Source organism: Elgaria multicarinata, chromosome 2 (genome assembly GCF_023053635.1).
Source record: "Elgaria multicarinata webbii isolate HBS135686 ecotype San Diego chromosome 2, rElgMul1.1.pri, whole genome shotgun sequence".
NCBI classification, from domain to species: Eukaryota; Metazoa; Chordata; class Lepidosauria; order Squamata; family Anguidae; genus Elgaria; species Elgaria multicarinata.
In genome coordinates, this window is record NC_086172.1 from 109,910,198 (window position 1) to 109,973,744 (window position 63,547).

Here is a 63,547-nt window from a genome sequence, read left to right on the forward strand (position 1 = left end):
AGAATTAAATATCAGTTGAGGGAATTTGAGGAAATTACAGGGTTAAAAATAAATTGGTCTAAATCAGAGATGATGTTGTTTAACTATACTAAGAAGGAAGAAAAGGATTGGGAACATAAGGGAATAGAATTGAAAGTTAAGGAGGAGATTAAATATTTGGGAATTAAAATTACAAAAAATTTAGAGAATCTTGAAAGGGAAAATTTAACGAGGTTAAAGAAGGAGGTATTAGAGAAATTGGAGAAATATAAAAGATTAAATTTATCTTGGTTTGGGAGAATAGCTTTAATAAAAATGAAGATATTAGCTAAAATTAATTTTGTGTTTAGGATGTTACCAATAAAAATATCAGAAACCGAGATAAAAAGTTGGCAAAACATTATTAATAAATATTGTAACGGAGAAAAGAGAGCAAGGGTGAATAAAAATAATTGGTATCTAAGCCAAAAAAAGGGTGGTTTGGGTCTCCCAAATATAAAATTATACTATGTAGCAAATAGATTAAGACATATTGTAGAAGCAATTATAGGAGCAGGAGACTTATATTGGATGGAAGAAAAAACTATAAGTAATGTAGAGATGAATTTGGATAATGTTTTCTTTAAAGATGGAGGGAGAAAGTGGGTTGGAAGTATAGATAATCCACTCCTGAGGACTCAATGGGAAATTTGGAGTAAATTTAAAGGGAAGCTGCTTCCGAGCAACTCTCCCTTAGCACCGATAATAATGTTAAAGAATTTCCCAGAGGATCTAAAGGGTAGATTATATAAAATATTAAAAGAGAAAAATAAAATAAAATTAAAGGATTGGTTAAGAGATATAAAAACAAGAGAGGATATGGAAAATTTGTTAAAGGAGAAAAAATTATCTTGGTTAGAATATGGTCAATTAGAACAATGGAATAAAAAGTGGATTAAAGATAATAGAATGGGTAGAAAGATGACGAAGTTTGAAGAATTAGTAGTAAATAAGGAGAAAGGGAAAGGAGGTAGTATAGTTTTAAAAGGATTAATGAGTGAAATATATAAATTATTGTTAGAGAAGGAGTTTAGAGAGAATACAGAGAAAATGGTTTGGGAATCAGATTTGAAGATACAAATAGGGCGACAGAGCTGGGAGGGACTATGGAAACAAAGAGTGTTGAGAAGTTTATCAGTGAGAATAAAGGAGAATTATTTTAAAATTTTATGGAGGTGGTACCTAACCCCGGTTAGATTGAATAAGATAAACGATCAGCATTCAGCAAATTGTTGGAGAGGTTGTGGGGAAAAAAGAACGTATTTACATATGTGGTGGCAATGCAAATATGTACAAAGATTATGGATGATGGTGTTTTCAGAAATTGAAGAAATAGTGGGAATAAAAATAGAACAAACACCAAAGATTGCATTGCTGTCACTATTTGAAGATATAAAGTGTGGAAAAGGAACTATAGAGCTGATATCGAGTTTGCTGGTTGCAGCACGATTGATGGTAGCTAGGAACTGGAAGGTTCAAGGGGAATATTCTATAGAAGAATGGTATAAAGAAGTATGGGATATAGCCATGAATGATAAATTGACATGTAATATTAAGTGGAGAAAAGGCGTAACTAAAATAAACGAGTTTGAAGGAATCTGGAAACAGTTCCTAATATTTGTGTTTATTAAGGGAAGTGGGAAACCGCCAGCAGAAGAAACGATTAGATTTTGGACTCAGGAATGATCCCGAGGTGGGGGGTGCACTTTTATGTTAAGAATGATGATGTTGTAGTATGATAAGGTATATGTAATAGTTATTCAACATATGTACTCAACATTTATTCAATATATATGCAGCAGTTGTTTGATGTTTTTCTGTTTTTCTTTCTGTTATCATTATTATTATGGTAATGTTTTATGTATGTTTATATAGGTAGAAAATAAATAAAAATTATTTTTTTAAAAAAAAACACAGCAAATGAGAATTAAGGTTTTCCCCCAACTTTTTTATTACATTTTTCTTCCACTTCCTCTCCAGGAGCTAAAGGTGGCATAAATCATCATCACCATTTGTTATCTTCACAACTCCTTTCTGGACTCCAACAATTCTGTCTGACCACAGCATGTGCAGCTCAGCTCACTGTTGCTCCACAGCAGGAAAGAGAAAAACCAACAAGTCCACATCTGACAGTGCCTTTAAAATTAGTCACCTTAAGGAAACCTTAAATGCTGCACTCTTGCAAATGGCCTTTTTAAGGCATTTGCAGCAGTATGCTAAATCAAGAGCTGTGGCAATTGTGAGCTGCTCCATTTGCTCTACTATTTCCCCATCTTATCTAGCCCTCTAAAAATTACCACAAATGGGAACTGTGCAAACCTGAAGCACACTCCTGGATTTCAGTTCCCTTTGTTCACGCAAAGAGCTTCTGTTAAGCCAGAAAAAGCTCTTTTACTCCTGGAAGGGGCCTTCTGCTCACAGAAGGGCACCTCTCTTCTGGATTCAACCACATACATTGTAATGTCCCTTCATAAGTCAGTCAGTTACCTTGAATGTGCTTGTGATGGTGAGCTGCCCATCCATGACCCACTTAGAATCGCACATGGCTTTCCAGATCCACAAAACAGGAAGCCTTTTGAAGGATCAGGCCTGCCAGCGTTCACTAAAGCCGTCGCCTTGTCGTTTCAATTGACCATTTTCTTAGCCCATCTTCTGGACCCAAAGGTGTTAGAGTGCCCTCCTGACTCCATGCTGCCCATTTGATTGACTAGACTTGTTTACCTGGGATATTCAGGCCCCTGTCTGGAATATTCAGACCTCTTCTCCCAGGCATTTAGCAATATGTAATGAGCATCAGTCTGTTTTTTGGGCTCAGCGTTTCTAAAGTTGTTACAGTGGTTTTAATTGTATGCACATTTTGCCTGTTTCTGTGGTTTTTAATTTTTGTATATTGTTTTAAAATGTTTTATCTTATGTGAACTGCCCAGAAAGCTTCAGCTATGGGGCGGTATACAAATGCAATAAATAAATACCATAACAATGAACTAAGAGTCTTGTATCCTTCGGTCATGCTGATCACCTTTGTCCACCTATGGTTGCTGTGTGTGCTGCAACTATCCAGGTGACCCCTGTGTTCTATTTTACCTCTAGCAAGCTTTTAACCCGCTTATTTTCAAGTATCCATTCTGCTTTCCCCTTTTGTATATTATATTCCTTTAATAAACTTCTTTCCCCAACATGAGCCTGAAGTCAGAGTAGGAGTTTCTGACACCCCGAAAGAGGCTTCTCTTTGCACCTGCCTGACTACTCAGATTCACGTACTTATGCCTAAGAAGAAAGCAAGTTGTGTTGCAGTTTTATCTGGCTGCTGCCTCTTCTAAGCAGATAATTATTTTACCACTCTGGAATTTCCTTTCTGGCCGGAAGATCCAAGAATTCCAGCATTAACTGATGCGATTTAAGAAGCACAAGGAAATTACTTTTTATTGCGTTTATAACAGTTGTTGTAGAGAAGATAGAATCTTATTTATTACATTTCTATGCTGCCCAATAGCCAAAGCTATAATTCCACTTTCCAAGACCTATATACTGGGGTGGGTGAACCATGGCTATGATGTTGTATTGAAAGCTCTCAGTTGTCCCCACACCCAAATATTATATATATATATATCCCTGCTTGTGGAAAATCTGGCAAGAAAGCAAATAAAGCACCTTTATGGCAATATTTTGGGGTACAAGTCTACTGAAAGGAAAGAGAAAAGAAATCTGTTTTATTTACACAGAAAATATCACAGTTAACATATGAACCAGCTGACAATTGCATGAACTGGATTCTACTCTTCTCCCTTGTCTTGTCTTTGAATATGATGTTGAATATGATGTTGTGAATGCAAAGCTTCAAAGCCAACTAGGGTAGCACAGGGGTGAGTGCAACTTTTATTTAATGGTTGGATTCCATGTGTTACTCTGGGATTGCACCAGCCCGCAGTTCTATCTGCTCTCGATTTTACTCTTTTTTGGTTCATCATCCTAAACAGCCAGTTCTAGGCCTTGATATTCGTAGTTGGGTCTCTATTCCCACCCATGCCCAGGCCCTAGATTGAGCTGTACAATTTGATACATAAGAGGGGTCATAAACAAAAAAACCCACCAACTTGCATAAGCAGCTTAGGCTAGGCAATTCCTTATCAAAGCAGAGATCTCGTTCTCAAATTGGTAAACTATTTGCAATAACTATGTATGATCTCTCTCAAACATGTTATATAAAACGTATTAGTCAACACACATAATTCTTAGTACATATAAGATTCATTATAAGACACCCTAACAGCCATTCTTCCATTTTCCATCTTGCAATAAATGCCATGATTTTTTCAATAGTGAGAAGTAAACTCCAATCACATATTACATTTTTGTATGCACAATCCAATTCTACACGGCTTTTTAAAACTTGACATTGGCCATATCAGAGTATTTCATACACTGGATCTCCAATATTCGAGGGTGGACTTGGTGTGTATCTAAATACATTGTAGGAAATGTCTAAGGTAATTAGTGGGGGCAGTATTTCAACACACTTCTAGAAAGCAAAAATTAATTATAAACAGTCATCCTAGACCCTCTTCCCTTCACAGGTATGCTTTTTATCACAACAGAGGAAGTGGTGCAGATGTTTTACCCAACCAGTCTTCATATTTTAAAATGAAACGTCCTTGTTATCATTTGCATTTTGGTTTTAAAGGAGCCTCCAGAATCTCTCATCTAGCTACAGAAAGCCTATCTGAGGATTAGATCAGATGGCAATGCGAGTTTTGTTCATTTATAGCTCAGAATTCCCATTCTCCCAGAGGAATGTAACTCAAACACACACCATCAGGAACCACTACGGTATAAGCTACAGTAAAATAACAAAGGGCCTATTTAGCTTCCACTTCATTTTCCCTTGTTGATTGTGCCCCATAGTGAAATAATATGAGTTTTATTATAACTAAGATTTCCTTGATATGAAGCTTATTTGGGCAAAAAATAAAATAAACAGTGCAAAATGAACTTTAAAACAACAACAACAACCCCTAAAAAGTTTATACAAGATTCGTAGCACAATTTATCAGATATATGGATCATATCCCATTAGATGGTCCAAAAGATATAAGATGATGCCACATCTTTTTAGATCCTTAAAGGACTCTTTAGATCCTTCTTCCATAGAAAATATACTGTTCATACATGGGCTCCAAAGATATACTTAATGCCCAAGGCATTTAAAAAAGCCCTGGAAACAGACGGGACGGTACTGCATCGGTGTACCGCTTCCAGTCCTTGCCGTACTTGCTTAAGCATCGGTGTTCATCCCTGATACAACGGTGGACCAGAAGAATAGTCATGTAAATGATGTAGAAATAAGGCAAGATGTCCTCAAAACCACAACACAGACAGTAGGCCAGAGAGCCCATCAAGTCTCCTGTGTAATTAAAATGGCGTGCCACTCCCCAGAATCCTGAAGTCAACAGTTTACTGTAGTGTTTGGTCCCATCAGCTGACATATAGGAGCATTCAATGTATTGGGGCTTCTTGCCCCAGATTTTACAGTTCCCATCAGTGCGACGAAAAAGATCTCTCTGATGATTGGCCATTCTGATGATATAGTAGCCCACCAAACACAGCAGTAGAATTCCAACTGCGTTACCTGTGGCAAGCTGAACAGGGTGATAGACCAAGTACAATCCCTGAAAAGAGATGGGTTAAAAGACCTTGTAAGTAGATGTTCTTATTTAATTGGATGTAATATAGTAATGTATGTATGTGTTTGGGATTGTTTGTTTGTTATTAATGTTTTTATTGGTTCTGGTCAATGACCGTAATAAATTTATTCATTCTTATTTAATTGGCACCCTTCCTTTTCTTCAGGAGTCCAAACTAGAGACTGGATCTGTCTTCGGCCAAAGAGAGGATAATTGTAATACTACTTTTATGATAAACACCCTAGTGTGCTCAATAGGTAAACCATAGAGCTCACTTTGCACTGAAAGACAGTATGGTGTTGTAGTAAAGGAATGACAGACAGGTATTAGGGAGACCCAGGTTGAAATCCCCATCAGCCATTAAACTTGCTGGTTGATATAGGGGCAGTCACTATCTCTCAACAAGGATGTTGTGAGTGGAAAGAAAAGAACCCTGCATGCCACTTCAAAAGCAAGATGGGATACACATAGAATGAATAAACAAAGGATCAACTATGTTTAAATTATTAATATGGCTTGGGATGTTTGGAGTCATAGTATGTGTTCAAAGTAATTGAACAAGACCTTTGTTGTAAAAACAATCTAAAAAACTTATTATTTCAATTTACTGAAATTGCTTCTATGAATTATAGAACTTCCCATAATGGAGAAAATACCTGCAGAGTATAGAGATAAGGGAGCCAAACGCAGTCTCCCCAGCCTAGATACCATCCAAAATGATCATGGCAGATGTCAATTGTTGTCAGATACCAAGTTTCATTCCAGAAGAAGTACAAAACATATATACCCTGAAAAGAACACACTGTCAGATATCACAATAGCTAGTCACAGGTGGGCAAATGAACCAACACTATCCTTCCTGAGAATAAGAAGCTCAGTTTTATCTATATGGACTGTAGAGTCAACGACCATCCTTCTTTGAGTTGCTTCTGCTCAGCCTTAATGATTACCATAGATCTTAATCAATGATCATCTCACCATATTTATAAGACTATGCTATAAGTGATGTTCAATTTTTAATTAACTGTTTGTTTGTTTATATATCCAAAAGATTTATAAGATGCCTTTCAGGGAAAACTCCCATGGTGGCATACAAATTTAAAAACACAACACACAATAAAATAATGATAAAACAGCACAATAATAAAATCAACATTAACAATTACAAAATTACTAGACTCTTTCTCCTAATTTTTCTCCTCCATATAGAAACGTTCCCAAATAAATGGCCCACCCATCCAGAGTTATATAGAAAAAGGATAAACAAGTGTGATCAGCATGAAAGAGACTTAAGTAAGATGAAGGGTTGTATTCAACTCTGCTCCAGCACTAGCACTAAGATGTTGTGCTAGTGTAAACCAACGCTTGTGCCACGTAACTGGCACTCGCTAGGGCCATGGGGAAAAGTGGAAATTTGCCACTGGACACATTGGACACAAGCCACAATTCATAGAATTACACTATCATTGAGCTACAACTAAATAAACACAAGATTGCATTCTGTTTTAGCTACAAAACATCATCAGCTTTATTGTTAAGAGCATTTAAGATTAACCTAGATTTTAATGAGTCTGTGCTTACCTGTAGGACATTGATAAGTATCATTGAGTTAGTTACTTGTCCATACAATTCCTTCTGTTTCGCTGCATAGGAGAGGTTAATAAGAGTCCATGCTACAATTCCTGGGCGACCATTGAAAAACAGTTTGAAATCAAACCACTTTCCTAAACGAGGATTAAATTCAACCCCCATCATGAAGTCGTAGAAGAAGTTACCAGTGAATTTGCTAAAATGATATATAAAAACACAGAAACAAAAAGATTCATGTAAAAACAATCTAAAAAACTTATTATTCCAATTTATCCCCCGCCTATACATAGAATACTCTAGGCAGCAGTATGAAATTGAGGGAATTTAAATCCCATCTACCAAAGCTGCATGCAATTACGGATGTAAATACATGATGTTCAACTAAAAATGACACATATTCTTTCTATATCTATGATCTCAAGTGGCAAGTTAAAGCAGGGCAGTAGCTAATTAGCTTTATGAAGCTGAATTTGAAAAATGCAGTGCTCATCAAATATGTTAACATCATACATTTAATAATACAAGCAATGCCAACATACCAATCTTTTGCATTAGAAGGGAAAAAGTAGCCTTTTATCATTGCAAAAATGGACACCAAATAGCCCAGAATATTTGCACACCACAAGAGTGGAATCCAGTTGTCAAAAATGATGGTGGGTGAGAACCAGCGGAAGACGTAAACATTTGAAAACCAGAGCGCATGTGTGATAAGCCAGGATTGAAGTCCATTGATCTCATATTTAAGTACAGTGCCTGAAAGGGAAGAGAGAGTGTTGATTCAGTACAGCAGTGATGCCGTGGGTTTGCATATGCTTGTGACCTTTGCAGTTCTTTTCAGGATGTGTGACTCAGGGCATCAGTCTCCTCCCGACCCCTGGGAAAGCCCTCTTTTTCAATCTCTGCACTCCATTTCCAAGCATGGAGACATAGCCAGAAACATGCAGTTATACATTAGTTATACATTTTTAGTCAACAGTAGGATTTTGCTATACACAGTAAAACCACAGAAAAGGGATTTTTTCATTCTAGGCTTAGCTCATAACACTTGTTTTCTCTAATTCTTAAGAGTTAATAGCTATACACTAACATAGCTATACTGTAAACATAACTATACATGTTTATATAGAAAAACATCCTTCAACTGAGTCTTAAAGCATTTAGAATTTATCCATTCTGAAGAGCTGTTCTAGGATACCTGTTTTAAATTAAATAATGATTAATCTGAGATAGTTCTCACTGGAGTCTGTAGGCAAATTATAAAATTGTGAGAACAACATTGGGCCTGTTCAGACGCACTTAGCACTAACCACAAAGCATGCTGTGGCACACAACACTTTAAGCCGTGGTTAAGGTCGCTAACCCTGCTGCAGATGGCCCGACTGTGGTTAGGGAGTGAGCAGGGTTTAGCAAAACGCATCGCACAAGATACCTTAAACTGTGCTGCTTAATCAAAAGCTGTAACCAGCAGGCTTTAAGGTGTCTTCTGAACAGGCCCTTTTGATGTGTGTAAAAGGGAATTTCATTCTGTAAAATAAGTCTATGCTCCAGGTGAAAGGTTAAGAAATCCCCCCTACAACATTCCCGCATGGCGGATTCTAAGTGCATCTTAGACAAAGGAAAAACTTTCAACCAATCAGCGTCGAATGTAGACTGTGATGTATGAATTGTATTCACCTTAACTTGTATTGGCGATGTAACCTAGTTTATCTCTAATGGACGGTAAAGTCCATTAGAGATAAGAGCACTGACCAATTATGTTACTAACAAGTGATGTAACCAGAGTCTATATATTCTAGAGGATCCCTTTGTTCGGGAGCTCTTAATTTGCATTTCGTGAGCTCCAATGTTGCAACATTTACTTACGAATAAATCTTAACTTGCATTCTCCAACCTGGTGTGTTCATTGGCAAAGTATACACTGAGGGAGTGGCCTGTCTGGCTCTCGGGTTTGAGGGCTGACAAACTGGCGAGCCAGCCAGGAGAAGCTGCTCAAAAGGCCTGCCCTCAGTTTCCCCCCTAAGGCTCCTGTTGCCTTGGAGATAGGGAAAAAGACCAGCGCGCACCAGATTTTTCCGGGGTCATTCCCCTCCCCTGCTGGCAGTGGCTGGGAGGGGGAGTTCTGACAGTGGACACTAGGAGAATCAAGCTAAAATCTGACAGAGGAGAGAGAGAGAGAGAGAGAGGGAGGGAGGGAGAGATCTTCTGAAATGGGTAAGTTCCTTTTTATTTCTGGATTAAAGGGATAAGGGAAAGGTGAGGGGGCAGTGGTAATAGATCTCACTTAGAGATCTGTTGCACTTAGGAGCAACAGAAAAGCAGAGGATAGGCCTCCCTGTTCTCCTTTTATTGATCTAAGGAAGAATCAAAGCATTAAACAGGAGATCTTGCGTAGATGCTAAGGTAGTAAAACCTGTATTCAGATAAAGGATCTGAAAGCTGAGCAACACTGCTCTCCTGTGGTTAAAATAAATAAATAAAATAAATCGGGAACTACCCAATCAAAGATCCCTCTGGCAACGCCTTTGAACTGTATTTTGAAAAACTGGAACAGGTTTGCTAGTCAACCTAAGACAAAGAAACGTTTGAAGTTCTTGTGTATAAAAGAATGGCCCCAATATAAGCTGGAATGTGGAGAAATTGGGCCAGAATTTGGTAGTCTGAGTTACAATTCCATTTTGCAGTTGAATCTCTTTTGTGAATGTGAAGGGAAATGGAATGACATTATGTATGTGAGTGCTTTTATGTCTTTGTTTCGTGATGAATCAGCTCAAATGTCTTGTGGTTTGCATGGGGGAGGGGGGATGATGGCTTTGCGTGGTTTGGGCAATGGTATTTTGGCACCAAAGTCTGCTCCAGCTCTGGAGGAGGAAAATGTAGCCTTTTTGGTGCCCGCTTTAGCTCCTGTGAGGCAGAGACACCCCCCCAACAGACAGCTCAGGCGCTGAATGTGAATCATGTGGCATCACAGATGCAGAAGAGTGGGGAGCCAAGCAGCCCACTTGATTCCTCTTCAAGTGGGTCGGATCAGGAGGAGAGGTTAGAGGAGCAAGGAGAGAAGGTTATTTCCCCACTCCCCTGTGGTGGCCAGAGTGCAAAGCAAAGATGCCGTCTTGGCCCCCTTGAGGCAAGCGGTGGGACCAACAGGTGCTCCGCTGCTCGTCCATGTCCCTGTCACAACTACTGATCTACTTAACTGGTAGCAGTCAGTTGGATCTTATCGCCAAAACCCCCAGGCCATGGAACCATTGGTCACCACCATAGTCCTCACTCATGACCCTATGTGGGCTGATGTCCAGGCTTTATTGACAGCTCTCCTAACCCCAGAAGAGAAAAGATTGGATTTGGAGAAGGCAAGGGCTCTAAGCATAACACAAAATAGAGGGGGAGATCAAGATGCATTATGTCCAAAGCAAGATCCCAACTGGAACCCAAATGACGGAGGTGACAAGCAAAGCTTGAATAATTACAGGAGTTTGATATTGGATGGGCTTAAGGAAGCAATCTCTAAACAGGAACACTTATCTAAGCTTTATGAGATACATCAGGCCCCAGAAGAGAATCCTTCTGCTTTTTATGAATGCTTATGCATGAGAGCCAGGCAATGGACTGATTTGGGCCTGGAAGAGCAAGAAAATGCTAAACTGTTTACCATGCTCTTAATTGGACAGGCAGCAACCGATATCAGGAAAAAAATTGCAAAAAAAAAAGAGGGTGCTGAAGCCATGAACATTAGCCATCTAATAGAAATTGCATATAAAGTGTTCTCTAATTGTGAGCAGTTAAAAGAGAGAAGGAGGACAAATGTATGCAGACACAGGCAACCTTGTTGGTAGCAGCAACTGTAGAACAGAGAGGACGTGGGAGAGGCAGAGGACGTGAAAGGGGGGGGTACCCCCTGTAGAAGGAGCAAGGCAAGGTTACCGGCTAGGACGCAATCAGTGTGCTTTTTGTAAACTGGAAGGACACTGGAAGGATGAGTATCCCAAAAAGAGAGAAGGAGAGAAAGAGGGGAAAGAAAAGTAATGGCGTTGGAAGAGGAATCAGAGTGACTAGAACCGGGGGCTAAAGAAAAGTTTATATCTACCTCCCCCAGAGAGCTCCTGGTTAAAATGAAGGTGGGGAAGGAACTGATTCATTTTAAAGGACCTCTGTCTAAAGTTAGAATTCCTGTTGTAGGGGCTATTGACAAACAAGTGATTCGGCAGTTTGCAGCCCCAATGGAGTGCAAGATAGGAGGGAATTCAGTCTCCCATTCATTTTTGTACATGCCAGAGTGTCCCCTCCCACTGTTTGGGCCAGATTTATTGTGCAAGTTGCAGGCCCAGTTGACATTCTCTGACAACAAAATTGTTATGAAGTTTCCTAATGAAGAGGCATGGAAGGCCCAGGTGTCTTATTGCTGAAGCCAGCAGAGGGAGGTGTGGCTTTGCCTAAAGCCAAGACTGCCAAGGTGCACTTACAGTTGGAACCAGCAGAGGGAGATGGTACTCCGTCAAAACCTTTGTTTTCACAGTTAACAGAAAATGAAGAAATACCCTCTGAAATTGAACAGGCCGTGATGTCATGGGTGTGGGCAAAAGACAAACCAGGAAGGGCTAAGTGGGCCACCCCAGCCAAGGTGGAACTGAAACCAGGAGCCACCCCACCTAGAGTACCACAGTATCCCATAAAAAAAGAAGCTAAAAAGGGACTGGAACCTATTGTAAAGCGTTTTTTGTTGCATGGACTGCTTCATGAATGCCAATCTCCATTCAACAACCCCATTCTCATGGTAAAAAACCCGCATAGTCAAGAGCTGCACTTTTTTCAAGACTTAAGGGCCGTGAACAAATGCACAGCCACGCTCCATCCAGTGGTTCCTAATCCCTACACTTTATTAGCAACCTTGCCAGCCAATGATAAGTGGTTTACAGTGTTAGACTTGAAAGATGCTTTCTTTTGCATTCCACTTGAAGAAGGGAGTCAAGAAATCTTCGCCTTCGAGTGGGAAGACCCAGAAACTGGGAGGAAGACTCAACTGTGCTGGAAAGTTCTCGTCCAAGGGTTCAAGAACTCGCTAACCTTCTTCAGCCAAGCTTTGAGCACAGATCTCCAGAGATGGGACTGGGGCCCTTCAGGAACTTTATAGCAATATGTTGATGACCTACTTCTATCAGTGCCGACGAAAAGAGAATGCCATCTATTGACAGTGAGCCTGTTGAACTTTTGGGGACAGGCACCGGGTGTCTAAGAAAAAAGCACAGATTGAGAAACAACAAGTTAGATACCTAGGATTTGATGTCTCACAGGGTCAGAGAGCCCTGGGCCCCAAGAGAAAGAAGCTATCTGCTGGACGGTGCCACCAAAGACCAAAAGACAATTGCGAGGCTTCCTGGGAATGGCAGGATTCTGCAGAGTATAGATTCCAAACTTTGGATTAAAGACCAAAGTCTTCTACGAGGCCACCGTGGGCAGTGAAGGAGTGCTGCAATGGACTGCAAAATGAAAAAAGGCTTCAGTGAAGTCAAAGAGGCTTTGATGATGGCACCTGCCCTAGGCCTACCAGGTTTAGAGAAGCCATTTCAGTTCTATGTGCATGAGCATCAAGGAGTAGCTTGAGTCCTGACTCAGCTACTGGGAAGCTGGAAGAGACTAGTGGCTTATTTCTCCAAGCAACTGGATTCAACCTGCCAAAGATGGCCCGCTTGTCTGTGAGCGATAGTAGTCACAGTTATGTTGGTGAAAGAATCTCAAAAGCTCACCTTGGGGCAAGCAATGACTGTATACTCTCCTCATTTGGTGTTGGCCGTGATGGATGCAAAAGGAGGGAATTGGCTCTTGCCAAGTCGTATGGCTAGGTACCAAGCCATCCTTCTGGATCAAGGAGATATCAACCTGCAGATTTCCAACACCCTGAATCCAGCTACCTTGCTACCCCTGGAGCAAGAGGAAGAATTACAACATGATTGCATCCAGACCATTGAAAGTGTTTATGCCAGCAGACCTGATCTCAAAGATGCCCCGCTGCCCAATGCAGATGTGGAATTCTATACTGATGGGAGCAGTTTCATGGAAAATGGAATCCGGAAATCAGGATATGCAGTGGTCACTTTGTGGGACATGGTAGAAGCAAAATCTCTGCCTCCCAACATCTCCGCACAGAAAGCCAAACTTATAGCTCTGACCAGAGCTCTCCAGTTAGCAGAAGGAAAAACTGCTACAATATTTATGGACTCCAAGTTTACACACCCATGGGGCTATATGGAAAGAAAGAGGACTGTTAACTGCCAGCAAAAGCCCTGTGAAGCATGGGACGGAAATCTTAAACTTGCTTGAAGGTGTCATCAAACCAACTCAAGTAGCAATGGTGCATTGCAAAGCCCACCAGAAGGATGACAGTGAGGTCACCAAAGGGAACTGGAGAGCTGATGCAGTGGCAGAAAAGGCAGCCCAAGGAGGAACCAAAGAAGTCTCAGTGTTGGCATTGGTGCCTCAAGTGAAGTTACCAGAAGAACCACCAGAGTATACAACCAGAGAAAATCAGCTTGCAGAAAACCTGGGAGCCATGGAAAAGGAAGCTGGATGGTGATCTTACCAGAAGGACAAGTGTTGGTGCCAAAGCTAATCCTCAGCCATGTGATCCAGGAATACCATCAAGGCACCCACCTGGGAGCAGATGCCATGACCCAAGGTCTCCAGAGAGTAGTAGTGGGACCTAGGATGCGGAAGATGGCCAATCAGATAGTGCAGAGATGCCCTGTTTGTTGTGCTAACAATCCCAAGATTTCTCCAAAGCCCCCTCCCGGGGTAGGGAGATATGGACTCTTATCTGATGAATTGTGGCAAGTGGACTTCTCCGAAGTCCCCAAGAAAGGACATTTGAAATACCTGTTGGTATTTATAGACACTTTAACTGGATGGATGGAAGCATTCCCCTGCCGGACTAACCAAGCCAAAGAAGTAGTTCGAGTGATGCTCAGGGACTTGATCCCGAGGTTTGGGGTCCCTGAAGGCTTGGGCTCAGACAGGGCCCCTCATTTTGTTTCAACTGTGACTCAGGGGGTTGCCAAAGCCTTAGGGATACAGTGGGGTCTTCACACTGCTTGAAGACCACAGTCTAGTGGGCAGGTGGAGAGAATGAATCAAACTTTGAAAAGACAGTTAGCAAAAATCTGTCAAGAGACTCACTTGAAATAGCCAGACGCTTTACCCCTTGCCTTACTTAGAGTTCACATTGCCCCTAGAGCCAAATTGGGAGTTAGCCCATTCGAGTTAATGTATGGGAAACCCTACCCTAAGAATCCAGTGGTGGAGCATGGGAGCCAAATGAATGTAAGGGGGGAAACATGGGTCAAAAATTATTTGCATTCTCTCTTGGCTGTGTTGTTTTCTCTCCACAGATACCTCCACGAGCAACTTCCTTTGCCGTTGGACATTCCAGTCCATAAGTTCCAGATTGGAGATGAGGTCCTGATCTGAACATGGAAGGATGAACCTCTACAACCTAAGTGGAAAGGGCCTTACTTAGTGATCCTCTCCACTCATGCAGCAGTAAAAGTCCAGGGGGTAAAGGCGTGGATCCATCATACCAGAGTAAAAGCAGCTCCAGATGCTCAGCCCAGAGGAAAAGAGGGTAAGAGTGCCACTCTGGAAGCTGGCACAAAAACTGGACAACATTGGACAGCTGAACCAATAGAGGGACTAAGGTTCTTGTTCAAAAAACAACAATGATGCGGAAAGTAACTGTTCTCCTGTGCTTAATGGGAGCGGGAGAATGGTTGTCAAAGTGGTCTGTTAACAGGTCAAAGTAGGTTGATGAAGAAATTTGAATCACATCAGAATTTATTTACTGAATAAAGCAGAAACCGTATCTCTAGCAATGTCACTGGTGGGCATCCTGGGCTTGGCTGTAGCCGACAGCGTGCAATTAAACAAGGTGGCCTGTGCCCTGGCCAAAGGTCTGAATTACACTTCGCAAGCCATTGCAGATCTAAGTGCAGACATACAAGGGATAAGAGCTGCCACCCTGCAAAATCGAGCAGCCATCGATTATCTGTTGCTAAGACACAACCATGGGTGTGAAGAGTTTGAAAGGATGTGTTGTTTTAATTTGTCTGACAATTCAGAGCTGGTAGAGTCAAAAGTGTGGAAATTACACGATATTGTGTCACACGTTACACAAGATCAGGGACTTGATTTCTCATGGCTCACCTCTTGGCTTCCTAATTTCTCATAGTTAAAGCAACTTTTTATCTTCCTTATAGCTTTTGTATGTATATTTCTTATGATCTGTTGTGGGGTACAATGTATGCCTATCTGTTGTAGTGCCTTTAAGAATATGTTGCCAGCCTCATCTAACCATGTATTGCTTGCAATGCCAGCTATCCAGGACCCAATTTGGAAGAACCAGAAAGATGCGAAGAACTTCCTAGAGATGCAAAATATGGTCAAGGGGTATAAGTCTGTTTTGTAAAAAGATATACCTTGAAGGGGGGATTTGATGTGTGTAAAAGGGAATTTCATTCTGTGAAATGAGTCTATGCTCCAGAAGAAAGGTTAAGAACACACACACACACCCCAAGATTCCTGCATGGCGGATTCTAAGTGCATCTTAGACAAAGGAAAAACTTTCAACCAATCAGCGTCGAATGTAGACTGTGACGTATGAATTGTATTCACCTTAACTTGTATTGGTGATGTAACCTAGTTTATCTCTAATGGACAGTAAAGTCCATTAGAGATAAGAGCACTGACCAATTATGTTACTAACAAGTGATGTAACCAGAGTCTATATGTTTTAGAGGATCCCTTTGTTCGAGAAGCTCTTAATTTGCATTTCGTGCTGGAATGTTGAAACATTTACTTACGAATAAATCTTAACTTGCATTCTCCAACCCGGTGTGTTCATTGGCAAAGTGTACACTGAGGAAGTGGCCTGTCTGTCAGCCTTTCTGGCTGACACTTTGACTATTATTTCAAAATATTTCACAATAGAAAAGGAGGGTAGAAATATTTTAAAACAAACAGTACGTTAAGCCAAGCCTGAGAGTGCATCAGATTGCCAGTCTGGCTGTAGCAGTGGAAGGCTTAAGTAGCTGCAATGAGGGAGAGACCGATGATGATGATGAAGATGATGATGTTGACGATAATAATAATAATAATAATAATAATAATATATTTATTTCTTACCCACCTCTCCCTTTGGATTGAGGCAGGGAACAACATTAGAACAGGAATCAATATATCTTATAAATTCATGATTTAACATTGATCTGGATAGGTCTGCCGGAAAAGGCTAGTCTTTAAAGCTGCCTTAAAATCACACAGAGAGTTAATTTTACGAATCTCCTCCGGCAGGCCATTCCACAATCTGGGGGCGACAGAAGAAAAGGTCCTCTGGGAAACTGATGTCAGCCTAGTTTTAGCTGACTGAAGTAAGTTCACCCCAGAGGACCTGAGTGTGCGGGGCGGACTGTATGGGAGAAGGCGATCCCGCAGGTAACCTGGACCCAAACCATTCAGGGCTTTAAAGGTAATGACCAACACTTTGTACTTTGCCCGGAAACTAATTGGCAGCCAGTGGAGTGATTTTAATGTTGGGGTAATATACTCACCCCTAGATGTACCGGTGACCAACCTGGCTGCCATATTTTGAACTAGTTGAAGTTTCCGAACTAGATACAATGGTAGCCCTATGTAGAGCGCATTGCAGAAGTTAAGCCTTGAGGTTACCAGCGTGTGCACTACTGTCTTTAGGTCTTCTGACTCAAAGAAGGGGCGCAGCTGGCGTATCAGCTGAAGCTGATAGTAGGCACTCCTGGCCGTCGCATCTATCTGGGCTGTCATTTGGAGCAACGGATCCAGGAGCACCCCCAAACTGCGAACACAGTCTTTCAGGGGGAGTGTAGCCCCATCCACAACTGGCTGACACACCTCCAAACCTAGGTCAGAGCCCTTGACAGCAAGCACCTCTGCTTTATCTGGATTCAGCTTCAGTTTGTTTTTCCTCATCCAGCCCATTACTGCCTCCAAGCATTCATTCAGAGGAGACACACTATCCTTAGCTGACGCTGTTATTGAAGGCATAGAGAAATATATTTGGGTGTCATCAGCATACTGATAGCACCCCGCCCCATACCTCTGGATGATTTCTCCCAGCGGTTTCATGTAGATGTTAAACAGCATTGGGGATAGGATGGCACCTTGTGGCACACCATACAACAGCTCCTTTTTTGAGGAGCAACTATCCCCAAGCATCACCATCTGGAATCTACCTGAGAGGTAGGACCGGAACCACTGGAGCACATTGCCACCGATTCCCAAACCCCCCAGGCGTTCCAGAAGGATACCATGGTCAATGGTATCGAAAGCCACTGAAAGGTCCAAAAGTACCAGCACGGACACACTCCCCCTGTCAATACTCATGAGGAGATGGTCCACTAAGGCGACCATAGTTGTCTCAACTCCGTATCCTGCCCTAAAGACAGTTTGAAATGGCCGTCCTCAGGAGGCGTGGCCACCCCAACATGCCCACCCCCAAGGCGGAGCCAACTCAACATGTTTGGCCCTCAAGGGGGTGTGGCCTCGGTCACATTTATTTATTTATTACATTTTTATATGCATTATTATTATCATGTGAATTAATTAGTTCAATGCTCTCCCACAGACACCCACCCACCTGCCATTCCTCTCCTTTTAAAAATTAATTAGATTAGTGCAATGCTCTCCCACAGACCCACACCCACCTGCCCTTCCCCTCCTTAAAAAAATAATTAGATTAGTGCAATGTTCTCCCACAGACCTACACCCACCTGCCCTTCCCCTCCTTAAAAAATTAATTAGATTAGTGCAATGCTCTCCCACAGACCCACACCCACCTGCCCTTCCCATCCTTAAAAAAATAATTAGATTAGTGCAATGCTCTCCCACAGACCCACACCCACCTGCCCTTCCCCTCCTTAAAAAAATAATTAGATTAGTGCAATGTTCTCCCACAGACCCACACCCACCTGCCCTTCCCATCCTTTTAAAAATTAATTAGATTAGTGCAATGCTCTCCCACAGACCCACACCCACCTGCCCTTCCCCTCCTTTAAAAAATTAATTAGATTAGTGCAATGCTCTCCCACAGACCCAGACCCACCTGCCCTTCCCCTCCTTTTAAAAATTAATTAGATTAGTGTAATGCTCTCCCACAGACCCAGACCCACCTGCCCTTCCTCTCCTTTAAAAATTAATTAGATTAGTGCAATGATCTCCCACAGACCCACGCCCACCTGCCCTTCCTCTCCTTTTAAAAATTAATTAGGCTGCTTTTAGGGATAGAAGAAGCCTTACTTAAGCAGGGAGCACCTGCAGCGTGTTGTCTCCTTCCTTGCCTGCCATGGAAATGCCCAGGTTACGACCAAGGAGACTCCCTAATTTCCAAAACGCGGAAACACCGAGCTTAAGACCCGCCCACCTGCTCCATACGGGTCCCTCCCAAGACGTTGACATCATAGGAGAGACCCGATTGGATGAGGTGGGTGGGCCAGGTCTTAAGCCGGGTGTTTCCACGTTTGGGAAACACGCGGCTCTCGCGGCTATTGGGACGTGACGTCCCAATAGCCGCGAGAGCCGGGTGTTCCCAAACACGGAAACACTCAGCTTAAGACCCGCCCACCTCTTCCATCCGGGTCCCTCCTATGACGTCGGCGTCATAGGAGGGACCCGTATGGAGCAGGTAGGCGGGTCTTAAGCTGAGTGTTTCCGCGTTTGGGAATACATGGCTCTCGCGGCTATTGGGCATCTCCTTGGTCATCGCCAGCGTCTCCATGGAGGAGACGCTCCAACAGATAGAAGAAGCCCCCAGCGCCACGTGTTTCCCAAACGTGGAAACACCCGGCTTTAAGACCCGCCCACCTCATCCAATCAGGTCCCTCCTATGACGTCGACGTCATAGGAGAAACCCGATTGGATGAGGTGGGCAGGTCTTAAGCCCAGTGTTTCTGCGTTTGGGAAACAAGCATTTTAAGGCTCCCCCGGCTTCTATTGGGGCCTCTCCTTGGTCGCGATGGTGACACCGACCAAGGAGAGGCCCCGATAGAAGCCGAGGAAGCCTTTTTTCCCGGGCAAAAGGGAGAGCCATTTCTGGCCGGACGGGGATTTCCCCGCCCATTTCCGGTCTTGTCCGGGCAGATCCGGACGATTGGTCACCCTAAGATAAACAGCCACCACATTGTTAAATTTAAAAGCAGTGACGCTGCAGATATTAAAAGCTTGTTTATACAAGTGTGTTTTAAAGACCAGTGTGAATAGAGGGGAGAAAGCCCAATGGATTTTCCCAGAAGTGTATTTCACAGTTTCAGCACCCCCACCAAAAACGTCCCGTGGTAGGTCTTGTACCTCTCATCTTAACTCTCATAAAGACATGAGAGAAATCAGGGCTTCCAAGAATGACCTTAAATGCTGGGTATTCATAGGGTACCTATAAAATAATGCTGGGGTCTTCAATCAACATCTCTCTTGGGGCCTGCCAGACTCCCTTCCCCTCCTGATTTTATTTTTATTTTTAAAGATTTTGTGAAAATGAAAAACTCTTAAAATCATGGAAGGCTGGCATGCTTCAAAATGAAGTGGCACTCTCCTGCTCCATCTTCATTTGGCTTCTAAACAGTGGTTTTGTGTTTTGGAGCTTAGAGCCCACCTCTGCTTTGCAGGGCCGGGCAAACCTCATATTAGGCCCAGGCCAGATGAGAAATGTAGGCCCCATTTCAAACGGCTCATTAAGTATTTTTTAATCAGTTCTAAATACATATGAACTAGAACCATTTATTAAAAAGGTAATGTCAAGCACTTCTATTCAAGATGTATATAAGACATCACTTCTTCACCTTCAGAAATGCTTTACGTGATTTTCTTTGGGCAAATTCATCATCAACAACAGAAAAAGCAAGCAACTTTGCCGTGTCATTGTTAATGTTCAAAACTGCTAATCCATTCAAACGTTCTTGGACCATTGCAGACCGAAAGTATGACTTGGTTTGTTTTACGACACTGAAGCTACTTTGTAACAAATCTTTTCCAAAGGGTCCCTCTTTGCCTCTACCAGGGGGACTTGGAGTAGGCCCCCGCAAAATTGTAGGCCCATGCCAACTGCCCCCACTGCCCCGCCCCCTCTGCCCAGCCCTAATATTTAGTGCTCCGACCACACAAAGGAATTGTATAATTGTGGTACGCTTGATAAACAATGCAACATGAAGTAGTTCACAGTTAAACAAAAACCACCTGTTTCTACTTCAAACTATTTATCCTCAAGACAACACATAAATAGCAACACTCAGCTCCTATCAACTACAGCTGGTTAAGAATATACCACTCGGGAGAATTTTGCATGCTTTAGTAGAGAATTAAGTACCTGCCCAAGTACCTAGTACAAGGCAGCAGGGCTGGGCAGAGGGGGCTGGGCAGTGGGGCCAGTTGGCATGGGCCTACAATTCTGAGGGAAGTTCTTTACTCCATCCATTTATGTTATCAGCAATTTTGGGAGTATCCTTAACAAATTTAATGTATAGAGAAAGAGAGAGAGAGAGAATGAGAGTGAATACCTACTACGGATGATAAATTTTGTTCAATTTGAGGAAAGAACCCTTTAATTCCTCCCCTCTCCCTACGCCAAAACCACCATGATGATGGTGAGTTTTATTGTTTTTTACAACTGATTTACGAATGTTTTGGATATGTAACATAAGATAATATATTATCTCCTATTGTGTCTTTCAGCCTGTAGAAGCTTAAAACGATATGGGTTTATTAAACCGGCAGCCTGTTAATGGTTGCATCTTGCAACCATAAATAAGTTTCTTACTAAGCATCTTGCAACTATAAATAATTTTTGTTTAATCAAGTATAATAAGTTTCTATCAAGCGTCTTGCAACTATAAATAATTTTATAGTTGCAAGACTTGATGTTGCATTGTTTATCCAGCATCCAGCAATTATAAAATCCCTTGGTGTGGTTGGAGCACTAAACATTATGTGCCTGATATTGTAAATAACCTTCTGTTATATTGTAAATATATTGTGGTACTGTTATGACATTACATAAAACGTTTCTTTAAATCCTTTACCCTATTTCTGTCCATCGTTTAGTATTGCAGTTTGTATGCTGGTTAGCACCTATTTATGCAGTTCATTTTAACTGCTGCCTTCTATATTGTATAACCATGGTGTGGAGATACAGATTTCTCATACAGCGCTAGAACTCAAGGTCACCAAATGGAATCGATTGTACATTCACAACAGACAAAAGGAATTACTATTTCACACACCAAAATAATAATAATAATAATAATAATAATAATAATAATAATAATAATAATAATATTTCTTACCTGCATCTCCATTTTGATCGAGGTGGGGAACAATAATAAGCAATAAAATACATAAAACTGAATTAAAAACATCTTAAAACATTCTAAAAACATCTTAAACATCTTACTGAAGAACAATAGTGCAAGAAGTTGTATAAAACTGCATTCATATCACCAAGAGAAAAAATGAACAGCAACGTTTATTGTGATTTTATCTAGCCTGTTCTGTAAACCACAGAATTATATTAAAAATCCTGCAGTCAAGGTATGTTTCAATATAGTTTTGCCATATGGTATTTACTGCTGATTCAGCTTTAACATGCTGTGTATACAGTTGGTTGACTCACAGTGCAAACCTGCACTTCTTCTAGGAAGACTCCCATGGACTTCAGTAAGACTTGCAGGCAGATTTCAGCCTTAATTCTTTTAAGGAGGCTAAGATGTTTTCATAATAATGCAATGCAATATAGTTAGGTAAGGCAATGCCATACTCATTGCACTGACAAGCAATGATTTTATTAATGCACTACTTCTAGAATAGCTTTACAACAATTCTTGACAGAAGTCCTTCATTAATATTTTACCGGCAAATGATATAAGGAACTAAAACTCAGTTTCAAAGGGCTACTTTTAAAAGAACAAACCACTGAAAATCATTTTTCATGTGACACAGTTCAAAAGGGCTCAGATTTCTTGGCCTAGAAATGACCTCCCAGGACGAAAAAATATGGCATTAGCCATGATAGAATCTGGCAGTGGCCACTAGCTGACATAGCTTTAAAAGGGTCCAGACCTACTCTTCATGACTTTGTCTATCAACTCCTATCAGCCATGACAGCTAAACTTCATACTTCAACAGAAGGATGCCTATGAATGGCAGGTGCTATGAAGGCTGCTGCCCTCATGTCCTGCTGATACACTTCCTGGAGGCATTTCCCCAGCTGCTGTTGGAACTAGGCTTGGCTAGATGGGCTGTAAGTCTGATGAATGAAATGTGCCTGCTGACTTCTTTGAATGTCTTTAAGTAGGCATTAAAGACCCTATTATTCTGGCAGGCCTTCCCTTTTTAGAATCTTATTGCTGACCATTATATATTGTTTTTATGCTGTATTATTTTATTGATTGCGTTATCTTATTTAAATTATTTTTAACTTTGCATGCTGCGTAGGGGATTTTGTATATTGGTGGTCTATAAATTGAATAAATAACAACAACAACAACAACAACAACTTCTCAGCACTCCACAGATGTCTGCCACCAAGGCATCAAAATGCATTTACCTGGAAGCATGCTGCTTCTGAGCAGAGTCAAAAGAATTTCTACAGTGTGCTCTGATGCATCTAAGTAAGCATACACTTTATTGCAGAGGAGGCAAGAGTCCTCTGTGAAGCCAAATCTAAGTGAATGAGGGAGGGAGAGAGAAAGAAAGAGAGCAGCTAAGGGTCAGGACCCTTCCAACATTCCAAGAAACCATTAGGAGGGCTGTTATGCATATTGCTTTTCCTGACACAGGGATTCATTGCTGTGAAACACGTTCAGCAACACTCATGGAAGGGAAATAATAATTGGGGGGCCATGCACATGACTCAAGAGGAAGCCTATGAGCAATACATTGTTCCCCAGACTTTGTTTCTTAGTAATGCTAGAAAGATTTGTGAAGTAAAGTATTGCTAAGGAAGACCTTACCGGCAGGAGTCACAGCACCTTCTTGCACTCCTCCTCGAAAGGAAGGAAGAAACTTATGGCAAAAGTCAGGAAGCATGAACAAAAACCCCTGTAACAGAGTGAATTTATGAGCATCAAACTTCCTTATGATAAAGAGTTTGAATTATCTATAAGCTACATCAGGAGGTTATGAAGGGCAGGGGTGGCAACTTCTGATTTGAGACTCCACTAGTACTTTACATTTTTAGTATTCATAGTTTCAGGCATAACTTGGATGCGACTTGGCTTCCAATACTAAACAACGTCTCATGATTTAACTTATTTATATTTTAAGATCTACAACTGTGAATATTTCAGTGTAGAAGGCTGAATATGAGGCTTGGATGATCGCCTGCACCATTCACAGATAATGAAGAAGATCAGTGTTATAAACAACCTATATACCCAAATTTCTTGTAGACGTGGGCTTTGATCGTAACTCTAAAATGGCAATCAGAAAAATCTTAACATTAATCAAATGCCTGAGGTTGCATTACTTATATCCTGTTGAGTTTCAATGGACAAATTTTAAGACACGTACTTGGAAAATTACCCAAGAAGTATATAGGGTTGCAGCTTTCCAGGTCAATCCTGGTGTCTTGTTCCAGATATCCAAGAGGTGGGCTTTCCCCGTCAGCAAGTCAATAGCTGGCTTAGTTAGAGAGCAATTGTACTGGTCACACGACATTATAAAATAGTACACAATGAAGGGGGCAAACAGGAGTAGAAAGATGACACTTGCTAAGGAAAACAAGTCGACTTTCCTGAAATACAGAGAAACGGGGATTATCACGCAAAGCAAGAACTGCATAGCTGCAACAAGATGGTGCCTTGACTATGGCCCAGTTCCGACATAACAATACACAATGGTTTGCTCGTGTTGGCACCTTTCCTTTCAGGCAATCTTTCTAAAATAGCAAACACCTTTGTGCAAGTTCATGCTATTAATACCATCATCCTTACAAACATTCACTTCCAGATGCTAAAAGTGTGGCTAATTTTCATAATGGTTAATTGAAACAAAGCAGCTTCTTAAACTACATCAATATAACATCACAATTAAAATGTACACAAGAGGCGGGGGAAGCAGGAAAGAAACAAGCATAAAAACAAATCAGAGCAACCATTCAATTCACATGCCATGTTGGAATGCCTGAGCAAATAAAAAAATCTTTTCTTGGTGAAAAAGGCATCTAGTCTTTTGAGAATCAAAACTTTTTCAAAGTGCCTTTGTGGAACCCGTGCTTATCTGAATTAATGAGGACACTAACCACTTCAGGGTGCAGCTGAGATCAGGCTTTGCTCTCTATGTGCACTAACTATGGCTGCAATCCTATACACACCTAAGAGTAAGTCCCATTGAATGTACCACACTTCGTTCTTATAAAATTTAGCTTGGGTTGTGTGTTTGTTTGTTTCTGACTGCTTGCTTTGTGCTTTTCCCTTACTTTGATTATATAATTTTTCATTTTTGGAGTGTTTGTTTGTTTGTTTGGTTTCCCACCCCCAACCCCTCCCCCCTCTTTTAAACCCTGTGTTCTGTGACTGTGTTTCATCTTCCTTCTTTCTTCTGTATAAAAAAAGTTTTAAAAAATACCAAAAAAACAACAACCTCTCTTTCTCTCTCTTACTCTGTGTGTGTGTGTGTGTGTGTGTGTGTGTGTGTGTGTGTTTCCTTGGACTGTGTGTGATTGTGTGATTGTGTTTGCTGTGCACTGCTTGTTAAGTGCAAACAGCAAATAAAGTTTGACCATTCAAATCAAGTTTGGGCAAAGCATACACACTTGTCCCATTTTCCCAAATAATAAATACATTTATTATTACTATTATTATTATTATTATTATTATTATTATTATTTATAATAATTATTCATCATGAGAAAAGGCAGCAGGCGCCAGGCTGGGCATGCTAAAAGCAGTGGTGGTCAAGGCAAGACTGGCACCAGTAAGCAGGCAGCCTCTCCTGCTTTGAAAATGAAACGGGCAAGTCCTTGGCTGGCTGCTCCTCAACAGAAGCAGGAGAAGAAGCAGGCAGACTTCTCCAACTTGCTTCTCCAACTTGCGCCCGGCGTTCTCTTTTTGAGGGTGGGAAAAGTGCCCCTTTGCAAGAGGCAGGCTGCAGCAGCATTAGTGCCATTGTAGGAGGAGGAGGAGGAGGAGGAGTATCCCCAACTCCTTCATTATTGCTTGAGCCCGCTAGCCTGCTGATGGACCTGTCTCCAGAACTCATAGATGAGGTCCTCAGCACAGTGGAGGGGCAGGAGGAGGAGGAGGTGGTCCTCCAGGATGTGGGTGATGAGGAGCAGCAGCAGGCCGAGGCTCTCTCCCCAGTCTCATCCAATCCCTCTTCCTCTGTAACCCGTTTCTGTGGCGACACCACAGAGCTCAAGCGGGCAATTGGTGTCATCACGGAAGCGAAAGACAAGCATAGTGTGGGACCACTTTGAGGTGGGAGTGGATGCCCGCTTTGCTTTTTGTCACCACTGTAAGATCACCCTAAGCAGGGGTTCAGCTGCAGGGCATTATGGAACCAGCAGCCTGAAGATGCATCTGCAGAGGCAGCACCATTCGGTCTTGCTGGGGAAAGAGACAGGCACTTCCAAGGCGACTGGTTCCAGGGGAAAGCAGAAGACTACTGCTGTTGCTGCAACTCTAAGCTCTCCATCTCCCATCCCCACGAGGGTTAGGCAGGCAACCCTTGAGGACATGGGGTGGGGGAAGTATGGACCCACAAGATGGCGTTTTCCAACTCCCACCAAGATCACCACCTGCATCGGTGAGTTGGTGGCGTTGGGCGACCAGCCATTCAGCCTCGTTGACAATGCAGGCTTCAAGGGCTGATGGCGCTTGTGGCTCCATACTACAAGCTGCTGTGTCGCACCACCCTTAGCAGGCAGGTGGTGCCTTCCCTGTACTGTTCCTGCAGGGAGTTAGTGCTGGCTCATCTGTGCCAGGCAGAGGCACGGATGGTGCACTTCACCTTGGACATTGGTCCAGCGAGGGCGGAGCGCATGCTTACCTGTCCCTAACAGTGTCCTGGAAAGCAGTTTCGCAACCAGCCACTTTTCAACTTATCTACATGGGCTGTGTGCCCAGACTGGGAAGACCACCAGGTACCAGCAAACACAACAAATGAAGAGATAACACTTAATTTGTATTTCTCACACAGTTCAAACATAAAGGAACAGAACAGTCTTTCTGTGCTTACGCCGAAGTCAAAGCCAGTCCATAAATCAATCCAGTTTTCATAAAGGGTCACGAAAGTCCACAAAGCCAGTCCGAGTTCCAAATGGCAGGAGAGAGTCACAGAGTCCAAGAAGTCCGTAGTCCAACCGGTATAGCAGAAACACAACAAGGCCAAGTTTTCAAGGTCCAGAGCTTTCTCAGGCAAACCAGATCAGGGGCGGATCCGCACGTCGGCCCCAGAGCACATTTATGCGACTCTAGGGCACCCCAGAAACGATAGTCTGTACTTGCCTGTAAAAAGAAACTAGGAAGAGACGGAGACGACGACGACCAGCTCTCCCCGGCTGGCTCCTCGACCTGGACGGAGAGCTCGGCGGAAGAAGGTTGGGTGGACAGCGGAAGAAGCTCTCTACCCCCGCCTTCTTCAAAAAGAACTCTCCGAGCCGGCCGGGGAGAGCTCAGTGGCGGTGGCGGCAGCAGCGGCGGCTCTGTCTCTTCCTAGTTTCTTTTTACAGGCAAGTACAGACTAGCGTTTCTGGGGTGTCCTAGAGTCGCATAAATGCGCTCTGGGGCTGACGTGCGGATCCGCCCTGAGTCTGACAAGTTCCTGGCCTGCGCACTGTTACTTAAATACCCAAGCCCAGAATCACAGCTGTTCCCTGTTTATCTGGCGTTTAGTAGCAATACTCTTGGATCTGCGTAACGCCTCCTTCTCCGCCCTTTGTTGTTTGAACGATGGCACCAGTAAGATGTTTGTTTGCTCTTCTTCTAAGGCTGAGCTGGAGGGAGCCCCCGCTGGCTGCTGCCCAGCCATGCTGGTACTGGGTCCAGCCTGCGGCTCTTCATTCCCAGACTCTTCATCGTCAGATACCTGCCAGTTCCTAACAGATGGCTCACTGGTGGGCAGCTGTGGGGCAGGAAGCATCCGGCACTAAAGGGTCTGGCAAGGTGGGCTACTGCTGCGCCCTCCTCCATACGCAAGTGATGGACCACTCCCACATGGCGGCGGAGATTGCGGAGGCCATTAACCGCATGGTGGATGGGTGGTTAGCCGGGCACCAGCTCACCCGCGGTTACGTGGTCATGGACGGGGAGCCAACATGGTGAAGGTGGTGCACGATGGCAGATTAGAGGGCGTCCGCTGCATTGCTCATGTCTTGAACCTGGTGGTAAGGGATGGCCTTGGAATGGGCAGCAAGGCCAACCTCGGTCCCCTGGCCGGTATCCGTAACCTCCTGGAGAGCTGCAGGAAGGTGGCAGGGCATTTCCACCACAGCGTCAAGGGCAGTCGATTGCTGCAGGAGAAGCAGGAGGAGTTGAATCTCCCGCAGCACAGGCTAGTGCAAGACGTGGTGACACGCTGGAACTCCACCTACCTCATGCTGGAGCGTATGGTGGAGCAACAGCGTGCCATCCATGAGATGTCCAGGGTCAGGGACATTGGCCTACAGGCAGCACTGGACAGGCAGCAGTGGGAGGCCATATCCCAGCTGGTGGTGGTCCTCAAGCCATTCCTTGAAGCCACGGAGACCCTGAGCACTAGCTCTGCCCTCCTCAGCCAGGTGATCCCTGTGTGCAGGCATCTCCAGAAACAGATGGGCGAGTTTCTGGAGGCCCAGGATCCCGTCACCGGGAAGCGCTTCGAGTCCGAGGTACGCGAAGCGGTGACTAGGCTGAGGGATGGCCTGATGCAGAGGGTGGAGCCCAGACAGACAGACAAGTTCTACATGTTGGCCACCATGTGCGACCCTCGTGTGAAGGATGGGCTTTGTGGGCCAAATAGCAGGCAGCACTGGGTGGAAATGCTTGTGGGCCAAGTGCGGGCGGCACGGGCCGAGAGGGTGGGGCAGAGTGGGGCAGAGGAGCAGGCCACCACTCCCCACAGCAGCACCAGTCCACTGGTTGCTCTTTGGTTGTTCTTCCACCTCTCTTGACAGAAGAAGACACATGGCACGTTCACTTCGCTGAGCGTAGTTTCTCACAGTTAGGTCTGTTGGGTGCTCCTGTCTGGGCTCCTGGCTTTGAGCAGCTACCTCACACAGCAACTCGTGCCACTCCTTCACTTCACCATTATCTTCCACACTCAAAGAAAACTGCTTCAATAAGTAAAGCAGCATCAGGGCACTACGGAACCCCAACCAAGTCCGGATTTTGTTTGGAAGCTTTTAGCTAGCTCTCACTTGGTCCTTGGGCTGCTCCTATGTAGGCTCCTGGCATTCAGAAGCTACCTCACACAGCAACTCGTGGCAGTCCTTGCCTTCACCATCGCTGTAGGCCAGGGCTGTTCTCCAACTGGAATGGGACTTCCACTGGTCCACTGGTTGTCATTTGGAGGGTGCTGGTTGAGGATTGATTTCTCCAGGTCATTCGACACGTCCACTTTGCAGTACTGGAATACTATACAGGTGGATCATCCAGCAACGTTAATGCTCCAAGCCACAGCATGGTAGATGGCTGCATCATCTTCCACACTCAAAGTAACTGCTTCAATAACAAAAGCAGCAGCAGCATGGGACTATGGAACTCAAACCAGGTCCGGCTTCACTAGCTCCTCTCACTACATTCACCAAGTATTTCTTGCAAGCAGCAGAACTGCTGCTTTTCCACCCCTCCTTTCTCGTTCTGGTTTTCCCAATTCAGAGAAGTCAGGCAGGCTTTGATGTGGTTCAACTTCATATTGTTGTTGTGATTGTTATTATCAATGTTAGTAGTAGTACTGCTAGAATTCTGGTTACTATTATTATAATTGTATAATGGCTGGGATTACAGTGCAGTCAATCAACTCTGAAGCAAGGAAGACAAAGGTTTACTCTTCTCCTCCTATTAGTTATGGGTTGCGAACGACATCTGTCTGTACTGTTCCCGCCTAACAGGGCTGCTTTGCAATACTGGCCTGGAATGGAAACAATCCTTGGCTCACTTACTTGTGACTGCAGAAATGTCTGCCTGCCCGCCTGTGCCCGCCTCTCTGCCTGCCTGCCTGGGAGAGGTACCAGATGATAGGCTTTGTGGGTCAACCCCACCAGCCTCTGGCATGCTTGCTCCCAGTGCTACTGGGGCATAGCTGCCTGCTGCCTCTCCTCTGTGCCCACCTCACAGGGACGGTTTGTGCATGTCTTGCTTTGACTCAGGGGATTAGTCCTTCCTGCGCTCACCCTGTTTAGAATTCTTGAAGTTCCAAGTCAATTTTTGAAGTGTGGAAGAAGGTTCATATTTAGGTTTATCTTTAAATACTCCCCAATTCATGGCATGTTGGGATTTCCTGTGAAATGGCCATGAATAAGTTAAGCCTATTTAGCTGTCTGCAGCTTTAAAAATCCCTGAGATATTTGGATTTCTGAAAATGGGGTGTAGGATTTTCAAATATTCCCCCCAAATCACTGGAGCTTCGGATTTCCTTCCAAATGGGTACAAATATGGATACATGGATAAGCTCTCATGGTGGTGATTTTGAGATTTCTAACATTTACAGTGATGGAGATATCGAAAGGGGTGTGAATTGGTGTTAGGGGGTGATGCTTAAAATGTTTAAAAAATCGCTAAAAATCAGGGCATACTTGGATTGGATTGAAACTTGCCATGAATGTGGATCTTGGTGGCATCTGTGAGGGTGCCCATTTGCAAGTTTGTATCTGTAAAAATGTCAAGAGTAAATCCCATTTCTGAAAATGGCATGTAGGATTTTCAAAAATTCCCTCAAAATCAGTGGAGGCTCAGATTTCCTTCCAACTGGTCATGAATGTGGATACATGAATAAGCTCTGATGGTGGTGATTTTGAGGTTTCTAACATTAACAGAAAAAAAGTTATAGGTATTTGGATTTCAATGCAAGTCTATGCGGGGAAAACAGAGCTCCAATTCGGATCCGGAGCTCCGCAGTGAAGCGGAGTGGACCATAGGCGGATCGATGTGGGTCGGAACGGACCCGATCTGGAATTTGCAGATCGGGAACCAGAGCGGATCGGGGGGGCACAGCCCTAGTTATATACTGATCTTGAGTTGAAACATGAATGGCCTCATCTGTCTGGGATCCTTCCCAAATGAAACCCTCCCTCATGCCTGCAGGGCATTTCTCAACACCGAAAATGCATTGGTCAAGGTTAACAGCAGTGTTTGTTTTTGCAATTTCAGTGATCAGAGGGAATCTGTGAACTTCAAGGACAAAACTAGGTGTGACGTGGGAAAGCTGTCTCTTTAAATGCAGGCCTGCCCCAATCACATCTAAAACATTGTGTGCATTAGATTTAAAGATAAAACGGTGAAAATAAGAACCATGCTGGATCAGACCAGGGGCCACACAGCTGCCTGTAGAAAACCCAGGAGGAGGACATGAGTGCAAAAACAGCAGCAGCCTCCCTCTGTGTAGGGAGACCATATTTGGGAAACCAAAAAAGAGGACACCTAGCTGTCCTGCAGAAAGTACGTTATTCCCCCGCCACCTTAAAGAACCAGATTGGAGTGGAGGAGGGGAAAGGATTTCATTCTGCACCACCACCATCCACTCCAATGGGGGCCTTTTCTATAAGGTCCACGAATGACCCACTTTCCCCTTTAAGACCTCAATTGGAGCTCGGGGTGGGGGAATGATGTACCTCAAGAAAGCATGTCATTCCCTCCTGCCATGCTAATGGCAGCCTTAAAGGGGAAGGTGTGTCATTCCAGGACATTATTGAAAATTATAGAAAATCCCCCCTGACACCATGGAAAGAACAAAAACCAGGACAAATCCGGGGAAATCCTGACAGTTGGTCACCCTACCTCTGTGGCATTTCCCAGCAACTGGTATTTGTAGGCATAATGCCTCTGATACAGGAGGCAACATATAGCTAACAGGACTAATAGCCATGGATAGCCTTGTCCTCCATGAAATTGTCCAATCCCTTTTTAAAGCCATCCAAACTGGTGGACATTACTACACCTTGAGGTGGCAAATTCCATAGTTTAACCGACCTTATTCAACTAGGAGATCATTTTGCCGAACTGAGAAGTCCCCAGTATGTTCAGGATTTAACATGGATACGGCTGGCCTAGGGTCGCTATAGACCAAGGTGCAGGTCAGACACGCGGGGGCAGGGGAGGTAAATCCAGCCTACCTGGGGGGCCCAGAAGGCCACATGCCTTTCCTTGGCCCTTCCCCTTTCCCCCAACTGCCAATCGTTGGGTGTTTTCTTGGCTTTTGTGCAGTCCTCCCCCATTCTAAAAGGCTGAAGTGCCTCCCCTAAGGCTCAGTTACAGGAAGTAAAACCTTTGAGCTAAAATGTGCTGCTTCTGGGGGAGAAATGCTGGACCATCAAGGGTGAGCTATTCCACCTGCTCCCCTCCCCCCCCACCACCTGGAGACATTAAAGCAAGGCTGGAGTTGAAGGCTTTTTTTTCCTTACCTGTTTTGTTTTGCTGTACATGTATATTTAGTATATTTTGAATATTATTGTGATATTGTTGATTTGTACATTGTTAAATATTGTTGTAGTTTTTAATTTTTGTAAACCGCCCAGAGAGCTTCGGCTATTGGGCGGTATAAAAATGCAATAAATGAAATGAAATGAAATTAAATGATATTTGGGGCATTTTTTTTAATGTTTTGGCCCTATCCACAGCTGGGTTGTACTCCTCAAGAGTTTCTCCAAAGTGGAATTTGACCTTCAGATTGGAAGAGATTCTGCACCCCTCTCATAGACAGTAATAATCCCAAGTGTGGTACTGGGCAGATTGTTATAAATCGTAAGAAACGCAAGTTTGCTATGTGAACGACAGCATCACATTACTCGAACAACAAAGTGGTTCACTTAATTAGTCAAAGCACATAATGAATATCTATTCATAATTATGCGCGCTGAAGTAACAACTGCATGTTAATGGACGTCAAAAACTGTGGGCCAAACATAAAAAAGCTGTGAATCGTGTTCTGCAGATACCAGTACTAATAGCAGCATGGTAAGCAGTAGGTTCTTAGCTATTCTCCTACTTCTGCTTGGACGAGCGAGAAAACATTTGAATTTAGTTAAGCTCTTAACACTCTGGCCTGCAGGCTGAATTTGCTCTATCAAGACACTCCATCTGGACCATTGAGGCCTTGGGTGAGGCCAAAGCCCAGCCCCCTCAGAGAACAGAGAGGGGACATGAGAGTGTCCCAGGCCCCCAAAGAGTACACCTTGAGGGCACAACTCAATCAGCTTCACTCCTCACTCATCTTCCCCAACTGGGGAAGGGGATGGGCAAGCGAAAGCAGCTTGGGACTCAGCTGGCACCTCCTTGAGGCACCAGCCGAGTCCTGTGCATATGTATTTCTTTGCATGAATTAGTATTTGTATATCTGTATATGTTCGTGTCCATGAGAGAGACTACGTATATGGAGGGACAAGTGTGTCAGGGACTGCATGCCAGCAGTGGGCGTGGCCCCACCCATTTTGGGCTGTGCCTTTTCCATGCACTTGTCTGGAGCTAATTCAGTCCTTGGATTGGGTTCCCCATCCCTGATTTGGGGCACCCTTCCTCAAACAGATAGCTTTCAAATGTTTCTGCCCCAGCCAGCACAGCCAATGGTCAGGAAAGCTGGGAATTGTGTTCCAAAACATCTGAAAGGCACCAGGTTGGGGAAAGGTGCTCCAGGGCATGATGCTAAAAACTGGCCTCTGTGGGCACTGGACACTTTCCGCATGTAGAAGGGCAGCCTGGGATCTACCCCATTTTCCTGGTAAATGCTTTGGGTGAACGGACCGTATTCAACTAGGAGATCATTAACATTGTGGAGCATCCAACACTGTCGGAGGTGTAGCAACTCCAGAAAATCTTTACTGGCTGACATAATACTCCCAGCCTCCTGCAGTATACCAGTTCGAGAGGGTGTCCCAGCAGGCTTCCAAAAGAGCCTTTACCTTTCAGACACATAAAATTACACCTCCAAAGGAACATAAGGAAATAGCCCAAAGAACTCTAATTTATCTCAGGGATTGGCGATAACAAAGGGATTTTTCTATACAGGCTGGTGTGTGTGTGTTTAGAAAAACCCTTCTGCAGGTGACACTGCGCAACCCCGTGGGCCAGATTAGGCACATGGGCCAGGGGTTACCTTCCCGTTCCCTGACATATTATGCTTTCCCACTTGAATGACTTTGGAAATACTTAGCCGTAATTTGCTCCAGAAGATGCATTTGACCCATGGGTGAAGAAATAGCAAACCCCTGTGGGTTTATTCCTTTTAATAATGTCCATTTCTTCCCAAAGAACCTTTCCTCCATTATAGCAAAGCAAGCAATTCAGCAGAAACTGCACTTCCGCCTAAATATTGGCTCGCCGCTCTGACCATGTTACTCCGCTTCTGAAATCTCTTCATTGGCTTCCAATTCACTTCAGAATCCAATATAAACTTCTCCTGTTAACCTTCAAAGCTTTTCACGGTCTAGCTCCTTCCTATCTCTCCTCTCTTATCTCACACTATTGCCCCGCTCGTGCTCTTCGCTCCTCTGATGCCATGTTTCTCGCCTGCCCAAGGGCCTCTACTTCCCTTGCTCGGCTCCGTCCATTTTCTTCTGCTGCCCCTTACGCCTGGAACGCTCTTCCAGAACATTTGAGAACTACAACTTCAATCGCAGCTTTTAAAGCTCAACTAAAAACTTTTCTTTTTCCTAAAGCTTTTAAAACTTGATGTTGTGCAGACTTTATACTGTTAGTTTTACCCTACCCTGTGCCTGCTTACCCTACCCTGTGCCTGTTTGCATTCTCTTCCCCTCCTTATTGTTTTACTATGATTTTATTAGATTGTAAGCCTATGCGGCAGAGTCTTGCTATTTACTGTTTTACTCTGTACAGCACCATGTACATTGATGGTGCTATATAAATAAATAATAATAATAATAATAATAATAATAATAATAATAATAATAATGACCAGGTTGCAGGGGTAAGCCTTGGCAGAGGGAAAATTGAATTGAACCATTTTCCACCTCTTTTTTTTCTTTTCTGGCATGTTATGAGCACTCTTCATTGCCTATTTCCTAGGGCCTGTAGGCACTTCAGCCTATGTGAGATTCAAACCAAACAGTCTTGGGGAGGATCCACATGTCGCTCCCAGACCGCTTTTATGTGACCCCAGGGCACCCCGAAAACTATAGTGTGACTTGCCTGTAAAAGAAACGACGAAGAGCCGCCCATGTCGCCGCCAGCACCGGCGAGGAGAGCTCTCCGCCGGCGAGGAGAGCTCGGGAAAAGAAGGCAGGGTGAAAAGCGGAAGAAGCTCTCCACCCCGCCTTCTTTTCCTGAGCTCTCCTCGCCGGCGGCGACATGGACGGCTCTTCGTCATTTCTTTTACAGGCAAGTCACACTATAGTTTTCGGGGTGCACTGGGACCGCATAAAAGCGCACTGGGAACAACGTGCGGATTCCCCCCTTGCTAGGTCCTGACTGGTAGAATTCCCTTCCTCCATCAATCATTCCCTCTCCCGGACCGCAGCATAAAGATAAGGTGTTTCTCTGGTGGTAGGATCCTCTTACCAGGCTCTGCCCCATTGTCCTTGGGAGGTTCCACTACCATTCATGACACTTTTATTTCTGCCTTCAGAAAACTGAGTTTCCCTTCGAGCCGTTACTGAAACCTGCAGGAGAAGGGAAGACACACACAAACAAATATTAAACTGTTAACTACAAAACATTTTCAACCCATTCAGGAAATTCTGTGACTTGTATTTATTCTGCTTTTGATAACCACAGGGAGGGCAAAGATGTGGTTCACTCATACACCAACTCCTGACCATGGGGGAAATTCTGGTGAGCCTTTCTTCTTGCTTTGGGAATTTCACTATGCCTTGCCCATGTGTTGTCTCATTTTTGTAGCTCTAAGGGCTAAAAGCTTGAACTATGAAGTCATTTTTAAAAGGACAGTTCTAGATGAGGCATGCACACAAACTGCAGAATCTGCAAGGCTTTAACTGCCCTGGTGACCAAGGAACCTGCCTGGCTTGCCCAGGATAGAGACAGTTCTGAGTAACAGCTGGATTTTATATTGTCAAGAATGGAGGGTTAACATTTGTCTGCTACTTTCATGCTCCCAGAGGTTGTAGAAGCACTGAAACTGTCACATCACCTGGTGTAGCCCAATATCGGCTAAGCTTCCTCCTCCATATCAAGTCAGCTCCCCGCCCACACCTCACTCCCTGCTTTTTGAAACATCTTGCCTGTTGATCTGAGGATCTTAAAAGCTTGCACACTTTTGTGACCTTTAAGTAGGCCTAATAAAAACATTACAGTAATATAGATTTTAGAAATTTGCTTATGGCCTATCTGGCTACCTTTGTTTTTTGTAGCATCTGGAGTCTCACTGTCATGTATGTATTTTTCTCGCTCACCACTACTTCCAGTTTTCACTTTGGCACTTTCAAAAGGCACAACTATCTGCAAGCCAGAGACTGCCTCATCCACAATTAAGTCGTGGATGAGGGAGATATTATTATGCACCGATCTGGCATTTAAAAGCAGCATCTGGTGGCCCGACAGCTGGCTGATACGTTTTCCTATTAACGTTTTCCTAAGCTGCAGTCAGCCAGATGCTGAACTCTTTGAACCCTGTTCAAAAGGACAGCATAGATTTGACTCCAGTCGGTTGTATCAACTGGCTATTTTCGTTTTAGGGTGGGCAAACACATATATGGTGCATGCGTGTGTGTTCAGAAGACCAGACACGTATGTTTAACTATGTAACTCTCAAAAGGCGTTGTCATTAGAACACAAGGCAAAGAAAATGGAACGAAAGGCAAGGCAGCCTTGCACCCAAACTATTAATCCTAATGGGAATCCAAAATGGTCACCTTATATAAGCCGGCCTTGAAACGGGAAGGGGAAGGAAAGAAAGAAAGACAGACAGACAGACAGACAGACGGGGGCGGGGAATTATCGGCAACGTTTTCTTTCTCGGCTGCATTTTGTAAGCAACCTGTTGTCCGCTGGCTGCCAATTTCACAAGTACTCCTTGCCATCTCCAGAGAATTCCTAAACAACTGTGCCTTGTTAAGAGCATTAAGAGCATAAGAAGAGTCATGCTGGATCAGACTGAAGGTCCATCTAGTTCAAAACTCTGTTCACACAGTGGCCAACCATGTTCCCCAGCAACTGGTGCACACAGGCTTACTGCCTCAAATACTAGAGATAGCACTATGTGCTAGTAGCCACTGATAGCCTTTGCCTCCAGGAATTTATCCAACCCCCTTTTAAAACCATCCAAATTGGTGGCCATCACTACATCTTGTAGTAGGGAGTTCCATAATTGAACTATGCGCTGTGTGAAGAAGTACTTCCTTTTATTTGTCCTGGATCTCCCACCAATCAGCTTCATGGGATGTCCCCGGGGCATTCTCCATACCACGCATAATTTTGAACACCTCTTCGAAGTACTTTCCCAACTGTTCATAGCCAACACAGCTACCTTTGGCTGATATCTCGATTCACTCCCACAGAGATGCCCATCTTATTCAACTTAGAATTCTGGTTTGAATCCCCTCCCCACCCCCTTACCTGCTCTGATCTCTTTCAGCTGCACCCGAAGAATGAACTCCTTTGTTAGAGCGTGAGGCGTGAGAGTGAGGGAGAAAAGAAACACTAGCTGCTAATATAACGTGCCCTACTCGCGTCTATGGCACACTCCCCCTAATTGCATGGTGCAATCGCTGCCCAATCACACCGCTGGATTGGTGCAGCTACCTCAAACCATCAGCTCAGCTCAGCTGATTCACGTAACCATAGCAACCGCCGGCCGATGACTATTTTGAAGAGGAGAAACTCCACACTGACAAAGCGAGCGAGATCTGCGCGTTCTCCGAACTTGTTCGAGAGCCAAACTCTGTAATTAATATGCATAAAATAATATTACATAAGAATATATTTATTCTAGTGTAATTGCACGTGACCTCGATTCGGATCGGGACCCCCGCGGTCCGCGAGGGGAGGATTAAACATACCCCCTGGGGGTTAAAAGAAAAGGGGGGGAAGTCTTAATTGAACCCAATCCGGATTTTAAAACCCGCCTATCTGCCCCACCCCCACCCCCCGCTAGGGTCCCGATCCAGTTTGGCTCCCCTCTGCCTACTGTAGAGTAAAAATGAAGCCGGGGTGGGGACAGACAGCTACTAGAAGGTAAAAGACCTGTCTCAGGGCTCCAGAGACAAAACCTGCGGGCCAAAGTTCTACACCAGGGTAGGCAACCTGGTGCCCTCCAGATGTTTAGAACAGCAGCTCCCAAAAAAACGACCCCAAGCAGTATAGCAGTGCTTGGGGATTATGGGTGTTGTAGTCCAAAACTTCTGCAGGGCACCAGGTTGCTTCTGTTCTATACTGCCAGCCAATTGAAGATCTCTCTCTCTCTCTCTCTCTCTCTCTCTCTCTCTCTCTCTCTCTCTCTCTCTCTCTGTGTGTGTGTGTGTGTGTCTGTCTGTCTGTCTGTCTGTGCACACTCTGCTTTTATGTACATTCTTTGTACTCAAGCTACCAAGATTGAATATGTGCTACCTGTATTTTTCATATGTTATATTAATAGGTATACATTTATTTGTATAACTGTAAGTAAATACGAAAAGCTGGTTTTTCTATTAATTTAAAATTCATTCCATTTCATCCATCCACCTCTCAGCCTGCCCTTCTCTAGGATGTGTAAAAATCTTTGGATACTACACAAAAGGCTCAATGAATGCTTAGGAAATAACTGATGCCACCTCATTACTCATCCATTTTGGTGAGCAATGTAATATGTGTGCAGGGAGTCCTCAAAACTCAGCTACAGCCACTGTGCTATGATTCTACAACATACATTTAGATACATTGAAAAAATTACAGAAGTCGCTGTGCCCCAGAATAACTGTGTGCTTAATTCACCACAGGTCATTGCCCTCTGGAAAGTGGAAAGTTCTTTCATTGAAACTTACTTATAAAAATATGCTCACAATTACAGCCCAGAATTCAACCTTCTGTATGTAGGAATTCCTTTTAAGAGCAAGGACTGCAGGATTAATCAGATTTGTTACAGACATATTGTGATGAGCAAACTGGGATCTTTAGCCTTGTGAAGATAGTGATAGCAGTAAACTATAAAATGTGTCAGAATCAGCATTTGGAAACATGTAGTACACAATGGTGCAATGTCCTACAGACTTGGTTTTGTCTGTTTATCTGTGCTTCAGATATTGAGTCTCTGCCTTTATTTGTCTTGTGTGTTCATGAGGATCTTTTGTTCAAGGTCTCTGGCTTGCAGATAGTTGTGCCTTTTGAAAGTGCCAAAGTGAAAACTGGAAGTAGTGGTGAGCGAGAAAAATACATACATGAAAGTGAGACTCCAGATGCTACAAAAAACAAAGGTAGCCAGATAGGCCATAAGCAAATTTCTAAAATCTATATTACTGTAATGTTTTTATTAGGCCTACTTAAAAGTCACAAAAATGTGCAAGCTTTTAAAATCTTCAGATCAACAGGCAAGATGTTTCAAAAAGCAGGGAGTGAGGTGTGGGCGGGGAGCTGACTTGATATGGAGGAGGAAGCTTAGCCGATATTGGGCTACACCAGGTGATGTGACAGTTTCAGTGCTTCTACAACCTCTGGGAGCATGAAAGTAGCAGACAAATGTTAACTCTCCATTCTTGACAATATAAAATCCAGCTGTTACTCAGAACTGTCTCTATCCTGGGCAAGCCAGGCAGGTTCCTTGGTCACCAGGGCAGTTAAAGCCTTGCAGATTCTGCAGTTTGTGTGCACGCCTCATCTAGAACTGCCCTTTTAAAAATGACTTCATAGTTCAAGATGAAGCTTTTAGCCCTTAGAGCTACAAAAATGAGACAACACATGGGCAAGGCATAGTGAAATTCCCAAAGCCAGAAGGAAGGCTCAGCAGAATTTCCCCCATGGTCAGGAGTTGGTGTATGAGTGAACCACATCTTTGCCCTCCCTGTGGTTATCAAAAGCAGAATAAATACAAGTCACAGAATTTCCTGAATGGATTGAAAATGTTTTGTAGTTAACGGTTTAATATTTTTGTGTGTGTCTTCCCTTCTCCTGCAGGTTTCAATGACGGCTCGAAGGGAAACTCAGTTTTCTGAAGGCAGAAATAAAAGTGTCATGAATGGTAGTGGAACCTCCCAAGGACAATGGGGCAGAGCCTGGTAAGAGGATCCTACCACCAGAGAAACACCCTATCTTTATGCCGTGGTTCGGGAGAGGGAATGATTGATGGAGGAAGGGAATTCTACCAGTCAGGACCTAGCAAGGACTGTTTGGCTTGAATCTCACGTAGGCTGAAGTGCCTACAGGCCCTAGGAAACAGGCAATGAAGAGTGCTCATAACATGCCAGAAAAGAAAAAAAAGAGGTGGAAAATGGTTCAATTCAATTTTCCCTCTGCCAAGCCTAACCCCTGCAACCTGGTCCTTGTATATTCAGGCGGAAGTGCAGTTTCTGTTGTCTTGCTTGCTTTGCTATAATGGAGGAAAGGTTCTTTGGGAAGAAATGGGCATTATTAAAAGGAATAAACCCACGGGGGTTTGCTATTTCTTCACCCATGGGTCAAATGCATCTTCTGGAGCAAATTACGGCTAAGTAGTTCCAAAGTCATTCAAGTGGGAAAGCATAATATGTCAGGGAACGGGAAGGTAACCCCTGGCCCATGTGCCTAATCCGGCCCACGGGGTTGCGCAGTGTCGCCTGCAGAATGGTTTTTCTAAACACACACACACCAGCCTGTATAGAAAAATCCCTTTGTTATCGCCAATCCCTGAGATAAATTAGAGTTCTTTGGGCTATTTCCTTATGTTCCTTTGGAGGTGTAATTTTATGTGTCTGAAAGGTAAAGGCTCTTTTGGAAGCCTGCTGGGACACCCTCTCGAACTGGTATACTGCAGGAGGCTGGGAGTATTATGTCAGCCAGTAAAGATTTTCTGGAGTTGCTACACCTCCGACAGTGTTGGATGCTCCACAATGTTAATGATCTCCTAGTTGAATAAGGTCCGTTCACCCAAAGCATTTACCAGGAAAATGGGGTAGATCCCAGGCTGCCCTTCTACATGCGGAAAGTGTCCAGTGCCCACAGAGGCCAGTTTTTAGCATCATGCCCTGGAGCACCTTTCCCCAACCTGGTGCCTTTCAGATGTTTTGGAACACAATTCCCAGCTTTCCTGACCATTGGCTGTGCTGGCTGGGGCAGAAACATTTGAAAGCTATCTGTTTGAGGAAGGGTGCCCCAAATCAGGGATGGGGAACCCAATCCAAGGACTGAATTAGCTCCAGACAAGTGCATGGAAAAGGAACAGCCCAAAATGGGTGGGGCCACACCCGCTGCTGGCATGCAGCCCCTGACACATTTGTCCCTCCATATACGTAGTCTCTCTCATGGACACGAACATACACAGATATACAAATACTAATTCATGCAAAGAAATACATATGCACAGGACTCGGCTGGTGCCTCAAGGAGGTGCCAGCTGAGTCCCAAGCTGCTTTCGCTTGCCCATCCCCATCCCCAGTTGGGGAAGATGAGTGAGGAGTGAAGCTGATTGAGTTGTGCCCTCAAGGAGTACTCTTTGGGGGCCTGGGACACTCTCATGTCCCCTCTCTGTTCTCTGAGGGGGCTGGGCTTTGGCCTCACCCAAGGCCTCAATGGTCCAGATGGAGTGTCTTGATAGAGCAAATTCAGCCTGCAGGCCAGAGTGTTAAGAGCTTAACTAAATTCAAATGTTTTCTCGCTCGTCCAAGCAGAAGTAGGAGAATAGCTAAGAACCTACTGCTTACCATGCTGCTATTAGTACTGGTATCTGCAGAACACGATTCACAGCTTTTTTATGTTTGGCCCACAGTTTTTGACGTCCATTAACATGCAGTTGTTACTTCAGCGCGCATAATTATGAATAGATATTCATTATGTGCTTTGACTAATTAAGTGAACCACTTTGTTGTTCGAGTAATGTGATGCTGTCGTTCACATAGCAAACTTGCGTTTCTTACGATTTATAACAATCTGCCCAGTACCACACTTGGGATTATTACTGTCTATGAGAGGGGTGCAGAATCTCTTCCAATTTGAAGGTCAAATTCCACTTTGGAGAAACTCTTGAGGAGTACAACCCAGCTGTGGATAGGGCCACAACATTAAAAAAAATGCCCCAAATATCATTTAATTTCATCTCATTTATTGCATTTTTATACCGCCCAATAGCCGAAGCTCTCTGGGCAGTTTACAAAAATTAAAAACTACAACAATATTTAACAATGTACAAATCAACAATATCACAATATCACAATATCAAAATATACTAAATATACATGTACAGCAAAACAAAACAGGTAAGGAAAAAAAAGCCTTCAACTCCAGCCTTGCTTTAATGTCTCCAGGTGGGGGGGGGGAGGGGAGCAGGTGGAATAGCTCACCCTTGATGGTCCAGCATTTCTCCCTCAGAAGCAGCACATTTTAGCTCAAAGGTTTTACTTCCTGTAACTGAGCCTTAGGGGAGGCACTTCAGCCTTTTAGAATGGGGGAGGACTGCACAAAAGCCAAGAAAACACCCAACGATTGGCAGTTGGGGGAAAGGGGAAGGGCCAAGGAAAGGCATGTGGCCTTCTGGGCCCCCCAGGTAGGCTGGATTTACCTCCCCTGCCCCCGCGTGTCTGAACTGCACCTTGGTCTATAGCGACCCTAGGCCAGCCGTATCCACGTTAAATCCTGAACATACTAGGGACTTCCCAGTTCGGCAAAATGATCTCCTAGTTGAATAAGGTCGGTTAAACTATGGAATTTGCCACCTCAAGGTGTAGTAATGTCCACCAGTTTGGATGGCTTTAAAAAGGGATTGGACAATTTCATGGAGGACAAGGCTATCCATGGCTATTAGTCCTGTTAGCTATGTGTTGCCTGCTGTATCAGAGGCATTATGCCTACAAATACCAGTTGTTGGGAAATGCCACTGAGTGAGGCGGCTGCTGCTTTTGCACTCATGCCCTCCTTCTGGGTTTTCAACAGGCAGCTGTGTGGCCCCTGGTCTGATCCAGCATGGTTCTTATTTTCACAACCCCCTTTTATCTTTAAATCTAATGCACACAGTGTTTTATATGTGATTGGGGCAGGCCTGCATTTAAAGAGACAGCTTTCCCACGTCACACCTAGTTTTGCCCTTGAAGTTCACAGATTCCCTCTGATCACTGAAATTGCAAAAACAAACACTGCCGTTAACCTTGACCAATGCATTTTCGGTGTTGAGAAATGCCCTGCAGGCATGAGGGAGGGTTTCATTTGGGAAGGATCCCAGACAGATGAGGACATTCATGTTTCAACTCAAGGTCAGTATATAACTAGGGCAGTGCACAGGACCCCCCCCCCCCCGATCCGCTCTGGTTCCCGATCCGCAAATTCCAGATTGGGTCCGCTCCGACCCACATCGATCCGCCTATGGTCCGCTCCGCTTCACTGCAGAGCTCCGGATCCGAATTGGAGCTCTGTTTTCCCCGCATAGACTTGCATTGAAATCCAAATACCTATAACTTTTTTTCTGTTAATGTTAGAAACCTCAAAATCACCACCATGGGAGCTAATTCATGTATCCACATTCATGCCCAGTGGAAGGAAATCTGAGCCTCCACTGATTTTGAGGGAATTTTTGAAAATCCTACATGCCATTTTCAGAAATGGGATTTACTCTGACAATTTTACAGATACAAACTTGCAAATGGGCACCCTCACAGATGCCACCAAGATCCACATTCATGGCAAGTTTCAATCCAATCCAAGCATGCCCTTTGATTTTTAGCGGTTTTTTAAACATTTTAAGCATCACTCCCTAACATCAATTCACACCCCTTTCGATATCTCCATCACTGTAAACATTAGAAATCTCAAAATCACCACCATGAGAGCTTATCCATGTATCCATATTTGTGCCCATTTGGAAGGAAATCCGAAGCTCCAGTGATTTGGGGGGAATATTTGAAAATCCTACACCCCATTTTCAGAAATCCAAATATCTCAGGGATTTTTAAAGCTGCAGACAACTAAATGGGCTTAACTTATTCATGGCCATTTCACAGGAAATCCTAACTTGCCATGAATTGGGGAGTATTTAAAGATAAACCTAAATATGAACCTTGTTCCACACTTCAAAAATTTACTTGGAACTTCAAGAATTCTAAACAGGGTGAGCGCAGGAAGGACTAATCCCCTGAGTCAAAGCAAGACATGCACAAACCGTCCCTGTGAGGTGGGCACAGAGGAGAGGCAGCAGGCAGCTATGCCCCTGTAGCACTGGGAGCAAGCATGCCAGAGGCTGGTGGGGTTGACCCACAAAGCCTATCATCTGGTACCTCTCCTAGGCACCAGGAGGTTAGAGAGGCAGGCACACGATGTACGACTAAGCCATAGATCTCTGGGGAAGTCATTCCCAGAAAATCAGCTACCCCACAAGGACAGCTCCCAGGCAGGCAGGCAGGCAGAGAGGCAGGCACAGGCGGGCATGAAGGAGCTGGTACCTTGCACAGGTGAACCATAGATCTCTGGGGAAATCATTCCCAGCAGATCCAGCTACCCCACAAGGACAGCTCCCAGGCAGGCAGGCAGAGAGGCAGGCACAGACGGGCAGGCAGACATTTCTGCAGTCACAAGTAAGTGAGCCAAGGATTGTTTCCATTCCAGGCCAGTATTGCAAAGCAGCCCTGTTAGGCGGGAACAGTACAGACAGATGTCGTTCGCAACCCATAACTAATAGGAGGAGAAGAGTAAACCTTTGTCTTCCTTGCTTCAGAGTTGATTGACTGCACTGTAATCCCAGCCATTATACAATTATAATAATAGTAACCAGAATTCTAGCAGTACTACTACTAACATTAATAATAACAATCACAACAACAATATGAAGTTGAACCACATCAAAGCCTGCCTGACTTCTCTGAATTGGGAAAACCAGAACGAGAAAGGAGGGGTGGAAAAGCAGCAGTTCTGCTGCTTGCAAGAAATACTTGGTGAATGTAGTGAGAGGAGCTAGTGAAGCCGGACCTGGTTTGAGTTCCATAGTCCCATGCTGCTGCTGCTTTTGTTATTGAAGCAGTTACTTTGAGTGTGGAAGATGATGCAGCCATCTACCATGCTGTGGCTTGGAGCATTAACGTTGCTGGATGATCCACCTGTATAGTATTCCAGTACTGCAAAGTGGACGTGTCGAATGACCTGGAGAAATCAATCCTCAACCAGCACCCTCCAAAGGACAACCAGTGGACTGCGGGAGTCAACCTCCCATTCCAGTTGGAGAACAGCAGCCCAATCCCAAAGCGCTAGTGAAGTGAAGGAGTGGCACGAGTTGCAGTGTGACGTAGCTTCTCAAAGCCAGGAGCCCAGACAGGAGCACCCAACAGACCTAACTGTGAGAAACTACGCTCAGCGAAGTGAACGTGCCATGCGTCTTCTTCTGTCAAGAGAGGTGGAAGAACAACCAAAGAGCAACCAGTGGACTGGTGCTGCTGTGGGGAGTGGTGGCCTGCTCCTCTGCCCCACTCTGCCCCACCCTCTCGGCCCGTGCCGCCCGCACTTGGCCCACAAGCATTTCCACCCAGTGCTGCCTGCTATTTGGCCCACAAAGCCCATCCTTCACACGAGGGTCGCACATGGTGGCCAACATGTAGAACTTGTCTGTCTGTCTGGGCTCCACCCTCTGCATCAGGCCATCCCTCAGCCTAGTCACCGCTTCGCGTACCTCGGGCTCGAAGCGCTTCCCGGTGACGGGATCCTGGGCCTCCAGAAACTCGCCCATCTGTTTCTGGAGATGCCTGCACACAGGGATCACCTGGCTGAGGAGGGCAGAGCTAGTGCTCAGGGTCTCCGTGGCTTCAAGGAATGGCTTGAGGACCACCACCAGCTGGGATATGGCCTCCCACTGCTGCCTGTCCAGTGCTGCCTGTAGGCCAATGTCCCTGACCCTGGACATCTCATGGATGGCACGCTGTTGCTCCACCATACGCTCCAGCATGAGGTAGGTGGAGTTCCAGCGTGTCACCACGTCTTGCACTAGCCTGTGCTGCGGGAGATTCAACTCCTCCTGCTTCTCCTGCAGCAAGCGACTGCCCTTGACGCTGTGGTGGAAATGCCCTGCCACCTTCCTGCAGCTCTCCAGGAGGTTACGGATACCGGCCAGGGGACCGAGGTTGACCTTGCTGCCCATTCCAAGGCCATCCCTTACCACCAGGTTCAAGACGTGTGCAGTGCAGCGGACGCCCTCTAATCTGCCATCATGCACCGCCTTCACCATGTTGGCTCCCCGTCCATGACCACGTAACCGCGGGTGAGCTGGTGCCCGGCTAACCACCCATCCACCATGCGGTTAATGGCCTCCGTAATCTCCGCCGCCATGTGGGAGTGGTCCATCACTTGCGTATGGAGGAGGGCCCAGCAGTAGCCCACCTTGCCAGACCCTTTAGTGCCGGATGCTTCCTGCCCCACAGCTGCCCACCAGTGAGCCATCTGTTAGGAACTGGCAAGTATCTGACGATGAAGAGTCTGGGAATGAAGAGCCGCAGGCTGGACCCAGTACCAGCATGGCTGGGCAGCAGCCAGCGGGGGCTCCCTCCAGCTCAGCCTTAGAAGAAGAGCAAACAAACATCTTACCGGTGCCATCGTTCAAACAACAAAGGGCGGAGAAGGAGGCGTTACGCAGATCCAAGCGTATTGCTACTAAACGCCAGATAAACAGGGAACAGCTGTGATTCTGGGCTTGGGTATTTAAGTAACAGGCCAGGAACTTGTCAGACTTAATCTGGCCAGGAACTTGTCAGACTTAATCTGGTTTGCCTGAGAAAGCTCTGGACCTTTCTCTGACCACCACTGCTTTCAGCACGCCCAGCCTGGCGCCTGCTGCCTTTTCTCATGATGAATAATTATTATAAATAGTAATAATTATAATAATAATAGTAATAATAAATGTATTTATTATTTGGGAAAATGGGACAAGTGTGTATGCTTTGCCCAAACTTGATTTGAATGGTCAAACTTTATTTGCTGTTTGCACTTAACAAGCAGTGCACAGCAAACACACTCACACAATCACACACAGTCCAAGGAAACACACACACACACACACACACACACACACACAGAGTAAGAGAGAGAAAGAGAGGTTGTTGTTTTTTTGGTATTTTTTAAAACTTTTTTTATACAGAAGAAAGAAGGAAGATGAAACACAGTCACAGAACACAGGGTTTAAAAGAGGGGGGAGGGGTTGGGGGTGGGAAACCAACCAACCAAACAAACACTCCAAAAATGAAAAATTTATATAATCAAAGTAAGGGAAAAGCACAAAGCAAGCAGTCAGAAACAAACAAACACACAACCCAAGCTAAATTTTATAAGAACGAAGTGTGGTACATTCAATGGGACTTACTCTTAGGTGTGTATAGGATTGCAGCCATAGTTAGTGCACATAGAGAGCAAAGCCTGATCTCAGCTGCACCCTGAAGTGGTTAGTGTCCTCATTAATTCAGATAAGCACGGGTTCCACAAAGGCACTTTGAAAAAGTTTTGATTCTCAAAAGACTAGATGCCTTTTTCACCAAGCAATTTTTTTTTTTATTTGCTCAGGCATTCCAACATGGCATGTGAATTGAATGGTTGCTCTGATTTGTTTTTATGCTTGTTTCTTTCCTGCTTCCCCCGCCCCTTGTGTACATTTTAATTGTGATGTTACTTTGATGTAGTTTAAGAAGCTGCTTTGTTTCAATTAACCATTATGAAAATTAGCCACACTTTTAGCATCTGGAAGTGAATGTTTGTAAGGATGATGGTATTAATAGCATGAACTTGCACAAAGTTCTTTACACCATCCATTTACGTTATCACCAAAATTATAATAATAATAATAATAAATTTATTTCTTACCCACTTCTCCATTTTGATCGAGCCCATCCTCTGGTTGGGGCTTCCTTGGTAGCCATATAGTGAGTCTGCCTATTGTGCAAAGTCCCCCAGTCGCATTAATTGGGATGTATGAATAGGCTTGCCTTCCGCACAATAAAAACCACCCTGGAAGGAGCGGTTCATAGGCATGACAAGATGGGTAGTCCGTGACTTCAAGGCACTGCAGAAGGGGGTCTCCCTTCTGGGTGACACTTATACAATTTTTGGTACAGCCTACAAACCGGACACACTCAGAGCCCTTGAGTGATGTCACTCTCCAGACCTGAATATGAAACATTTCACTGCTCAGCTTGGTTACAGCTGGCGTCCTCTGTGCAAAGTCTTCAAAAGTGGCAGGGTTTCTGGGGGTTTTCTTGACCTGGAAAAATAATTTTGAATGTTTTAACGGTGTGGGCACCCCTATCATACATGTGGTCAAGACATCTTGTGCCGAGGTCCCCCCTTTCAAACAGAGGTGAGATATATTCACTGTCTGCTGAGCAATGTGTGCCCACACGTTCTGATGTGATTCAAATTTCTTCATCAACCTACTTTGACCTGTTACAGACCACTTTGACAACCATTCTCCCGCTCCCATTAAGCACAGGAGAACAGTTACTTTCCACATCATTGTTGCTTTTTGAACATGAACCTTATTTATTCTAGTGTAATTGCACGTGACCTCGATTCGGATCAGGACCCCCGCGGTCCGCGAGGGGAGGATTAAACATACCCCCTGGGGGTTAAAAAAAAAGGGGGGGAAGTCTTAATTGAACCCAATCCGGTTTCTAAAACCCGCCTATCTGCCCCACCCCCACCCCCCGCTAGGGTCCCGATCCAGTTTGGCTCCCCTCTGCCTACTGTAGAGTAAAAATGAAGCGGGGGTGGGGACAGACAGCTACTAGAAGGTAAAAGACCTGTCTCAGGGCTCCAGAGACAAAACCTGCGGGCCAAAGTTCTACACCACGGTAGGCAACCTGGTGCCCTCCAGATGTTTAGAACAGCAGCTCCAAAAAAACAACCCCAAGCAGTATAGCAGTGGTTGGGGATTATGGGTGTTGTAGTCCAAAACTTCTGCAGGGCACCAGGTTGCTTCTGTTCTATACTGCCAGCCAATTGAAGATCTCTCTCTCTCTCTCTCTCTCTCTCTCTCTCTCTCTCTCTCTCTCTCCATATTCCAACAACAATTTCAGCTGATGACATAGTCAAGGTACTTATAGCAATGGTGGTTCCAGTCCTACCTGCAGGGTTGATTTATTTTTTATTATTTATTTATTTAAGGATTTTTATGCCGCCATTCAGCCAAAAAAGGCTCTCATGGCGGCTTACAAAAGTATTTCTTGACAGTCCCTGCCCACAGGCTTACAATCTAAAAGACATGACACAAAAGGAAAGGAGATTGGGAGGGAGGAGGAGGAGGGGGGAAAGGAAAGCAAATTCAGGCACTACAATCTTAGTTGGAAAGTTCAGCAGTTACAGGTGACAGCAGGAGGGAGGGGGCTCTCAGCTGGAGCTGGACCCAGGCACGGTGGAGAGGTGCCTGGCTGCTGCTTCCTCCCTCACTGGTGGCCTCTGCAGAGAGAGTTGGTAGCAGGAGGGAGGGGGCTCTCAGCTGGAGCTGGACCCAGGCACGGTGGAGAGGTGCCTGGCTGCTGCTTCCTCCCTCACTGGTGGCCTCTGCGGAGACAGTTGGTAGCAGGAGGGAGGGGGCTCTCAGCTGGAGCTGGGCCCAGGCACGGTGGAGAGGTGCCTGGCTGCTGCTTCCTCCGTCACTGGTGGCCTCTGCAGTGACAGTTGGTAGCAGGAGGGAGGGGGCTCTGAGCTGGAGCTGGACCCAGGCACGGTGGAGAGGTGGATTTCAGACAGTAACTTTGGGTGACCATTCCTGGACTTCTAGGCTATTGAATCATGGAGTTCTGCAGGGTACTGACTTGTCTCTAATATGTTAAACATCTATATGAAGCTGCTGGGAGTGTTCATTAGGGGATCCAGAGCCCAGTGCCCTTAGTATGCTGATGACACACAGCTCTATCTCCTTGTGACATCTGAACCAAGTGAGGCTGTGCAAGTCCTGGATCAGTATCTAGGCCAGATCTACACCAAGCAGGATACAACCCTAGGGAAGGAATGACTTCACAACTGGTCCAGACACAGAGATCTTTATTAACTATGTGCATAGGAGAAAGCCCTCACCCCATACAAACCAATGGTGAAAAACTCTCTGCCCATCATCCAAATCAGCATACATTTATACTCATCAAAGTTGCTCTGATGAAGTCATACTTTTCCCTCCTCCCTCCTGTGAGTGATCACAAGTCCCATACATGTTCCATAAACAGAAAACCATTCTTACATAAACAATGCCATATTTTGGCAGCCTATGACCGGTACAAAATGTTTCATTCTGTTCTTTGATAATTACCTCAAGGAGAAATAGGAATTCCAGAGTATGCTCTGACCTTTCAGAAAAGCCTAGTCAGAGGGCTTTCGGTGGTAAATAGATGACACGATGCGCCTCTAAGGCCTTAGCTAGACCTAAGGTTTATCCCGGGATTGTCCCAGGGTCATCCCTGCTCATGTAAATGACACACAGGATATTCCGGGAGCAGGCAGGGACGACCCTGGGACGATCCCGGGATAAACCTTAGGTCTAGCTAAGGTCTTAGTTTATGTTGCTCAGCCTGGTTCCTAAACACAAGCAGACGTGTCTCTTGAACACGTAACACATAACCCTGGCAGATAAGGAGCCAAGAGTTCAAGACAGCCTTGGGGCTTTCTGTATCTTGTTGTTTTTAAAGGCACAAAGGTGGGGCTAGAGGGAAAGTGTCAGGAGTGTGTTTCAGCAATTGATTCACCTCAAATTGAGGGGCTTCTACATGGGCATTTTCAGATTTCCTTATCAAATGGTTTGAAAACGGTATATGTAATGTATCCTGGGCCTGAACAGTTGTCAAAACCATTATAAACTGGAATAAGCAGTAGTGTAGATCCTGCCCTGGATTCAGTAATGGGCTGGATGAGGGCCAATAAAAGTTTAAGTATGGATTCAAATGGTCTTACATTTCTCAGGGCACATTCTTCAATATCCTCTCTCCTAATAAACCTACCCACTTGATGCCAAGCTAGCTAACCATGTTATTCCAGCTTCCTTCAGGTGAGTCCTCCAAAATTCCTTGGAAAGGGGCTGAGCATTCAGGTAAAATTCTTTCAAACTGTGGAGTTCCTTTTGTTTAAAGGCCATTATATCCATTGGACAATCTTTGTTATGGAAGGCTGGATGACAATATAAGGGAATCATAGGGGATAACCCTGGTAGTAATTTTTCTTTCCTCCCTTTTCATAATTGCAAAATTGCTCTCAAAGTTAATATTAAGTTAATTTTTATATATAAAAATGAATACACTGTCTCTGATGGTAACAACATTCTCTCAACCTGTACCCACTGATTATTATCATCAGTCGATAACCAAGAGAGGAGGTGTTGTAACTGATATGATTCATAATATAATATTAAATTAGGAATACCCCATCCTCCTACTTCACATTGCCTGTATCTAAAAAAGAAACAAGAAACACGACAGCATGCAGCAGATCCACTAATCCCCAACAGCTGGACAAGCATCTGTCGGGGATGCTTTAGGGTGGATTCCTGCATTGAGCAGGGGGTTGGACTCGATGGCCTTGTAGGCCCCTCCCAACTCTGCTATTCTGTGATTCTATGATTCTATAATCCTGCTTTAGATTACTGGATAGCAATTTGCTCACCCCCCCTCCCCGAATCTGACTCTAAATTACGTTTCTGCCCCTGTGCACTAGCTGGAAGGTATCATCTCCCAAAACTCTGAATGGGTATAATATTCGAAGGCTAGACATAGATTTCTAGCTATCAGAGAACATTAAGGGTGCAATCCTATGCATGTTTAGACAGAGAAAAGCCGTACAACCATGCTGGCTGGGGAATGCTGGGAGTTGTAGGATTTTTTTATTTATTTCTGTCTAAACATGCATATGATGGTGCCCTCAGTTGTAAACCATACAACTAACATTTCTCTCCCCCATCTCCACTCTCCCATTTGTGTGTGTGTGTGTGTGTGTGTGTGTGTGTGTGTGTGAGAGAGAGAGAGAGAGAGAGAGAGAGAGAGTGAGAGAAGGGGGATACATATATCAGGCTTCTACAACTTGGTGTCCTCCAGTTGTTTTGGACTACAACTCCTGACCATTTGTCTAAAAGTCCCAAAACTGGGAGGGAACCAGGTTGGGGAGGGCTGGTGTATATGAATTTAGAAGATATTTTGTGAAGGACAAATGGCCCAGTGGCATAGCACATAGAATGCCTTAAGTTCCCCTGGCATTTCCAATAAAAAGATATCAGGAAAGCCCTCTGAACAGATGGAGACTGGCTTATGATAATTCTTGCCTACGGTTAATATCTCCATATTCTAGTTTATAGTACAGATTACAGCTAAATTGTACTATGATCTTCATATTTGTGATATGAGCTGAGGATGATAAGCAATAACTTCCAACAACTTTCTAAAAGGCTTTAGTAGATGTCACTTGCTTAATCTTTATTGGTAAAATGTGCCAAGGATACAGATATTTCCAATAATTCATTTTTCAAACAGTATCCATGTGTTTCTAAATTGTCTGAATGTGGATAACTGTAGGCTACCCTGGTGTTCTCTTTTAGTATTTTTTTTGAAGGGCTGCCACAGGACTGTCCTTTATTTTGAAGGCATCCTCTGTTTGAACCGCTGTCCAATCCAAGTCTCATCTCAAGACAAAGTAGCATCTGAAGGAAGAGCTGGCCTTGAAGTTGTCCATCAACAATGCCTGGAGAGCAGATTTAGCAGGCAGGCAACTGCTCACGCACTGCATTTCTATTTATTCAAATTTTATTAAGGCAACGCAGCATGGGTTTTAGCCAGATACAAGAGTCATGATATAAAAACATTACATTACAGCATTGTATTAAACATCAAATATTGAACTATTACGTATAAAACATCACTGTGGTATAGCTGCTGCAGCTTTAACTGTTGTGATGAAGAGGGAATTTCACCAGGTTCTCCATACATACAAATGACACCTGCTGAAATTCCCTTTTCTATGCAACTGTTAAACATACAGGAGCGCTGTCCTCCTTTCCATACAGCTAGGGTGACCATATAAAAGGAGGACAGGGTTCCCGTATCTTTAACAGTTGTATAGAAAAAGGAATTTCAGCAAGTGTCATCTGTATGCATGCAGAACCTGGTAAAATTCCATCTTCATCCCAACAGTGAAAGGTGCAGAAGCTATACTAGAGTAACAACATTTAAAAGAGGGCAGGGCTCCGGCAGCTTTAACTGTTGTGATGAAGAGGGAATTTTACCAGGTTCTGCATGCATACAGATGACACCTGCTGAAATTCCCTTTTGTATGCAACTGTTAAAGATACAGGAGCCCTGTCCTCCTTTTCATATGGTCACCCTACAGGAGCGAGACATGCTTAATCCAGCAGCGACTTGTGACTCCGAAGTCAGTGGGGTGGTGAATCTGCTCTGGGTTTCAGCCAGAACTCTAAAGGAGCTTTTCAAAGTGCTGCACCTATTTTGGCGATGGGGTTCAACACATTGGAGAGCTCCTTTGGAGTTCTGGCTGGTTATAAATGAAACTTGGCACGGATTCATAGCCCCACTGACATCGGAGTCACCAGCCCCCCCTGGTGACCCTATGAAAAGGAGGACAGGGCTCCTGTATCTTTAACAGTTGCATAGAAAAGGGAATTTCAGCAGGTGTCATTTGTATATATGGGGAACCTGGGGAAATTCCCTCTTCATCACAACTGTTAAAGCTGCAGGAGCCCTGCCCTCTGGATTTTAGGAAAGCTGATTTTAATAAACTCAGAACTATGATAAGTAAGGTCCCATGGCAAATGAGCCTAATGAGAAAAGGAGTGCAGGATGGGTGGGAGTATTTTAAAAAATGAAATTTTAAAGGCACAGTTACAAACAATTCCAACAAGGAGAAAAGATAGAAGACAACAGAGGAAACCAATGTGGCTCCACAAAAAGCTTAGAGATGACCTGAAAACAAAAAAGGATACATATAGGAAGTGGAAGGAAGGCCAGGCTACAAAAGAAGAGTACAGACAAGTGGTGCAGAAGTGCTGAAATGGCGTCAGGAAGGCTAAAGCTGTGAATGAGCTGAGATTAGCGAGAGATGCTAAAAGCAATAAAAAGGCTTTCTTCAGATATGTGAGTAGTAAAAGACAGAGGAATGAATTGGTGGTTGAACTGCTTAATGAGGATGGCAAATTGAAAACAGATGACAAAGAAAAGGCTGAAGTGCTCAATTCCTACTTTGCCTCAGTCTTCTCCCAAAAGCAGGTCTATGACCACCCTGGAAAAAGTGAAGCAGAAGTTGAGGGGGCAGGATTGCAGTTTGAGATTGATAAACAAATGGTCAAAGAACACCTAATTTCCTTGAATGAGTTCAAATCTCCAGGGCCCAATGAACTGCATCCTAGAGTAATGAAGGAGCTAGCGGAAGAACTCTCAGAACCTTTGTCTATTATCTTTGCAAAATCATGGAAGACGGGTGAGGTGTCGGACGACTGGAGGAGGGCTAACGTTGTCCCTATCTTCAAAAAGGGCAAAAAGGAAGAACCTGGGAACTACAGACCAGTCAGTCTGACATCCATCCCTGGGAAAATTCTGGAGCAGATTATAAAGAAGTCAATCTGTAAACACTCGCCAGCCCCAGTAGGAGGCGCCGCCGCCCTCCGGGCCATCCTCCTCCTCTGCCGCCTTTGTTGGCCGGGGAGGCACAGAAGGGGCAGGAAGCCACGCCGGCAGCTGCTGCTGCTGGCAGGCGACGCGGAACTCAGCTCCCTTGCAGCCGGCGCTTGGCTGCATATGGTCACCCTAGCCATATGGAAAGGACGACAGGGCTCCTGTGTCTTTAACAGTTGCATAGAAAAGGACATTTCAGCAGGTGTCATTTGTATGCATGCAGCACCTGGTGAAATTCTATCCTCATCGCAACAGTGAAAGCTGCAGGAGCTATACTAGAGTAACCACATTTAAAAGAGGGAAGGGCTCCTGCAGCTTTAACTGTTGTGATGAAGAGGAAATTTCACCAGGTGCTGCATGGTTCTTTTTCTTTGCTGGGGTACATGACAGCACCTCCGTACTTTTCTCCTGTAGAAAGGAGAATAATTGATAACTGCTAAGCACCTAAAGTAATTACTGGGGGTGGGAGGTGGGGACAGGTTTTTATTAGATACACCAAATCCAATAACGGCAGTTGTAAATATCTCTTTGTTATCAGTGGAAGGTGCCTAACTGCATTTCAACAAGTAGGAGGCTGGCAGAGTTGCCACTTTAAAAAAAGAACCCATCAAAACTGCTGGCGCACTTGTAGGCCAGCTAGTGTTAAAAGTTTAGTCAGCAACAGAGAAGAGTCTTGTGGCACTGTAAAGATGAACGAATATGGAATAGAGCCCACTTTGTTAGAGTGATAAATACTCATAAACAAATAAAATATTAGCCTCAATTCACAGATGGAGGGAAGGGAAGCATTTCATGGCCTTTGTATACAAGTTTTTTTCCCTTGCAAAGTTTCGACATTTTTATGCAAATCTCAAAAGTATACAAGCTGAGGGAAAAAACAACAAAGAGCCTTGGGGCAACTCAAAGACTAGCAAGTTTGTTATGGCATAAAGCTTTTGTAGACTATAACCTGACAGCCATCATCAGACAGCTAACACGGGTAGGGCCCTGGGGGAGTTATTACCTGTAAGGGCATAAAAAATGAAAGTATGGAGATTGTGAAAAGAGGGTTGTGGCAGGGCAAAATCTGAACCAAAGCAAACCTCCTGAACCTATTTGAAATGTTGCCCTGAGTATGGAATCATATGGTACAACAGAGCAAGGACATGCCTCTGAGCATATGCAAAGTGCTTTCCCCTCACTACCGAAAGACCACGGCCCACCCTTATGCACAAGACAGAGGGCAGGGCATTCAGCTCAAAACATGAATTCCAAGAGGACGAGGAGCTTGACAGTTATCTAGAAATCAGTGAGAGAGGAGTTACCTCTCCAGAAGAAGACAGACACCCATTAGAAAGAGAGAAAATATATATATTTCCAGCTTGGTGGAAGAAGGGGGACATTACCTGCTGGGCGCTGCCCCCAGCGCAGTCCCCTGCGTCCATGACCCTGAAGGTGCCCGTAATCTCCACAAGGGCCTGAGCTCCACCATCTTGGCTTGTGGCACCGAGGTAGCCAACAGACTTCAAAACTACGCATGCGCTCATTGACTTCAATGCTTCAGACCCGCCATTATTAGTATGGGCTACGGAAAGTGAGGGCAAAGAAAAAGCCGAGCTCACTTCGGAGGTTACTACTGAGCATGCTCCATTGCACAGGAGGGTAGTTTGCAGTCCGCTGTGTCGGAAGTGACGTTATTCTGGGAAAGGAAGGACTTCTTTTCCTCACTGTGGCTGGAGTAGGAAGTGCTGACCTTGGTGGAGGACACTAGACCGGTGGGTCGATCGTGGAGGGTGGGAGGGAAGGGGCGGCAGCTCCTCGCGGCCTTTTATTCTGTTGGGAATTGGGGCCCGCTTTCAAGGCGTCGTGCTCGATTTGTCTGTGCGGGGCTCCTCTTGGAAGGAAGGCAGGAAGCGGCCACTGGTCTAGCTCAGCCTTCCCCATCCTGGTGTGTTTCAGAGGTATTAGACTACAATTCCCAGCATCCCCCAGGCAGCATGCTTGTCTGGGGGCATCCTGGGAATTACAGTCCAGCACCTCTGGATGGCGCCAGGTTGGGGAAGCACTGACTATCCAGTATTGTTTCCCGTCGCCTTCTCCAACCTGGAGTCAATCTGTGTGACAGCAAATTATGGATAGTTTATTATGTATACAGTAGGGGTGTGCACGGACCCCCCGCTCTGCTTCACTTCCAGATCCGCGATTTGCGGATCGGGCCGCTTCGCTCCGCCCCCGCTCCGCCTATGTCCGCTGCAGAGCTCCGGATCCGGATCGGAGCTCCGTTTTCCCCCCATAGGGTTGCATTGAAAGCTAAAAAAGTATACAACTTTTTTTCTGTTGAAGTTAGAAACCTCAAGTTTGGCACCATGACACCTCATGGACGTATACACACGCACACCAAGTTTCAAGCCAATCCCATCATCCCCTGATTTTTGGGGAATTTTTGAAAATCGGGCACCCCATTCACACCCCTTTCGATAGCTCCGTCAATTTGCACGTTAAAAATCCCAAACTCACCACCATGAAAGCTTATCCATGTGTCCACATGGATGCCCAGACTCAAGGCAACCCCATCATCCCCTGATTTTTGGCGGGGCTCTAACCACTAACGCACCACCCATAACCCTAATTCACACCCCTTTAGATAGCTCCGTCAATTTGCATGTTAGAAACCTCAAACGCGCCACCATGATAGCTTATCCATGTGTCCACATGGACGCCAAGTTTCAAGGCAATCCCATCATCCCCTGATTTTTGGGGAATTTTTGAAAATCGGGCACCCCATTCACACCCCTTTCGATAGCTCCGTCAATTTGCATGTTAGAAACCTCAAACTTGCCACCATGAAAGCTTATCCATGTGTTCACACGGACGCCCAGACTCAAGGCAATCCCATCATCCCCTGATTTTTGGCGGGGCTTAACTCACCTCAAATTGTCCCATTCTACAACTATGTCAATTTGCAAGTTAGAAACCCCAAACTCGGCACCATGATAGCTTATCCATGTGTCCACATGGACACCAAGTTTCAAGGGAATCCCATTATCCTCTGATTTTTGGTGAATTTTTGAAAATCGGGCACCCCATTCACACCCCTTTCGATAGCTCCGTCAATTTGCACGTTAGAAACCTCAAACTCACCACCATGATAGCTAATCCATGCGTCCACATGAACGCCCAGACTCAAGGCAATCCCATCATCCCCTGATTTTTGGCGGGGCTTAAACCTTTTAACTCACCCCAAATCAAGTCCCATTCTACAACTACGTCAATTTACACGTCAGAAACCTATCCTTTGGTCCCTTGACAGCTTACCCACGTGTCCCCATGGACACCAAGTTTCAAGGCAATCCCATCATCCCCTGATGTTAGGGGAAGTTTTGAAAATCGGACACTCCAGTATGTCAGGGATTTAAAGTTGCAATGCAGACAGCTCAATGGGGCCAGTTGAAAGGAAATCCCAACATGCCATGAGATAACCCTAAATCTTCTTCCACACTTGAAAAATGGATTTTTGAACTTGATAAAGTCTAAGTGAGCGCAGGAAGGACTTCTCCCCTGAGTCAAAGCAAGACACCATCCCTGCGAGGCGGGAAGGGGAGAAGGGAGGGGAGAAGGGAGGGAAGGCAGGCAGCCAGGCAGGCAGGCAGCATGCATTGTAGTGCCACAAGGATGGCTTGAGCACTAACGCATAGCAAACCAACCCGTAAACGGGCGCAAGGAGGAAGTGAGGCAAAGATGGCTGGTTGTTTCTTTCTAAGCCAGCAGTTACGCATTGAGGGGCACAGAGGAGGACGACTGGGAGCAAGCGTGCCGGAGGGTGCTGGGCACGAACCGCAAAGCCCATCTCCCAGGCACCAGGCAGGCAGGCAGGCAGGCTGCGGGCATTTCTGGGGGCACAAGTATGTGAGGCCAGGATGGCTGCTTTCTAAGCCAGCACTGCAGTTAGTCACGCATTGCAAATGCAAACCATCCCAGCGAGTCGGTCACCGAGGAGGAGGACAGGCTTGCAGAGGGGCAGACAGAGTGACATGTCATAGATCTAGTATTGGGGAGGAGTCAGTCCCGGCAGATGCCCCACCACAGTAGCACCCTGGGTGGGCGTTGGAAAACGCCATCTTGTGGGTCCATACTTTCCCCACCCCATGTCCTGCAGGGTTGCCTGCCTAACCCTCGTGGGGATGGGAGATGGAGAGCTTAGAGTGGCAGTGCCACCACTAGCAGCAGCAGCAGCAGCAGCTGCCGCCGCCGCCGCCTTCTTCGGCTTTTCCCTGGAACCAGTCGCCTTGCCCGCCTCTTTCCCCAGCAAGATCGACTGGTGCTGCCTCTGAAGATGCATCTTCATGCTGCTGGTTCCATAATGCCCTGTAGATGAACCCCTGCTTAGGGTGAGTTTGCAGTGGCGACAGACAGCAAAGCGGGGATCCGCTCCCAACTCAAAGTGGTCCCACACTATACTTGTCTTTCGCTTCTGTGGTGACACCACCAATTGCCCGCCTGAGCTCTCTGGTGTTGCCACAGAAACAGGGGTTGCAGCGGAAGAGGTGTGGGATGAGACAGGGGAGAGAGCCTCGGCCTGCTGTTGCTCCTCCTCAGCACCCACCGCCTCCTCCTCCTCCTCCTGCCCCTCCACTGTGCTGAGAAGAACCTCGTCTAGGAGGTCTGGAGACAGGTCCATCAGCGGGCTTGTGGGCTCAAACGATAATGAAGGAGTTGGGGATACTCCTCCTCCTCCTCTAATGGCACTGCTGCCACGTGCCTCTTGCAAAGGGGCACTTTTCCCATTCCCACACTCAAAAAGAGAACGCCGGGCACAAGTTGCAGAAGAGACTGCCTCTGCCTGCTCCTTCTCCTGCTTCTGTTGCGGAGCAGCCAGCCAAGGAGTTGCCCGTTTGATTTTCACAGCAGGAGAGGCGGCCTGCTTACTGGTGCCAGCCTGACCCTTGCTACTTTCAGCACGCCCCGCCACAGACATGCGCCTGTTCCCTCTTCTCATGATAATATTATACTAATACTACTAATGATATCTATAAGAATATACTAATACTACTAATAATATGTATAAGAATAAAATGTTAATACTAATAATAATATGTATAAGAATAATATGTATAAGAATATTACTATATGTAGGGAAATGGGACAAGAAGTGTGTGTATGCTTTGCCCAAACGGGATTTGAAATGTTCAATCTGTGGCTGTTGCACTTCACAAACAGTGCACTGCACACACAGCACACTCACAAAATAACACAGTCACACACAGAGTCCAAGTAACAGAGAGAAGAAATAGAGAGTAATATTTTTTTGGTATTTTTTTGTATTTTTTTTGTATATAGAAGGAAGAAGGAAGATGAAACACAGTCAGGCTTTAAGAGAGGGGAGGGGGGACAACCAACCAATCAAACAAACACACACTCCAAAATTTAACAATAAAGTTTATATTAAATCAAAGTAAGGGAAAAACACAGAGCAAACTAAGCAAAAAGTCAGAAAGAAGCAAACAAACACACACACGCGCGCCAAGCTAAATCCTAATCTATCTCCAAACACAGCAGCAGTAACTAACTAAAGTAGCTCCTCTCTCCACGAACGCCAAACCCACAAGACGCTACGAGCTCAAAGCTCTGAGGGTGCCTCTGCCTTAGTCCCCCCCTCGAACGCTGGTGTTGGAGGATGCTTCATGAGGTGATCAATTCTCATCAGGATTGGGAGTTGAATGTGCCTGTCATCACTTCAAAAAAACCCAACCCCCCCCCCAAAAAAACGCCGGTTTACCCGCACTGTTCCTGTTTACCCGATTTTAAAAATATATAGCACGCGAACCGCAGCACGCAGAGAGCTGAGAGTAGGCTCAAAATGACCCCCATCCACGACTCTCTAAGCACAAGAATTTTCAGAACGATAGCTTCAAAAACAACACAGTTATCCCCCTTTCTTTTCGGCAATGCAATCCTATGGGCGAAATGTTTCAAGATGACGATCGGATAGGACCGCAGAAACCGGAGCGCTCCGAAAATGGCCGCTTCTCTTCGCCTCGCTTCTAGGGGTCTGCGGTCCGCTTCTACTCTGCCTCTGGGCAAGGTGGAGCAGGCCAATTCGCTCCTGCTTCTACACTTCTAATCGGAGCGGAGCACATGCCTAGTGAAAACTATACAACAGGCCCATTCAATTATCATTTACTGAAAACTTAAAGAAGAGGCCATAGCTCAAGGATAGAGCACCTACTTAGCTAGAAAAAGTCCAGAACTAGGATGCCAGGGACTAAACCTGGGACTTCTGCATGCAAAATAGTTTACCGTTGAACCATGTTTGTTCTCATTCCTATGAAGTTTAGTCCTATCTTGAGCTTTCTAAAAGCCATCCTCACATGTGCAATATGAGGCTCAGGGTTGTCTAAAGATGCCAAAGGCCTCTCTATGGAAGCTCCCAGGAAACAGTCAAGATTTTCCCCGTCGTTGTCATAGCATGTCCAAGGCATTCTGCTGCTGACCTGGAAACCAGCATTCTTTCTTACACAAAAGAACTCCAAAGAGACACTCAACTACAAAATTGCTGAATTAGAGTTTATCAGAATATATATTAGTTTATGATTTTATTTCCTCTCACACTACAGGAGATTTGTTTGTATCCAATGTTAGCACTTAAAGTAGACCCATTGAAATTAATAGAAATACAGCATGTTAGACTTAATGTTGGATACCTTTAATTGTCCTTATCACAAATTATGACCTCCATGTGCTCAATTATTAAACCCTTGCCCTCCTGAAATGTGTGCCTCAGATTAAGCAATCAATTTTCCGATAAACTGTGCAGTTTTTGAAAGTTCTGGTGGTGACTTCTCTAAATTGTTTGCAATTAACCACCATTTAATAATACATTACTCAGGCCTAAACTAGACCTAAGGAAACAAAGCCCTATGAAGAGAGACTGAAAGAACTGGGCATGTTTAGCCTGGAGAAGAGAAGATTGAGGGGAGACATGATAGCACTCTTCAAATACTTAAAAGGTTGTCACACATTGGAGGGCCAGGATCTCTTCTCGATCCTCCCAGACTGCAGGACACGGAATAACGGGCTCAAGTTAAAGGAAGCCAGATTCCAGCTGGACATCAGGAAAAACTTCCTGACTGTTAGAGCAGTACGACAATGGAATCAGTTGCCTGGTGAGGTTGTGGCCTCTCCCACACTAGAGGCCTTCAAGAGGCAGCTGGACAACCATCTGTCAGGGATGCTTTAGGGTGGATTCCTGCATTGAGCAGGGGCTTGGACTCGATGGCCTTGTAGGCTCCTTCCAGCTCTGCTATTCTATGATTCTATGTTTATCCCAGGCAATTGGAGGGGTCATCCCTGCCTGTTCTCGGGATCCCCTGTGTGTCATTTGGATGCACAGGTATGATCCCGGGACAATCCTGGGATATAGGCCTGGTCTAGTGGTCTAGCCGTGGCCTCAATCTCATTCATGTAATTTTTCTGTCCCACAAGTACACAAATTATATTAGCGGAGTCAGATGGCAATAATAAACCATCCATTCATAAAATGTAAGAATTGGATTATCCGCTTAATAGAAGCAGATTGACTTGCTGCAATTTCTAAGAGTTGCATAAAGTGGAAAGAATGGTGTTCTTTCCATGAAGTGAAGAGGAATCTTTGCCTGCTTTCGAAGAGTTGCTGTAAGTGGAGAGACCTTGTCTCCTTTTCATGAAATGGACTGAAATTCTGTCAATAACCATCATTGTGCTGTGTGGTTTCATGTCATAAAAATAGTTTTTGCATGTAATAGGCAATCCACATCAAGGCTACCACATATAAATTATGGGCTTTGGATAGGAATGTCGCAGGCTGAGTCTCTTGTACTTCATACTCTCTTTACCCTACTATTCACATTGTCCCCATGTAAAGTATGTGAGCACATGCACACACATACACACAAACTGAGGATAACACTGCATGCATTTGACAAATTTGGTTGTAGTTCTGAGAGCTGATACCCCAATAAATCTTCATCTTCAAGGTACCAACAAATTTTTGCTATGGTTACCAATAAGTTTGCTGGTGGCTCCAGAACTTTGAAGAGCCTCCTCTTCTCACTTAATTTTTCCAAATGACTTTGGCAGGAGTGCTGAACTTATTGCCCCTCTTTTTGTAGAGTATCTTTCACTGCTTTTGCTGCAGTATATACCTGCATGAAATTCTCCCCATCCCCAAGCCCAATCTTAGCGCAGAGCTACCAGGGTGGGTGGGAGGGAGAAAGACAGCACAACAGAGCTGGGGGTAGGAAGCCTTCTGCAGAGAGCTCTGCATAGGCAGAATACCAGAAGTCAGGGAGAAACGCCACGATGCCCTGTTTTGTGAGGCCCAGGGTTATCTGGCTGGCTGCAAATGAGCTGTGCACCATTCAAAAGGATGGGTAGATGGATGGATGCAAATGTACATAGTAAAAACCCAGGTCATGCACAGCTGTCCATTTTAGATCCTTCTTTGTTTTGAACCGTTAACAGCAAACGGTTAACAGCAAATGAGAATTAAGGTTTTTCCCCAACTTTTTTATTACATTTTTCTTCCACTTCCTCTCCAGGAGCTAAAGGTGGCATAAATCATCATCACCATTTGTTATCTTCACAACTCCTCTCTGGACTCCAACAATTCTGTCTGACCATAGCATGTGCAGCTCAGCTCACTGTTGCTCCACAGCAGGAAAGAGAAAAACCAACAAGTCCACATCTGACAGTGCCTTTAAAATTAGTCACCTTAAGGAAACCTTAAATGCTGCACTCTTGCAAATGGCCTTTTTAAGGCATTTGCAGCAGTATGCTAAATCAAGAGCTGTGGCAATTGTGAGCTGCTCCATTTGCTCTACTATTTCCCCATCTTATCTAGCCCTCTAAAAATTACCACAAATGGGAACTGTGCAAACCTGAAGCACACTCCTGGATTTCAGTTCCCTTTGTTCACGCAAAGAGCTTGTTAAGCCAGAAAAAGCTCTTTTACTCCTGGAAGGGGCCTTCTGCTCACACAAGGTCACCTCTCTTCTGGATTCAACCACATACATTGTAATGTCCTTCATAAGTCAGTCAGTTACCTTGAATGTGCTTGTGATGGTGAGCTGCCCATCCATGACCCACTTAGAATCGCACATGGCTTTCCAGATCCACAAAACAGGAAGCCTTTTGAAGGATCAGGCCTGCCAGCGTTCACTAAAGCCGTCGCCTTGTCGTTTCAATTGACCATTTTCTTAGCCCATCTTCTGGACCCAAAGGTGTTAGAGTGCCCTCCTGACTCCATGCTGCCCATTTGATTGACTAGACTTGTTTACCTGGGATATTCAGGCCCCTGTCTGGAATATTCAGACCTCTTCTCCCAGGCATTTAGCAATATGTAATGAGCATCAGTCTGTTT

At 44.7% G+C, this 63,547-nt stretch overlaps 1 protein-coding gene across 1 annotated transcript; it reads right to left on the reverse strand.

Moving 5' to 3' along the window:
* Nucleotides 1-3,707: 3,707 nt before the first annotated feature.
* On the reverse strand, nucleotides 3,708-35,100 carry LOC134392770 (7-dehydrocholesterol reductase-like). The gene is made up of 7 exons (XM_063117373.1): nucleotides 35,000-35,100; nucleotides 23,865-24,087; nucleotides 23,306-23,393; nucleotides 7,829-8,042; nucleotides 7,281-7,485; nucleotides 6,356-6,487; nucleotides 3,708-5,684 (listed from the first exon to the last, which is right to left on the reverse strand). The coding sequence occupies exons 1-7, from the start codon at nucleotides 35,041-35,043 to the stop codon at nucleotides 5,220-5,222; spliced, it is 1,371 nt and encodes a 456-aa protein (XP_062973443.1). The 5' UTR covers nucleotides 35,044-35,100; the 3' UTR covers nucleotides 3,708-5,219.
* Nucleotides 35,101-63,547: the final 28,447 nt, after the last annotated feature.

What these genes read in the sequence shown, in the direction of transcription:
- LOC134392770 (XM_063117373.1), bottom strand. Translation starts at nt 35,043, where the DNA reads ATGAATGGTAGTGGAACCTCCCAAGGACAATGGGGCAGAGCCTG. An exon ending in CTTCTTGGGTAATTTTCCAA is followed by an intron (nt 23,394 to 23,864) that starts GTACGTGTCTTA and finishes ACTCTGTTACAG; the next exon opens with GGGTTTTTGTTCATGCTTCC. An exon ending in AGGTGCTGTGACTCCTGCCG is followed by an intron (nt 8,043 to 23,305) that starts GTAAGGTCTTCC and finishes CTTCCCTTTCAG; the next exon opens with GCACTGTACTTAAATATGAG.